The following is a 72,089-nucleotide window of genomic DNA, read 5'->3' as shown; positions in this document are numbered from 1 at the left end:
CTCTCTCCCCCGCACAAAATTGTCAATCCCTCAACCCACGAGATCCTTCCCCTCTCGTCCATGTTTTTCCAGCTCTCTCATCAAACATGTTGTCTCTTCTCCTTCCACGTATACAGAATCCAGATGCACACGCATCTCATGTATATTACATGTATCCACCTTTCTCACAGACCTAACTTCTTCCTCTCTTTCTCTCTCTATCTCTCTCTCTCACTCTCTCTCCCTCTCTCTCTCTGTCTCGTTAGGTTTGTCTCCTACTCTCTCATCCACATACACACAATCTTATAACTATGCTCAATTCTGTCAATTGCTCAACAGTAATTTGTTCACCCACCGTAGAATACTTATGCTCTCGAGAGAAGCCACTAGTGAAACCTATGGCCCCCGGGTCTATCTTCATCATATTAATCTCCCAATACTTAGTTATTTCCTTTGCTTTTTTACTTTGCTGTTATTTTACTTTGCATCTTTATCACAAAAATACCAAAAATATTATCTTATCATATCTATCAGATCTCACTCTCGTAAGTGGCCGTGTAGGGATTGACAACCCCTTATCGCGTTGGTTGCGAGGATTTATTTGTTTTGTGCAGGTACGAGGGACTGGCGCATAGCCTCCTACTGGATTGATACCTTGGTTCTCAAAAACTGAGGGAAATACTTACGCTACTTTGCTGCATCATCCCTTCCTCTTCGGGGAAAACCAACACAGTGCTCAAGAGGTAGCAAGAAGGATTTCTGGCGCCGTTGCCGGGGAGGTCTACGCAAAAGTCAATATACCAAGTACCCATCACATACCCTTATCTCCCGCATTACATTATTTGCCATTTGCCTCTCGTTTTCCTCTCCCCCACTTCACCCTTGCCGTTTTATTCGCCCTGTCGCTCTATCCTCCCTCTCTTTCTCTATTTGCCTCTTTTTGCCCGCTTGCTTTTTGTTTGCTTGTGCGTTAGTTCGTTTGCTTGTCGTTATGGCTAGTCCCTTATCTTCTCCGTTGTCCCCTGAGTTCGAAATCTTTCACTTCAAACAAAGACTAGGAGAAAACTTAAAAGATGCCTGGTTGAGAATAATGGAGTCTTGTCGTAATTGTACCTCTGAAATAAACTTGAGAATTTTGCTTCGCAATTTTTATGTTGGATTAAATATGTCTCATAGATAACTCTTGGATTGTGTTTCCAAAGGCAATTTTATTGAAATCGATCCCCATATTGCGCTTGAAATTATAGAAGGTATAGTGGGAACACTACCTCAACAAAAGGGACCTGATGCTACTCAGGAAGAGACGCAAGTTTTTGAAAAAATTTGTGAAGTTACTAAAATTTTACAGAAGTCTCTTGAACCTCTTAAGAACATTAGTGGAAATATTCACCGCATGAATATGTTGATTACCCTTTGTAATAAGCGGTTGGATTCGTTAGATCTAAAAATTTCAGAATATGAAGGGAAACGTAAAGAACCTCCCGGATTCGAGCTTGATTCCGCTAAAAAGTTGAAAACTAAAGATGGCAATACCTAGATCTATCCTTGCTTGTTATGCCTAGCTAGGGGCGTTAAACGATAGCGCTTGTTGGGAGGCAACCCAATTTTATTTTTATTCCTTGCTTTTTGCTACTGTTTAGTAATAAATAATTTATCTAGCCTCTTTTTAGGTTGTGTTTTTTTGTGTTTAATTAGTGTTTGTGCCAAGTAGAACCATTGGGAATACTTGGGGAAAGTCTTGTTACACTTGCTGTAAAAAACAGAAACTTTAGTGCTCACGAGAACTGCTGCCATTTTTATTTGAAAAGTGATATTTAGTTAATTATTTTTTCAGATGATTAATATATAAATTCCTCACGTCCAGAAATTTATTTTAGAATTTTTGGGGTTCCAGTTCTTGCGCTAGCTACAGATTACTACAGACTGTTCTGTTTTTGACAGATTCTGTTTTTCGTGTGTTGTTTGCTTATTTTGATGAATCTATGGCTAGTAAAATAGTTTATAAACCATAGAGAAGTTTGAATACAGTAGGTTTAACACCAATATAAATAAAGAATGAGTTCATTACAGTACCTTGAAGTGGTCTTTTGTTTTCTTTCGCTAACGGAGCTCACGAGATTTTCTACTTTGAGTTTTGTGTTGTGAAGTTTTCAAGTTTTGGGTAAAGATTTGATGGATTATGGAACAAGGAGTGGAAAGAGCCTAAGCTTGGGGATGCCCATGGCACCCCCAAGATAAACTAAGGACACCTAAAAGCCAAAGCTTGGGGATGCCCCGGAAGGCATCCCCTCTTTCGTCTACTTCTATCGGTAACTTTACTTGGAGCTATATTTTTATTCACCACATGATATGTGTTTTGCTTGGAGTGTCTTGTATGATTTGAGTCTTTACTTTTTAGTTTACCACAATCATCCTTGCTGTACACACCTTTTGAGAGAGCCATACATGATTTGGAATTTGTTAGAATACTATGTGCTTCTGAAAGCACAAGTGCTCCCTAGGTGGTTTTGATAATTGATGACAACATATCTCTTGTTGGACTAACACTTCTATCTAGCATGTTTCAGATAAGTTCAACAATGGAGTGGCATGGACTAAAGGTTGTGGGAACTCCTTCAAGATGCTAAGGACAAGGGATTGGCTAAAGCTTCAAGCTCAAGACTCTTCACTTTTATATTTTAGTGATCCAAGATCACATTGAGTCCATAGGAAAAGCCAATACTATTAAGGAGGGATGAGGTGTTGCTTAATGAGCCTCTTGCTTCATGTGCTTAGTGATATGCTCCAAAACTCTCAACTACTTTCCCATATCCACATATGACCTAAACCCTAAGCCAAACTCGGTCCTACCGATTTTTCCTATCCGGCGCCACCGAGTTTCACTTGTCATTAGCCACTGCCAAACCCTAGCAATTCGGTTCTACCGATAGGGATCTCGGTCTCACCGAGATGGGATTGCAAACTCTCTGTTACCTATTGCAATGTTCTCGGTCCCACCGAGATATGCAATCGGTCCCACCGAGATTGCAATGTAAACTCAGTGTTTCCCCTTTGTAACTTTTCGGTCTCACCGAGTTCCACTCGGTCCCACCGAAAGAGCAAATCGGTCCCACCGAGTTTGCCTGACCAACTCTCTGGTTAGCTAATTACCAAACTCGGTCTCACCGAGTTTGTGTAATCGGTCTCACCGAGATTACGTTATGCCCAAACCCTAACCGAATCGGTCCCACCGAGTTGCATGTCAGTCCCACCGAAATTCCTAACGGTTACTAGGTTTACATTTTCGGTCCGACCGAGTTTTATGATTCGGTCCCACCGAGATTGGAAAACTGTGTAACGGTTGGATTTTGTGTGGAGGCTATATATACCCCTCCACCTCTTTCTCATTAAAAGAGAGAGCCATCAGAACACACACATCATTCCAACTCATTTTTCTGAGAGAGAACCACCTACTCATGTGTTGATACCAAGACATTCCATTCCTACCATATGAATCTTGATCTCTAGCCTTCCCAAGTTGCTTTCCACTCAAATCTTCTTTCCACCAAATCCAAATCCTATGAGAGAGAGTTGAGTGTTGGGGAGACTATCATTTGAAGCACAAGAGCAAGGAGTTCATTACCTACACACCATTTGTTACTTCTTGGAGAGTGGTGTCTCCTAGATTGGCTAGGTGTCACTTGGGAGCCTCCGACAAGATTGTGGAGTTGAACCAAGGAGTTTGTAAGGGCAAGGAGATCGCCTACTTCGTGAAGATCTACCGCTAGTGAGGCAAGTCCTTCATGGGCGATGGCCATGGTGGGATAGACAAGGTTGCTACTTCGTGGACCCTTTGTGGGTGGTTGCTTCTTCGTGGACCCTTCGTGGGTGGAGCCCTTCGTGGACTCGCGCAACCGTTGCCCTTGGGTGGAGCCTTGTGTGGACTCGTGCAACCGTTACCCTTCGTGGGTTGAAGTCTCCATCAACGTGGATGTAGGATAGCACCACCTATCCGAACCACGGGAAAAACATCCGTGTCTCCAATTGCGTTTGAATTCTCCAAACCCTTCCCCTTACATTCTTTCAAGTTGCATGCTTTACATTCCGCTGCTCATATACTCTTTGCATGCTTGCTTGATATGTATTGTGCATGTTGAATTTGTACCTAAAATCCACTTAAACCGAAAGAGATTAAAAATTGCAACTTTAGCACTAAGTGTCTAATCCCCCCCTCTAGACACATCTACTTCTAGATCCTACAAGTGGTATCAGAGCTTTGGTCTCCATTGCCTTGGTTTAATCACCATTGGAGGAAGATGGATGTGTCTACTCTAGGGAGTCTTAGACATAGAGTGCCCATTTTTGATGGAAAGTATTTTCATAAGTGGAAAAATGAGATGCTTGTAATCTTCAATCAATATCATTTGAACAAGTATATTGCTAGCCCTTGTGCACCCCATATTGATCCCTTGCATCCTACTCTAGATGAAGATATTGACATGATTCGCAATCTTAGAACTATTGAGCTCATCATTAGAGGATTGCCCAAAAATCTGATTGCTTGTTTGCCTACTCAAGATTGTGCCTATACTATATGGAAATTTCTTGAGGAACAATTTCCAAATCATTCCTTGAAAACTTTGGATGAAGTTCTCCATGAATCTATTGCCTTGAGTAAGATGAACTCTAGTGATCCTAGTTTTGGTAAATGTCTTCTTGAACTTGCCAATCTTAAGCATGCTAAAGGAGATGTTGGAATCATTAATGATATCATACTCAAAGCTATAAGAATTCATAAAAGTAACCACTTTGATCATTTATCTAATGAATTACCCTCTCTAGGAAATGATGAGTCACAAGATCATGACGAACCTGAATATTATGATGATGATGATAGTGACTCCGATCTTGATAATGCAATGAGACATTTTGGTCTTATGGCAAATCTTCGGGGATATGAATCAGGAGGAAAGGAATGGGTTCTTGATAGTGGATGCACTGATCATATGACCGGAGATGAGGAGATGTTCCGTGAGCTTGCTGAAAACAACGGCCCTCGAAAATATGTCACCTTTGGTGATAATTCAAAGGGTAAAGTGGTTGGCCTTGGTAAGGTGGCCATCTCACATGATAGCTCCATTCAAAATGTCATGCTCGTTGAATCTCTTGGCTATAACTTACTTTCTGTATCTAGACTTGCTGATTTCGGGTTGAACGTCCTATTTACTGAGGTAGATTGCCAAGTATTTCGTAGAGACAATCATAAAATGGTCTTTACGGGTATGCGTAGAGGTGATCTTTACATCGTCGATTTCTCTAAAAAGGCACAACCTAAAACTTGCTTTGTTGCTAAGTCCTCAAAAGGCTGGTTGTGGCATAGACGACTAGGTCACGTTGGCATGAGAAACCTTGACAAGCTTATTAAAGGAAATCATATCCTTGGAGTTAACGATGTCATATTTGATAAGGATAGACTTTGCAGTGCTTGTCAAGCAGGTAAACAGGTTGGAGGAAGACATCTTGTGAAAAACATCATGACCACAAGGAGGCCACTCGAGCTGCTTCACATGGATCTTTTTGGCCCCAATGCCTACAAGAGTCTCGGTGGAAATTCCTTTGGTCTAGTTATAGTTGATGATTTTTCAAGATTTACGTGGGTGTTTTTCCTCAATGACAAATCGCAGGTCCAGAAGATCTTCAGAAACTTCGCCAGGAAAGCTCAAAATCAGTTTGATGTGAAGATCAAGAAGGTTCGGAGTGACAACGGAACGGAGTTCAAGAACGCAAATGTGGACACCTTTCTTGACGAAGAAGGGATTTCACACGAGTTCTCGGCTACATACACACCTCAACAAAATGGAGTTGTTGAGAGGAAGAACCGGACGCTCATCGAAATGGCAAGGACAATGCTTGATGAATACAAGACGCTAAAGCACTTTTGGGCAGAAGCGGTTGAGACAGCTTGTCACGCAACAAATCGCCTATATCTTCACAAGCTACTCGGCAAGACGGCATACGAGCTCCTCACCGGTAACAAGCCTCAAGTTGGATACTTTCGAGTATTCGGCTCAAAGTGCTACATTCTTGATAAGCATCGTCGTTCAAAGTTTGCTCCTAAATCTCATGAAGGTTTTCTACTTGGTTATGGCTCAAACTCTCACACTTACCGTGTCTACAACAATTTCACCCGAAAGGTTGAAGAGACGGTAGATGTGAAGTTTGATGAATCTATTTGCTCGCAAGTAGAGCAATTGCCAATTGATGTAGGAGACAAAGACCCTTCAGAAGCAATTCAAGATTTGCCCATTGGCAAAATTCGTCCAACGGAGGTGAAGGAGAGTACTTCATCCGTCCAAGTGGAAGCTTCTACTTCACAACAAGGTGAACCAAGAATCGACACGGAAGCATCCACAAGTGGACCACACCAAGATGAAGAAAACGAGGAAGTACGTCAGGATGAACATCAACAACCTCCTTCTCCACCACGACAAGAGAACGACGACGTCAACAATGAAGAAGGCCAAGAAGAAGAACAAGATGAAGAAGATGCTCAACAAAGACCCAAGCAAAAGCTCTCACGAGTTCGAGCAAGAATTGCCAAAGATCATCCCGTCGAGCAAATCCTCAATGATATACAAACCGGGAGAATCACTCGCTCAAAAACTCGTTTAGCTAACTTTTGTGAAAACTATTCATTCATCTCTAGCATTGAACCAATGAAGGTTGAAGAAGCATTGGAAGATCCGTATTGGATAAACGCTATGCATGAAGAGATACATAACTTTGAGAGAAACCAAGTTTGGACATTGGTTGAGAAGCCCGACAACAACCACAACATCATTGGTACCAAATGGGTGTTTCGCAACAAGCAAGATGAAGATGGACAAGTGGTCCGCAACAAAGCATGTCTCGTCGCCCAAGGATACACACAAGTCGAAGGTATGGACTATGGTGAGACATATGCTCCCGTTGCTAGAATTGAGTCCATTCGGATCTTACTTGCATATGCTAATCACCATAATATCACCTTGTACCAAATGGACATTAAAAGTGCTTTTCTAAATGGAGAAATAGAGGAGGAAGTTTATGTCAAACAACCTCCCGGCTTTGTCAATCCTAAGAAACCAAATCATGTTTACAAACTTCACAAAGCTCTTTATGGTCTTAAACAAGCTCCTAGAGCATGGTATAAATGCTTGACCAAGTTCCTTACTACAAGTGGTTTTGAAATTGGTAAAATTGATTCTACTCTTTTCACTAAAAAGGTTAATGGAGAACTATTTGTATGCCAAATTTATGTTGATGACATCATATTTGGTTCAACTAACGCCCTCTTTAGTGAAAAGTTTGGAAAGCTAATGTCAGAGAAGTTTGAGATGTCTATGATGAGTGAACTCAAATTCTTTCTCGGGTTGCAAATCAAGCAAACTAAGGAAGGTACATTTGTCTCTCAAACAAAGTACACCAAGGACTTATTCAAGAAGTTCAATATGCAAGAATGCAAAGGTATGTCTAAACCCATGCCTACTAGTGGACATAATGATTTGACCAAAGATGGTGAACCCGTTGATCAAAAGGTTTACCGCTCTATGATTGGTTCATTGTTATACCTATGTGCTTCACGTCCCGATATTATGCTAAGTGTGTGCATGTGTGCTCGATATCAAGCTGCTCCTAAAGATTGTCATCTTAAGGCTGTGAAAAGGATAGTGAGATATTTAATCCATACACCAAATTTTGGCATTTGGTATCCTAAGAGGTCTTATTTTGATCTTGTTGGCTATTCTGACTCAGATTATGCCGGAGACAAGGTTGATAGAAAGTCCACTTCGGGTACTTGTCAATTTCTTGGTAGATCTCTTGTGTCTTGGTCTTCCAAGAAACAAAACTCGGTATCCTTATCCACCGCCGAAGCGGAATACATTGCCGCTGGTTCATGTTGTGCTCAATTACTTTGGATGACCCAAACTCTTAAAGATTATGGGATTTATGTGAAACATGTTCCACTGCTTTGTGACAATGAAAGTGCTATCAAAATTGGTCATAATCCTGTACAACATTCTCGAACTAAGCATATTGAAGTTCGTCATCATTTCATTCGAGATCATGTTGCTAAGGGTGACATCAATCTTAAGCATGTTCGCACCGATAAGCAATTAGCGGATATATTCACTAAACCGCTTGATGAGAAAGTGTTTTGCAGGTTGATAGGAGAATTGAACATCATTGATGCCTCGAACTTGGAGTAGAGACTCCATTGGATACATGCAAGACATGAGCTTATGACTAATCCATGATGTATCTCTTATGATGACTATCTTATGTCTTGGATATATTTGCACCTTGCATGTTGTCTAACCCATGTAGGTGCTTGGTTGAATCTAATTCCATGAGATTGCGACTCACTCATATCTTGAGCAATCTCTACATCACCAAGACTCTACACAATAGTGGTTGAAGACAAGGAAGCACAAAACCATTCAAACATATCCTTTGACAAATTCATGATTGTCATTTTTGGATACATAAGTGCTCTTCCTTGCAAGAACTAACCCATGTAGGTAGATGAACTCAAACTCCAAGTGGTGCTCCCAACTCTTGATGAACTACATCAACCTTGAGCACCCACACAAGTTCAACTACATGAGCAAGAACCACATCACCACCCAAGGTATGTTATTTCATCTTAGAGAAGCTTTACTCCAAGACATGAGTCAAAGCAACTCAACAAGATGTGAATACATCAAGATGCTTAAACAAAAAATGGTAACCCCATTTTGAGCTTAAACGATGAGTATGACCTATGATCAAGTGTTCTCACTTGACTCCTAAGTCAATATACTCTAACATAGGTGACTATGTCACCGCCCAACTCTAGATGAAGTTCTCCCGTGTTCTTTTCTGTGTCATTGCATTTGTCTCATGCATGTTTAGTTTCTTTCTCTTTTTCAAAAAAAAAACTTCATCTAGATCTTTCAGTTTCTTCTCTTTTCTCCTTGTTTTTGTTCTGCATTTTCTGCATTTAATTCCTTGCAAATCCTTCAGCTAATTCACTGCAAATCTTTGTGAAATCTTACTTGACTAGTGAGCTGAGGTGACAAGTGTTTTTCTCTGTGTAAACTCGGTTTCACCGACTTGCAAATTTCGGTCCAACCGAATATTTTCGGTACCACCGAAATGTGCCACTCGGTGCCACCGACTTTGCAATCAGAAAAACAGTTTGCCACTCATTCTACATTTCCTACGATCCAGCTCCACTCAATGAATCTTGTCCTCCACAAGCATCACAATTTTATCCTCTGCTTTGTGCTGAATCTCAAGGACCAAACCCATTCGACGGATTCCAGGAAAAACCTTCTTGGGAATTGATGTCAAAGGGGGAGAGAGAGATCACATCAAAGCTTGTAAGAAAAAGAGATCACATCAAGAGAGAAAAAGTAGTAAGGGGGAGAGAAAGTCTCAAGGATCCCAGTTGTTGTTAAGGGGGAGAGAGAGATCTCCAGGGAGAGAAAAATACTCAAGGATCCCAGATGCTTGATGTTCAAGAGGAGAGATGCCACATGTCTTTTTGGGGGAAAGACATGTTCATATGAACTCATTTGAATTAAGTTTTATTCAGCTCTGATCTTCTATTTCCTATCTTCTCCCAATATCCCATGTAAGATTCAGGGGGAGCAAGACACCTAAGGGAAAAGAAATCAACCAAATTCATTGCATATCTTTATTTTTGGGGACATGTTGAATCCAATGATATCATTCTCTACATGTCATCCCAGTCTTGGCATTCTTGTAGTTTCTTTGTTTGCTCTGGCTAGTGGATGTACCTGTGTTATCTAACCTTGTTTGCAGGTTCATTCCATCCTAAGCCAACTCGAGACCACAAGGTAAGTATATGCATCAAAATCATGAGTATGAGGAGTTCTTGCTTATGTACATACTGTTTGCAAGAAGAACTCATGAGCATGAAGGTATTTTCCTTAATAATCTTTTGCTCTGATGCATATGGCCAAGATACATGTAACACATTGCCTACTCTGTCATGATTATGCTCTCACATGCCTCTATATTTCATATTTACATGAGTGCATACATGTAGGGGGAGCCTATGCTTGCTACATGTTCTTCCAAAGCTTTACTTGCTGTTCTTTATATCTTTATTTAAAGCTTTGATGTATGTTGCCATCAATTACCAAAAAGGGGGAGATTGAAAGCACAAGTGCTCCCTAGGTGGTTTTGATAATTGATGACAACATATCTCTTGTTGGACTAACACTTCTATCTAGCATGTTTCAGATAAGTTCAACAATGGAGTGGCATGGACTAAAGGTTGTGGGAACTCCTTCAAGATGCTAAGGACAAGGGATTGGCTAAAGCTTCAAGCTCAAGACTCTTCACTTTTATATTTTAGTGATCCAAGATCACATTGAGTCCATAGGAAAAGCCAATACTATTAAGGAGGGATGAGGTGTTGCTTAATGAGCCTCTTGCTTCATGTGCTTAGTGATATGCTCCAAAACCCTCAACTACTTTCCCATATCCACATATGACCTAAACCCTAAGCCAAACTCGGTCCTACCGATTTTTCTATCCGGCGCCACCGAGTTTCACTTGTCATTAGCCACTGCCAAACCCTAGCAATTCGGTTCTACCGATAGGGATCTCGGTCTCACCGAGATGGGATTGCAAACTCTCTGTTCTATTGCAACTATTCTCGGTCCCACCGAGATATGCAATCGGTCCCACCGAGATTGCAATGTAAACTCAGTGTTTCCCCTTTGTAACTTTTCGGTCTCACCGAGTTCCACTCGGTCCCACCGAAAGAGCAAATCGGTCCCACCGAGTTTGCCTGACCAACTCTCTGGTTAGCTAATTACCAAACTCGGTCTCACCGAGTTTGTAATCGGTCTCACCGAGATTACGTTATGCCCAAACCCTAACCGAATCGGTCCTACCGAGTTGCATGTCAGTCCCACCGAAATTCCTAACGGTCACTAGGTTTACATTTTCGGTCCGACCGAGTTTATGATTCGGTCCCACCGAGATTGGAAAACTGTGTAACGGTTGGATTTTGTGTGGAGGCTATATATACCCCTCCACCTCTTTCATAAAGAGAGAGCCATCAGAACACACACATCATTCCAACTCATATGTTCTGAGAGAGAACCACCTACTCATGTGTTGAGACCAAGACATTCCATTCCTACCATATGAATCTTGATCTCTAGCCTTCCCAAGTTGCTTTCCACTCAAATCTTCTTTCCACCAAATCCAAATCCTATGAGAGAGAGTTGAGTGTTGGGGAGACTATCATTTGAAGCACAAGAGCAAGGAGTTCATTACCTACACACCATTTGTTACTTCTTGGAGAGTGGTGTCTCCTAGATTGGCTAGGTGTCACTTGGGAGCCTCCGACAAGATTGTGGAGTTGAACCAAGGAGTTTGTAAGGGCAAGGAGATCGCCTACTTCGTGAAGATCTACCGCTAGTGAGGCAAGTCCTTCGTGGGCGATGGGCCATGGTGGGATAGACAAGGTTGCTACTTCGTGGACCCTTTGTGGGTGGTTGCTTCTTCGTGGACCCTTCGTGGGTGGAGCCCTTCGTGGACTCGCGCAACCGTTGCCCTTGGGTGGAGCCCTGTGTGGACTCGCGCAACCGTTACCCTTCGTGGGTTGAAGTCTCCATCAACGTGGATGTAGGATAGCACCACCTATCCGAACCACGGGAAAAACATCCGTGTCTCCAATTGCATTTGAATTCTCCAAACCCTTCCCCTTACATTCTTGCAAGTTGCATGCTTTACATTCCGCTGCTCATATACTCTTTGCATGCTTGCTTGATATGTATTGTGCATGTTGAATTTGTACCTAAACTCCACTTAAACCGAAAGAGATTAAAAATTGCAAATTTAGCACTAAGTGTCTAATCCCCCCCTCTAGACACATCTACTTCTAGATCCTACAGCTTCGCTTATGTCTTTTGAGTTATATAGTTTTGCTCTAGTACTTCACTTATATCTTTTAGAGCACGGTGGTGGATTTGTTTTATAGAAACTATTGATCTCTCATGCTTCACTTAGATTATTTTGAGAGTCTTAAATAGCATGGTAATTTGCTTAAAATCCTAATATGCTAGGTATTCAAGATTAGTAAAATTTTCTTATGAGTGTTTTGAATACTAAGAGAAGTTTGATGCTTGATGATTGTTTTGAGATATGGAGGTAATAATATCAAAGTCGTGCTAGTCGAGTAGTTGTGAAATTGAGAAATGCTTGTGTTGAAGTTTGCAAGTCCCGTAGCATGCACGTATGGTAAACGTTATGTAACAAATTTGAAACATGAGGTGTTATTTGATTGTCCTCCTTATGAGTGGCGGTCGGGGACGAGCGATGGTCTTTTCCTACCAATCTATCCCCCTAGGAGCATGCGCGTAGTGCCGAGGTTTTTGATGGCTGGATTTTTGCAATAAGTATGTGAGTTCTTTATGACTAATGTTGAGTCCATGGATTATACGCACTCTCACCCTTCCATCCTTGCTAGCCTCTTCGGTACCGTGCATTGCCCTTTCGCACATTGAGAGTTGGCGCAAACTTCGCCGGTGCATCCAAACCCCGTGATATGATACGCTCTTTCACACATAAACCTCCTTATATCTTGCTGAAAACAGCCACCATACCTACCTATTATGGCATTTCCATAGCCATTCCGAGATATATTGCCATGCAACTTTCTACCATTCCGTTTATCATGACACATTCATTATTGTCATATTGCTTAGCATGATAATGTAGTTGACATAGTATTTGTGGCAAAGCCACCATTCATAATTCTTTCATACATGTCACTCTTGGTCCATTGCATATCCCGGTACACCGTCGGAGGCATTCATATAGAGTCATCTTTTGTTCTAGTATCGAGTTGTAATCATTGAGTTGTAAAATAAATAGAAGTGTGATGATCATCATTTTCTAGAACATTGTCCCAAGTGAGGAATTATAAAAAAAGAGAGAAAGGCCATATAAAAAAAGAGAAAAGGCCAAATAAAAAAAATGAGAGAAAAAGAGAAGGGACAATGCTACTATCCTTTGCCACACTTGTGCTTCAAAGTAGCACCATAATCTTCATGATAGAGAGTCTCTTGTTTTGTCACTTTCATATACTAGTGGGAATTTTCATTATAGAACTTGGCTTGTATATTCCAACAATGGGCCTCCTCAAGTGCCCTAGGTCTTCGTGAGCAAGCAAGTTGGATGCACACCCACTTAGTTTCTTTTGATGAGCTTTCATACATTTATAGCTCTAGTGCATCCGTTGCATGGCAATCCCTACTCCTTGCATTAATGATAACCCACAAGTATAGGGGATCGCAACAGTTTTCGAGGGTAAAGTATTCAACCGAAATTTATTGATTCGACACAAGGGGAGCCAAAGAATATTCTCAAGTATTAGCAGCTGAGTTGTCAATTCAACCACACCTGGAAACTTAGTATCTGCAGCAAAGTATTTAGTAGCAAAGTAACATGATAGTAGTGGTAACGGTAGCAAAAGGTAACAGTAGTAAAAGTAATGTTTTTGGTATTTTGTAGTGATGATAGCAATAGCAACGGAAAAGTAAATAAGCGAAGAACAATATATGGAAAGCTCATAGGCAATGGATCGATGATGGAGAATTATGCCAGATGCGATTCATCATGTAACAGTCATAACCTAGGGTGACACAGAACTAGCTCCGGTTCATCAATGTAATGTAGGCATGTATTCCGAATATAGTCATACATGCTTATGGAAAAGAACTTGCATGGCATCTTTTGTCCTACCCTCCCATGGCAGCGGGGTCCTTACAGAAACTAAGGGATATTAAGGCATCCTTTTAATAGAGTACCGGAACAAAGCATTAACACATAGTGAATACATGAACTCCTCAAACTACGGTCATCACCGGTAAGTATCCCGATTATTGTCACTTCGGGGTTAACAGATCATAACACATAATAGGTGAATATAGACTTGCAAGATAGGATCAAGAGCTATCATATATTGATGAAAACATAATAGGTTCAGATCTGAAATCATGGCACTCGGGCCCTAGTGACAAGCATTAAGCATAGCAAAGTCATAGCAACATCAATCTCATAACATAGTGGATACTAGGGATCAAACCCTAACAAAACTAACTCGATTACATGATAGATACCATCCAACCCATCACCGTCCAGCAAGCCTATGATGGAATTACTCACGCACGGCGGTGAGCATCATGAAATTGGTGATGGAGGATGGTTGATGATGACGATGGCGACGGATTCCCCTCTCTGGAGCCCCAAACAGACTCCAGATCAGCCCTCCCGAGAGGTTTTAGGACTTGGCGGAGGCTCCGTATCGTAAAACGCGATGAAATCTTCTCTCTGATTTTTTCTCCCCGAAACACAATATATAGAGTTGGAGTTGGAGTCGGAGAGGCACCAGGGGCCCACGAGGTAGGGGGGGCGCGCCCCCACCCTCGTGGACAGGTGGTGCCCCCCTGGCCTTCACCTTTTGCAGGTATTTTTTATATTTTCCAAAAAGTTGCTCCGTGAAGTTTCAGGTCATTCCGAGAACGTTTGTTTCTGCACATAAATAACACCATGGTAATTCTGCTGAAAACAACGTCAGTCCGGGTTAGTTCCATTCAAATCATGCAAGTTAGAGTCCAAAACAAGGGCAAAAGGGTTTGAAAAAGTAGACATGACATAGACGTATCAATTAACATCAATCGGTGGGCATCTCCATATCCCATTGATTAGCCTTGTTGATGTGAGACTTTCTCCTTTTTGTCTTCTCCACATAACCCCCCTCACTATATTCTATTCCACCCATAGTGCTATGTCCATGGCCCACGCTCATATATTGCGTGAAAGTTTATAGGTTTGAGATTACTAAAGTATGAAACAATTGCTTGGCTTGTCATCGGGGTTGTGCATGATGAGAGCATTCTTGTGTGACGAAAATGGAGCATGACTAAACTATATGATTTTGTAGGGATGAACTTTCTTTGGCCATGTTATTTTGAGAAGACATAATTGCTTTGTTAGTATGCTTGAAGTATTATTATTTTTATGTCAATATGAACTTTTGTCTTGAATCTTTCGGATCTGAATATTCATACCACAATTAAGAAGAATTACATTAAAATTATGCCAAGTAGCACTCCGCATCAAAAATTCTGTTTTTATCATTTACCTACTCGAGGACGAGCATGAATTAAGCTTGGGGATGCTTGATACATCTCCAACGTATCTATAATTTTCGATTGCTCCATGCTATATTATCTACTGTTTTGGACATTATTGGGCTTTATTATCCACTTTTATATTATTTTCGGGACTAACCTATTAACCGGAGGCCCAGCCCAGAATTGCTGTTTTTGCCTATTTCAGGGTTTCGAAGAAAAGGAATATCAAACAGAATCTAAACGGAATGAAACCTTCGGGAACGTGATTTTCTCACCGAACGTGATCCAGGGGACTTGGACCCTACGTCAAGAAACAAAAGAGGAGGCCACGAGGTAGGGGGCGCGCCTACCCCCCAGGCGCTCCCTCCACCCTCGTGCCCCCTGTTGCTCCACCGATGTACTCCTTCCTCCTATATATACCTACGTACCCCCAAATGACCAGATATGGAGCCAAAACCCTAATTCCACCGCCGCAACTTTCTGTATCCACAAGATCCCATCTTGGGGCCTGTTCTGGAGCTCCGCCGGAGGGGACATCAATCACGGAGGGCTTCTACATCAACACCATAGTCCTCCGATGAAGTGTGAGTAGTTTACCTCAGACCTATGGGTCCATAGTTAGTAGCTAGATGGCTTCTTCTCTCTTTTTGGATCTCAATACAATGTTCTCCCCCTCTCTTGTGGAGATCTATTCGATGTAATCTTTGTTTGCGGTGTGTTTGTTGAGACCGATGAATTGTGGGTTTATGATCAAGTCTATCTATGAATAATATTTGAATCTTGTCTGAATTCTTTTATGTATGATTGGTTATCTTTGCAAGTCTCTTCGAATTATCAGTTTGGTTTGGCCTACTAGATTGATCTTTCTTGCAATGGGAGAAGTGCTTAGCTTTGGGTTCAATCTTGCGGTGTCCTTTCCCAGTGACAGTAGGGGCAGCAAGGCACATATTGTATTGTTGCCATCGAGGATAACAAGATGGGGTTTTCATCATATTGCATGAGTTTATCCCTCTACATCATGTCATCTTGCTTAAGGCGTTACTCTGTTTTCATTAACTTAATACTCTAGATGCATGCTGGATAGCGGTCGATGAGTGGAGTAATAGTAGTAGATGCAGGCAGGAGTCGGTCTACTTGTCTCAGACGTGATGCCTATATACATGATCATACCTAGATATTCTCATAAGTATGCTCAATTCTGTCAATTGCTCAACAGTAATTTGTTCACCCACCGTAGAATACTTATGCTCTCGAGAGAAGCCACTAGTGAAACCTATGGCCCCGGGTCTATCTTCATCATATTAATCTCCCAATACTTAGTTATTTCCTTTGCTTTTATTTTACTTTGCATCTTTATCACAAAAATACCAAAAATATTATCTTATCATATCTATCAGATCTCACTCTCGTAAGTGGCCGTGTAGGGATTGACAACCCCTTATCACGTTGGTTGCGAGGATTTATTTGTTTTGTGCAGGTACGAGGGACTGGCACGTAGCCTCCTACTGGATTGATACCTTGGTTCTAAAAAACGGAGGGAAATACTTACGCTACTTTGCTGCATCATCCCTTCCTCTTCGGGGAAAACCAACGCAGTGCTCAAGAGGTAGCAGAGGGCATCATGATCATTCTTAGAACAACATCTTATATAATTATTGTCATATGATCTCTTATGCTAGAGTAACAATTCAATCACAATTTCAAGTATGAATCATAAACTTCATTGAAAACTAACAAACTATAATCTCAGTCATTGAAGCAATTGCAATTTATCATAACATAGGAAAGAGTCAATATAAGAGCTTTTCAGCAAGTCCACATACTCAACTATCATATAGTCTTTCACAATTGCTAACACTCATGCAATACTTTTGGGTATGGAGTTTTAATCGGACACAGAGAAAGATAGGGGCTTATAGTTTTGCCTCCCAACGTTTTACCTCAAGGGTAATGTCAACAATAATAGTTCATGAAAACTTACATCTAATTAGCCATATATACCAGGATCTTTCCAAATTCCAACATATTGTGCTTGCCAAAAGATAAAATGTTCAAAAGGAAAGGTGAAGATCACCATGACTCTCATGTAAGGTAGGAGATAAAAGTAAAAGATAGGCCCTTCGCAGAGGGAAGCAGAGGTTGTCATGCGCTTTTATGGTTGGATGCACAAAATCTTAATGCGAAAGAACGTCACTTTATATTGCCACTTGTGATATAGACCTTTATTATGCAGTCCGTCGCTTTTATTTCTTCCACATCACAAGATCGTATAAAGCTTATTTCCTCCACACCAATCAATCATACATATTTAGAGAGCAATTTTTTATTGCTTGCACCGATGACAACTTACTTGAAGGATCTTGCTCAATCCATAGGTAGATATGGTGGATTCTCATGGCAAAACTGGGTTTAAGGGTATTTGGAAGCACAAGTAGTATCTATACTTGGTGCAAAGAATTTGGCTAGCATGAGGGGAAAGGTAAGCTCAATCATGTGGGATGATCCATGACAATATAATTTATCTCAGATGTAAGAAAACATAACCCATTACATTGTCTTCCTTGTCCAACGTCAACTCTTTAGCATGCTATATTTTAATGAGTGCTCACAATCATAAAAGATGTCCAAGATAGTGTATTTATATGTGAATACCTCTCTTTCTTTATTACTTCCTACTAATTGCAATGATGACCGAAACTATGTTTGTCAACTCTCAACAGCTTTTATTCATCATACTCTTTATATGCGAGCTCATTACTCTCCATAAGATCCATATGATCTCTTTTATTTCTTTTATTGTTTCTCTTTTCTTTTGTTCACTCAAGATCATGGCAAAATAATCAAACCCTTGACTCAACACTAATCTTTATTATATAGCTCACAGACTCGATTACATAGAGGGATCATAAAGCAAAACTCAAAACTAGATCATACCAAAAACTTTATTCTACTAGATCAAGATATTACTAAAAGGATCGAACTAAGGAAAAACGGTAAAGATAGGAGTGTGATGATGATATGATACCGGGGCACCTCCCCCAAGCTTGGCAGTTGCAAAGGGGAGTGCCCATACCCATATGATTATGTCTCCTTTGTTGGTGAAGAAGATGGTGGTGATGATGAAGTAGGCTTCTCGTCCATCTTCCAAGGCATAGGCTCACCATCATAGAAGCATGAACGAGTCTCCGGGATCCTCAAATCTGCAGCCAAACTCATCCTCTTGAATCTATATTCATACTCATAGTTTTGGTTTTGCAGGTCATAGATTTGGGCCTGGAGGTGCTCGATCTTCTCGTGAAGCTTGAAGATGGTCTCCCCAATGTTCTTGGCATCCAGCTTGTGGTTGTTGGTGAACTCCGCGATCATCATATGGTTGGCGTCAAGTCTGTGTTCCACCATCTCCTTGCACTTGAAAACTTGTTGCTCCATTGCCTCGAGCCTTGTCTCCACGCTTCCGGTCCTCCTTGGTCCCTCAACATCGCGGATGTGCAGCACCCCCTCATGCATCTCAATGGTTTGAGGTGTTGTAGCACTTCCGCGAGGTAGGGGTTGATGACCTTCTCGAAAAACTTGTCCTTGGGGGCACTTGGTGACGTCATGATGATCTAGATCTGTCAGAAAAATAGCTCGAAACAAGAACAGAGGACAATTGCGTGATACATGAGTCAAAACCGTCGGGAGATTATATAATGAATTTTTACCGACCAAAATACGCAACATGCAAGAAAACGGAGTCCAGAGAGTGCACGAGGTGCCAACGAGGTAGGGGGGCGCCCTCCACCCTCGTGGAGCCCTCGTGTCCTTCCCGGACTGCTTCTTATCTAAATATTCCAAAACGGAGAAAAATTGCCATTATAACTGTTTTGGAGTCGGTTTACTTACCGTACCACATACCTAGTCCTTTTCGGAGTCTGAAACATTCCAGAAAGTGTCCCTTATGTATTCCTCCGGGGTTACGGTTTCAATAACATTGGTTTCAACATTTATAGGATTACCTGAGATATAGTGTTTGATTCTTTGACTGTTCACCACCTTCGGTTTTGTGCCTTCGAAGTTGTTGATTTTTATGGCACAGACCTCCTCGATAACGTAAGGACCCTTCCCATTTAGAGAGAAGTTTTCCTGCAAAAAATCTTAAACGAGAGTTTTATAGCAATACATAATCACCTACATTAAACTCGCGCTTTTATATCCTTTTGTCATGCCATCTTTTAACTTTTTCTTTAAACAATTTGGCATTCTCATAGGCTTGGGTTCTCCATTCATTAAGTGAGCTAATGTCAAATAACCTTTTCTCACCGGCAAGTTTGAAATCATAATTGAGCTCTTTAATAGCCCAATAAGCCTTATGTTCTAGTTCGAGAGGTAAGTGACATGCTTTTCCATAAACCATTTTATACGGAGACATACCCATAGGATTTTTATATGTAGTTCTATAGGTCCATAATGCATCATCTAGTTTCTTGGACCAATTCTTTCTAGATCTATTAGCAGTCTTTTGCAAAATTAGTTTGAGTTCTCTATTACTCAATTCTACTTGACCACTAGACTGTGGGTGATAAGGCGACGCAATTCTATGATTAACATCATACTTGGCAAGCATTTTACGGAAAGCACCATGAATAAAATGTGAACCACCATCAGTCATTAAATATCTAGGGACCCCAAACCTCGGGAAAATAACTTCTTTAAGCATCTTAATCGAGGTTTTATGATCAACACTACTAGTTGGAATAGCTTTTATACCCACTTAGTAATGTAATCAACAACAACTAAAATATGTGTATATCCATTAGAGGCAGGAAAAGGTCCCATATAATCAAAGCCCCAAACATCAAATGGTTCAATAACAATTGAATAATTTATAGGCATTTCTTGACGTCTACTAATATTACCAATTCTTTGACATTCATCACAAGATAAGACAAACTTACGGGCATCCTTGAAGAGGGTAGGCCAATAAAAACCGGATTGCAATACCTTATGTGCAGTTCTATCTCCAGCGTGGTGTCCTCCATAAGCTTCGGAGTGACACTTGCATAGGATCTAATCCTGTTCATGCTCAGGTACACAACGTCTAATAAAACCATCTACTCCTTCTTTATAGAGATGTGGGTCATCCCAAAAGTAATGTCTTAAATCATAGAAAAACCTTTTCTTTTGCTGGTATGTGAAACTAGATGGTATAAATTTAGCAACAATGTAATTAGCATAATCAGCATACCTTGGAGCAGTATGAGAAGCATTTATGACATTTAATTGTTCATCAGGAAAACTATCATCAATAGGTAGTGGGTCATCAAGAACATTTTCTAACCTAGACAAGTTATCTGCAACGGGGTTCTCAGCTCCCTTTCTATCAATAATATGCAAATTAAATTCTTGTAGCAAGAGAACCCATCTAATAAGTCTAGGTTTAGCATCTTTATTTTCCAGAAGATATTTAATAGCAGCATGATCCGTGTGAATAGTTACTTTAGAATCAACAATATAAGGTTTGAACTTATCACAAGCAAATACAACTGCTAAGAATTCTTTTTCAGTAGCAGCATAATTTCTTTGGGCATTGTCTAGAGTTTTACTAGCATATTGAATAACATTTAATTTCTTATCAACTCTTTGCCCTAAAACAACACCTACAGCATAATCACTAGCATCACACATAATTTCAAAAGGTAAATTCCAATCAGGTGGTTGAACAATAGGTGCAGAGATCAATGCTTTCTTAAGTATTTCAAATGCTTCTACACAATCATTATCAAAGACGAATGGTATATCTTTTTGTAATAAATTAGTCAGAGGCCGAGAAATTTTTGAGAAGTCCTTAATGAACCTCCTATAAAAGCCGACATGACCAAGGAAACTTCTTATACCTTTGATGTCCTTGGGACATGACATCTTTTCAATAGCATCAACTTTAGATTTATGAACTTCAATGCCCCTTTCAGAAATTTTATGCCCCAAGACAATACCTTCATTAACCATAAAGTGGCACTTCTCCCAATTCAAGACAAGGTTAGTTTCTTCACATTTCTGCAAAACTCGATCAAGGTTGCTTAAGAAATCATCAAAAAAGGATCCATAAACAGAGAAATCGTCCATGAAAACCTCACAAATCTTTTCACAAAAGTAAGAGAATATAGCCATCATGCATCTTTGAAAGGTAGCAGGTGCATTACATAAACCAAAAGGCATACGTCTATAAGCAAAAGTACCGAAAGGGCAAGTAAAAGTGGTCTTTGATTGATCATCAGCTGACACAGGTATTTGAGAGAAACCAGAATAACCATCTAGAAAGCAAAAATGTGTATGTTTGGATAATCTTTCTAGCATTTGATCAATGAATGGCAAGGGGTAATGATCCTTTTTAGTAGCCTTATTTAATTTGCGGAAATCAATTACCATCCTATAACCTGTAATAATTCTTTGCGGAATTAATTCATCTTTATCATTAGGAACGACAGTAATACCTCCCTTCTTAGGAACACAATGGACAGGACTTACCCACTGACTATCAGCAATGAGATAAATTATACCCGCCTCAAGGAGCTTTAGTATTTCTCTTCTTACCACTTCTTTCATCTTAGGATTCAGCTATCATTGGTGATCAATAACTGGTTTGGCATCTTTCTCCAAATTTATTTTGTGTTGACATAGAGTGGGACTAATGCCCTTAAGATCATCAAGAGTATATCCAATAGCAGCACGGTGCTTCTTCAGAGTTTTCAATAATTTTTCTTCCTCCTCATCTGAAAGGTTAGCACTAATAATAATAGGATATATCTTCTTTTCATCAAGATAAGCATATTTAAGAGTATCAGGCAATGGTTTAAGCTCAAACACGGGATCGCCCTTGGGTGGAGGAGGATCCCCTAAGATTTCAACAGGCAAGTTGTGTTTCAGAATAGGTCCCTGTTTAAAGAACACTTCATCTATTTCTCTTCTTTCATTCATAAACATATCATTTTCATGGTCTAGCAAATATTGTTCTAAAGGATCACTAGGAGGCACGACAATAGAAGCAAGACCAATAATTTCATCTTTACTAGGCAATTCCTCTTCACGGTGTTGTCTACGAAATTTAGAAAAGTTGAACTCATGAGACATATCACCTAAACCAATAGTAACAACATCCTTTTCCCAGTATATCCTAGCATTAACAGTGTTTAAGGAGGGTCTACCAAATATAATGGGACAAAAGCTATCTTGTGGGGAACCAAGAACAAGAAAATCAGCAGAATATTTATTTTTCCCACACAATACTTCAACATCTCTAACAATCCCAATTGGTGAAATATTATCTTTATTGGCAAGTTTAATTGTGATATCAATATCTTCTAACTCAGCAGGTGCAATATCATGCATAATTTCTTTGTATAAGTCAATAGGTATTGCACTAGCACTAGCACCCATATCACACAAGCCATGATAACAATGATCTCCTATTTTCACAAAAATAACAGGCATGCCTACCACAGGTCTATGTTTATCTTTAGCACAAGGTTTAGCAATTCTACCAGTTTCATCACAGAAATAAATAACATGCCCATCAATTTTATCAGCCAAGTGATCCTTAACAATAGCAATATTAGGTTCAACTTTAACTTGCTCAGGAGGTGTATAGGTTCTAATATTGCTTTTATGAACCACAGTTGAAGCTTTAGCATGATCTTTTATCCTAACAGGAAAAGGTGGTTTCTCAACATAAGCAGTAGGAATAATAGGATCATTATAAGTGATAGTCTTTTCTTCAACTTTAATAGGTGCAACTACTTTTACTTCTATGGGAGGATGATATTTAAACGACTTCTCCTTAGGGAGATCAACATGGGTAGTAAAAGATTCACAGAAAGAAGCTACTATCTCAGAGTCAAGTCCATATTTAGTGCTAAATTTACGGAAAACATCGGTATCCATAAAAGATTTAACACAATCAAACTTAGGTGTCATACCTGACTCCTTACCTTCGTCGAGATCCCAATCTTCAGAGTTGCGTTTAATTCTTTCCAATAAATCCCATTTGAATTCAATAGTCTTCATCATAAAACAGCTAGCACAAGAAGTATCGAGCATGGTGCGATTGTTATCAGAAAGCCGAGCATAATTTTTTTGGATAATCATTTCTCTGAGCTCATGATTGGGGCATGAATATAACATTGATTTAAGCCTCTCCAAGCTTGAGCGATGCTTTCTCCTTCGCGAGGCCAAAAATTATATATATATAATTACGATCACGATGAACAAGATGCATAGGATAAAACTTCTGATGAAATTCCAATTTCAATCGTTTGTAGTTCCATGATCCCATATCATCATATAGCCTATACCATGTCAATGCATCTCCCTTCAAAGATAAAGGGAAGGCCTTCTTCTTGATAACATCATCGGGCATACCTGCAAGCTTAAATAATCCACAAACTTCATCCACATATATTAGGTGCTCATCAGGATGTAATGTTCCATATCCTGCAAAAGGATTAGCTAGCAGTTTTTCTATCATACCCAAAGGAATTTCAAAGTAGACATTTTCATTTCAGTAGGTTCAGTAGGTTGAGGAGCAACTCTTTGCTCTACTGGTCGAGGTGAAGATACCCCGAACAAGCCCCTCAAAGGATTACTTTCTATAGTAACAAGTGACAGTAAATTTCAACACACTATATAAATTTTTCCTTACCAAATTCCACCTACCAAAGGCGCTTCACTCCCCGGCAACGGCGCCAGAAAAGAGTCTTGATGACCCACAAGTATAGGGGATCTATCATAGTCCTTTCGATAAGTAAGATGTCGAACCCAACGAGGAGCAGAAGGAAATGATAAGCGGTTTTCAGCAAGGTATTCTCTGCAAGCACTGAAATTATAGGTAATAGATAGTTTTGTGATAAGATAATTTGTAACGAGCAACAAGTAACAAAAGTAAATAAAGTGCAGCAAGGTGGCCCAATCCTTTTTGTAGCAAAGGACAAGCCTGGACAAACTCTTATATGAAGGAAAGCGCTCCCGAGGACACATGGGAATTATCGTCAAGCTAGTTTTCATCACGTTCATATGATTCACGTTCGGTACTTTGATAATTTGATATGTGGGTGGACCGGTGCTTGGTTGCTGTCCTTACTTGGACAAGCATCCCACTTATGATTAACCCCCATTGCAAGCATCCACAACTACAACATAAGTATTAAGGTAAACCTAACCATAGCATGAAACATATGGATCCAAATCAGTCCCTTACGAAGCAACGCATAAACTAGGGTTTAAGCTTCTGTCACTCTAGCAACCCATCATCTACTTATTACTTCCCAATGCCTTCCTCTAGTCCCAAATAATGGCGAAGTGTCATGTAGTCGACGTTCACATAACACCACTAGAGGAGAGACAACATACATCTCATCAAAATATCAAATGAATACCAAATTCACATGACTACTAATAGAAAGACTTCTCCCGTGTCCTCAGGAACTAACGTAACTACTCACAAAGCATATTCATGTTCATAATCAGAGGGGTATTAATATGCATATAGGATCTGAACATATGATCTTCCAGCAAATAAACCAACTAGCATCAACTAAAAGGAGTAATCAACACTACTAGCAACCCACAGGTACCTATCTGAGGTTTGGATACAAAGATTGTATACAAGAGATGAACTAGGGTTTGAGAGGAGATGGTGCTGGTGAATATGTTGATGGAGATTGACCCCCTCCTGATGAGAGGATCCTTGGTGATGACAATGGCGATGATTTCCCCCTCCCAGAGGGAAGTGTCCCCGGCAGAATAGCTCCGCCAGAGCCCTAGATTGGTTCCGCCTCGTGGCGGCAGAGTCTCGTCCTGAAAGCTTGCTTATGATTTTTTCCTCAATGAAAGACTCCATATAGCAGAAGATAGGCATCGGAGGGCCACCAGGGGGCCCATGAGGCAGGGGGCGCACCCGGGGGGTAGGGCGCGCCCCCACCCTCGTGGCCAGGGTGTGGGCCCCCTTTGGAACTTCTTGCGCTCAATATTTTTTATATATTCTGAAAATAGCTTCCTGAAGTTTCAGGACTTTTGGAGTTGTACAGAATAGGTCTCTAATATTTGCTCCTTTTCCAGCCCAGAGTCCCAGCTGCCGGCATTCTCCCTCTTTATGTAAACCTTGTAAAATAAGAGAGAATAGGCATAAGTATTGTGACATAATCTGTAATAACAACCCATAATGCAATAAATATCGATATAAAAGCATGATGCAAAATGGACGTATCACGCCCCTCCCCTAGGGAACCCTAGGGCGCCTCCTCCACCCCGCCCCCTATATATAGTGAGGGAGAGAGAGGGCAGCCGCACCCTTCCCCTGGCGCAGCCCCTCCCCCTCTCCTACACCTCCTCCTCCGTAGCGCTTGGCGAAGCCGTGCCGGAGAACCACGAGCTCCATCACCACCACACCGTCGTGCTGTCGGAGTTCTCCCTCAACTTCTCCTCTCCCCTTGCTGGATCAAGAAGGAGGAGACGTTCCCGGGATGTACATGTGTTGAACACGGAGGCGCCGTTGTTCGGCGCTTAGATCGGAATCGACCGCGATCTGAATCACTGCATGTGCAACTCCACCAACCGCGTTCTTGTAACGCTTCCGCTTAGCGATCTTCAATGCTATGAAGATGCACTCCCTATCTCTCGTTGCTAGTATCTCCTAGATTGATCTTGGTGACACGTAGGAATTTTTTGAATTATTGCTACATTCCCCAACAAGTACCGCCCAGAGCCACAGGCGGCAGTACCGCTGTTCATCAGCGATAGTACCGCCAGGGGCTCTTGGCAGTAGTACCGCTTCGGTGCCGTGCTATCACCGCCTCGATTTGAGAGCGTCACTTCTCGTGTTGGGTTGTGCAGCAGTAGGAGCGGCAGTAGTACCGCTCTCGAGCGGTAGTACCACCCCTACCACCGCTGCTATGTGCCGCCTGGGCTCTCGCTCTCGTGCCCCTTCCCCCTCCAAAGCCCCTGCTCACAGTCTTCACGGTAGTACCGCTGCCCCCAGCGGTAGTACCACTCTGTGTGGTTTGAGGAGGGGATAACGGTTGGATTGGTTCCCCCACTATAAAAGGAGGTCTTCTTCCCCAAGAAGACCCACATCTTTTCCCCCAAGCTCCATTGTTGCTCCAAAGCTCATTTTTGTCCGATCTCTCTCCCTAGTCAATCAAACTTGTTGATTTTCTAGGGATTGGTTGGGAAGGCCCGGATCTACACTTCCACCAAGAGAAAATTGATTCCCCCCATTAATCCCTTGCGGATCTTATTACTCTTGGGTGTTTGAGCACCCTAGATGGTTGAGGTCACCTCGGAGGCACATTCCATTGTGGTGAAGCTCCGTGGTATCGTTGGGAGCCTCCAATCAAGTTGTGGAGATTGCCCCAACCTTGTTTGTAAAGGTTCGGTCACCACCTTTAAGGGCACCACTAGTGGAATCACGGCATCTCGCATTGTGTGAGGGCATGAGGAGAATACGGTAGCCCTAGTGGCTTCTTGGGGAGCATTTTGCCTCCACACTGCTCCAACGGAGACGTGCTTCCCCCAAAGGGAAGGAACTTCGGTAACACATCCTCGTCTCCACCGGCTCCACTTGTGGTTATCTCTTCCCTTGACTTTGTGCAAGCTATTATTGTGTTGTATCATTTGCTTGCACTTGTTGTTGTTGTTGTTTGCATCATATAGGTTGTTCACCTAGTTTCACATCTAGATAACCTATTTGTTGCTAAACCTAATTGGTTAAGAAAAGCTAAAAATTGGTAGTTGCCTATTCACCCCCCTTCTAGTCAACCATATCGATCCTTTCATCTGTCTTCATATATGAGACAACTGAGTTGGTCACCTCAACTCTCCTCTCCTCTGCACTCTGCATCTTTGTAACACCCCGGATGTAACTTTCCCAATTTGTACTCCAACTCTTGCCGTTTCGGCGTTAAGTTATATTTATTTCCTCGGGTTCGGGTTTTGTCTCCGTGTGTTGTTGTCGTTGTCATGCAGCTCATATCATGTCATCATGTGCATTGCATCTGCATACGTGTTCGTCTCATGCATTCGAGCATTTTCCCCGTTGTCCGTTTTGCATTCCGGCGCTTCGTTCTCCTCCGGTGGTCATTTCTAGCTTTCTTTCGTGTGTGGGGATTAAACATTTCCGGATTGGACCGAGAATTGCCAAGCGGCCTTGGTTTACTACCGGTAGACCGCCTGTCAAGTTTCGTATCATTTGGACTTCATTTGATACTCCAACGGTTAACCGAGGGACCGAAAAGGCCTCGTGTGTGTTGCAGCCCAACACCCCTCCAATTTGGCCCAAAACCCACCAAACTCTGCTCCATCATCTAGAGCGTTCGATCACGATCGCGTGGCCGAAAACCGCACCTCATTTGGACTCTCCTAGCTCCCTCTATGCCTATAAATAGACCCCCCCCCCCGAAATTTCGGATCTCCTTCTCCCCCGAAACCCTAGAAATCGCCCCCGCACCGGCCGGACACGTCCGAATCCGGCCGGACGCGTCCGCTCCGCCACCCGCAGCCACTCTGAAGCCGCCACGTGGCACCCGCCACCTCGCCGCCGCCGCGGCCCGGGGAGCCCGGAGCCGGCCCCCGCGGCCCGAGCCGCCCGCGCCGCCTCCTTCCACGCCGCGCCGCCACCTCCCTCGCCTCCGACGCTGCGCCGCTGCCTGCTTCGCCCCGCCGCCTCGACGCCGGCGCGCCGTCGCCGCCCAGCCGTCCCGACCCCGCCGCCTCGCCGCCCCGAGCCGCCGCCTCGCGCGCCGCCGCCGGAGCTCGCCGGCGTCGCCCCCAAGCTCCGGCCCGGCCCCTCCCTCTTCTCCGGCAACGAACTCCGGCGAGGGACCCGGCCGACCTCATTTTGCGTGCAGATCTGAGATCCGTGAACAGTAACCCTAGAGGTTGTTTTTTTCTTCTAAGTCCCTGATATTTTCAGTTAAAGTGCTCCTGTTCGTGGCTCCGTAACTTTGCATCCGTAGCTCCGATTCATGCATATAGCATATCAAAATGTTCATCTCAGAGAGTACATCATTTCGTTCCATTTCATCATTTTCATTTGAGTTCATCTTGATGCCCGAAATGCTGTTAGAAGAGGCTACTGGAGATTATTGTCAGATCTGCTATTCCGTTTAGGTTTTTGTCATTTTTGCCATGATTAATGTGTGCATGATATGCCCTGATGCTCTACATGTGTTTTGTTAAGGGTTTTGTCATCTTTCCAGAGGTGCAACCCATGTATTTTTTGTGATGTGTGTGGTGACTTGTGCAAGCTTGCAAAGTGGTGCACTTGCTAATTCTGTTTTCAGGGACTTAGCATTTCCACTAAGTCCTTGAGCTATTTATCTCATGATGCCATATGTTCATGTTGTTTCCTAGTGATTCGTGCCTCTTTTGAGGATGATCAGTAAGGACGTTTTGTTAATATTGTAGTGCTCTATCCATCCATGTCTTTGTTTGCAATTATGGAGCACCCTAGCTTGAGTCAATCGAGCTCTACTTTTGCTACTTTATGAATCTGGGCAGATTGTCAACTTGTTTGCAATTTTGCCGATGATGTTGTAGTTGATCCGTGCAGGCTATGCTATTGTTCTTGCCATTTATAACTTGCATTTTGTGCCTTCTTGATAGATGTATGCTTGTCTTGTCATGACTTGCACCGTAGTGAGTGCATCGAGCTCGTAAACATGCCTACTTGAGTTATGTTTTCAGCATACTCCAGTTTTCACCAAGTCTGAAAACTGATTAAGTTTTTTTTCTATGTTCACGTGCTTGCAATTGTATTTTCTGATCCCTTTTGGCTCAAGGTCACTAAGGGACTTTTGTTAAGCTCTTTGAGTAGCTCCATACCATGCTTTACTTTGCCATGTTCAGATCCTGTAGCATGTAGTTTTGTTGCTCCGAAGAGTGCTACCTGATCTGAAATTCCAGACAAGTGTTAATTTCACCAAGTCTGAAATCTGTTTGCCATATGCATTTTTGCCATGCTTGTTTGAACCTGTTAATGGATGAATTGGCCGTAGCTCAGTGCTAGACTTTTGTTAAGCATCTTGTGTGCATCCATGCTATGTATTTTATTGTCATGTTTGGGTGCTGTAGCATGTTCATCTTGTTGCATTTAGATGGCTACTTGCTGTAAATCGCAGACCGGTGACATTTTTGAATCGCTTGCCATTTCCAAACCGTAACTCCGATTCCGGCGTTCTTTATATCGTTATCAAGCGATTTCATCTCATCTTTCCAGTGGCATACGTGGTTTTCCAAGTTGAGGCCAGGTTCATGCATTTCCTGTCATATCTTGCATTCGCATTCCGCATCGCATCCCGCATAACATATCATCATTGCATCATATTGTTTGATCCTTGCACGTGGTTGATTGTGACTTTGTTGCTTGTTTGTCTTGTTTGGGTAGAGCCGGGAGACGAGTTCGCTAACGAGGAGCCCGTTGAGTTTGCTTTTGAGGATCCAGTCAACTCTGACAACTGTGCAGGCAAGATGATCATACCCTCAAAATCACTACTATCTTTGCTATGCTAGTTTGCTCGCTCTTTTGCTATGCCATTGCTACGATGCCTACCAATTGCTTTCAAGCCTCCCAAATTGTCATGTCAAACCTCTAACCCACCATTGTCCTAGCAAACCGTTGTTGGCTATGTTACCGCTTTGCTCAGCCCCTCTTATAGCGTTGCTAGTTGTAGGTGAAGATTGAAGGCCGTTCCTTGTTGGAACATTTATTTACTTGTTGGGATATCATTATATTGCCATGTTATCTTAATGCATCTATATACTTGGTAAAGGGTGGAAGGCTCGGCCTCTCGCCTAGTGTTTTGTTCCACTCTTGCCGCCCTAGTTTCCGTCATATCAGTGTTATGTTCCCGGATTTTGCGTTCCTTACGCGGTTGGGTTATAATGGGAACCCCTTGATATTTCGCCTTGATTAAAGCTTTTCCAGCAATGCCCAACCTTGGTTTTACCATTTGCCACCTAGCCTTTTCTTTCCCTTGGGTTCTGCAGACTCAAGGGTCATCATTATTTTAACCCCCCTGGGCCAGTGCTCCTCTAAGTGTTGGTCCACCTGTCCGCTGCCGGTGGCCACCAGGGGCAACTCTGGGCTGGCCTACCCGTACCTAAGACAATCTGAGTGTGCCCTGAGAAAGAGATATGTGCAGCTCCTATTGGGATTTGTCGGCACATTCGGGCAGTGTTGCTAGTCTTGTTTTAACCTGTCGAAGTGTCTTGAATAACCAAGATACCGAGTCTGATCGGAACGTCTTGGGAGGAGGTCTATTCCTTTGTTGACCGTGAGAGCTTGTTATGGGCTAAGTTGGGACTCCCCTGCAGGGATTTGAACTTTCGAAAGCTGTGCCCGTGGTTATGGGCAGATTGGAATTTGTTAATGTCCGGTTGTAGATAACTTGAACCTTAATTAATTAAAATGAATCAACCGAGTGTGTTACCGTGATGGCCTCTTCTCGGTGGAGTCCGGGAAGTGGACACGGTGTTGGAGTAATGTTTGCGCAGGTTGCTCTCTAGTTTCTCGCTCGTGCTTTGCCTCCTCTTCTCGCTCTCTTTTGCGAATAAGTTAGCCACCATACTTGCTAGTCGCTTGCTGCAGCTCCACCTATATTTACCTTGCCTTACCTATAAGCTTAAATAGTCTTGATCGCGAGGGTGCGAGATTGCTGAGTCCCTGTGGCTCACAGATTACTATTACACCAGATGCAGGGCCTGATGATTCCGCTCCAGGAGACGCGTATGAGCTCAAGTGGGAGTTCGACGAAGACTCTCAACGTTACTATGTTTCCTTTCCCGATGATCAGTAGTGGTGCCCAGTTGGGGGTGATTGGGACCGGGTCGCATGTTGGGTTATCTTTTATTTTGGCGCCGTAGTCGGGCCATGAGTGTTTGGATGATGTAATGTTAGTTATGTACTTGATTGACGTGGCGAGTGCAAGCCAACTATTGTTATCTCCCCTTTATTATGTATATTACACGGGATGTTGTGAAGATTGCCTAACTTGCGACATATGCCTTCAATGCGATTATGTCTCTAAGTCGTGCCTCGACACGTGGGAGCTATAGTCGCATCGAGGGTGTTACAAGTTGGTAATCAGAGCCTTCCCCGACCTTAGGAGCCCCATTGCTTGATCGTTTTTAGAGGCCGAGTTGTGTCTAGAAAAATGTTTTGAGTCATTTAGGAATTATATATCAGAGAGTTTAGGAATTCTTTTTTACTTCCCAGTCTCCTCATCGCTCTGGTAAGGCATCCTGACATAGAGTTTTGACTCTTCTCTTCTCAAATTTCACTAAAATTTTTTTAGGATCACGCGGGTATCTTGGAATTGTTCCGATGGTTTTATGATGAGAACATTGTCTTGGTGCCTCCTGTCAGGGGTTTAGTGGAAATGTCCCGGGGAGTTGAGCTCTGAGGTGTTGTCATCATAATTTTATTGTTGCAGTTCTGGAATACCTGAGTCTAGTACGCCGACATCGAAAATCTCTTTTATGCAGTTCGTTGGTGAGATAACCTCGATGCCACCCAGTACTGGGGCGGGAGTTCGGGAGTATCGCCATAACTTGTATAACGGATGCTTTTCGAAGGTTGAGGTAGATGGTTTCCGAAGGTTTCTTGGTTATGTGTTGAAGGATGGATACAGCTGGATGTAGGATTTGCTAGTTTGGATGAGATATTATGCTTCCCCTGTATCCCCAACACCTGATTGCATAACCGGAAAGGTTCGGGAATTTCATAGGTGGGAATTCTAGTAGCTCTAGTTCTTCTTCCACGGATATTGGTTTGAGATTGGGATTTCTTACCGATTATTCATTCTTGATCCATACCTTGTTGAATTATTTCTCTACCTTAATTCTACGTGGCTTCTCAATTTATGGGTATGTGACCATTTCAAGAGGAATGCATTCGTTCATTTTGTTCGGATGTGAAGACTATATGTTGCAATTTTCATTCCGTTGGATTCAGCTTCAATAATTGTCTATCAATGTGCTAATGGTGGTCAACCTCTTCAGGATGGCTCCTCCAACGCGCATGACTCCGAATCCTGATCCGCCACCACCTCCACCTCCTCCGGAGGCATGGCAAGCTGTGATGGCCGCAACCAATGCAAACACATAGTTGATCATGCAAATTCTTCAAGAGCACAATCAAGGCAACCAAGGGAATCAAGGCAACAATCAGAATCACTTTGCTTCACTCAACCAGTTCCTTGCTAACGGGCCAAAGACTTTCAGCAATTGTGTTGAGGTAACCGATGCTGACGATTGGCTTGTGGATCTATGCAAGCATTTCGAGTGCAGTAACGTCAGTCCTGAGGACTTTGTCAAGTTCGCTTCCTTCCAACTCAAAGATCAAGCTGCAGAATGGTTCCAGCAGTACAAGGACTCCAGAGGTGGACGTGTTATCACTTGGGATGATTTCCGTCGAGATTTCCGAGCTCATCATATTCCCCAGAGCGTGGTTGAAAGCAAGCGTGAGGAATTCCGCAACCTGAAGCAAGGCTCTTTGTCTGTCTATGACTACAACAAGTTGTTCCAGAAGCTCGCCCGCTTTGCCAAGCAGGACGTCCCTGATGAGAAGAGCATGATATACCAGTTCAGGGGTGGTCTCAGAGAAGAAATTCAGCTAGCTCTTGTTCTCTTTGAGCCCTTGAGATACGATGAGTTCTACAACATGGCACTGAAGCAAGAGGCTGCTCAGTTGAGGTGTGATGCTTCCAAGAAGCGAGCCAGAGATGTTACTCCTTCTTCCTCTACTCAAGTGGCCAAGCAGCAGAAGTATTGGCTTCCTCCTCCTCCGTTCCGTCAGCCGTATCAGCAGAAGAGCAAAGGTGGCAGTGGTTCTTCCCACCCACCCAACCCTGGCTTTCAGAACAAGACTTCGTCTCAAGCTCCAAGATCGAGTGCTCCGTATCACCGTCCGCTTTCAGAAGTCACGTGCAACAAGTGCCAACAGAAGGGTCACTATGCCAACAAGTGTCTCAACCAGAGGCGTCTTCCTCCTCCTCCTCCTGTCAGATCGGCAAGTACAGCTGTGGTCAAGCATAACCCCAAGCACGCCAAGGTCAATTTGATGAATGCAGCCCAGGCAGAGGACTCGTCAGATGTGATCATGGGTAACCTTCCTGTTAATGATATTCCTGCAAAAGTTCTTTTTGACACGGGTGCATCGCATTGTTTCATCTCGAGACCGTTTTCATCTAAGCATGGTTTTCCTTTGCAAATTTTGCCTAGTCCATTAGCAGTTGTCTCTCCCGGTAAGCCATGCATGCTAACTCCATTGCTCCGGATGTTACTATCACCTTGGGAGACTACAAGTTTCTATCTTCTCCTACGGTTCTTGGTGACTCGGATATTGATCTTATTCTCGGAATGGATTGGCTTTTTAAGCACAAGGCTCAACTTGATTGTGCAGCCAGGCAGATTCAATTGACTCATTCGTCTGAGGATGTAATTGTCTTTGCCGCTCGAGATAATACCATCCGTCTGTTTTCTCTCAATGAGAAGGGTGAATTGTATGCTATTTCTCAAATTCCAGTCATTTGCGAATATCAAGACATCTTTCCAGAAGAGCTTCCAGGAATGCCTCCGCACCGGCCAGTTGAATTCGTTATTGATCTTGAGCCTGGCACGGAACCTGTGTGCAAGCGTCCTTACAAGCTCGGACCTGAAGAGTTGAAGGAGCTGAAGAAGCAACTCGATATTCAAGAGAAAATGGGTCTCATCCGGCCTAGTTCTTCTCCGTGGGGTTGTGGTGTTCTTTTTGTGAAGAAGAAGGATGGAATGGACCGACTTTGTGTTGATTACCGTCCAGTGAACAAGAAGACCATCAAGAACAAATACCCACTTCCCAACATCAATGAGCTGTTCGAACAACTCAAAGGTGCCCAAGTATTCTCCAAGCTTGATCTCCGTATGGGTTATCATCAGATTCGAATCCGTGAGCAAGATATTCCCAAGACGGCTTTTAGGACAAGCTTTGGTTCATATGAATACACTGTCATGTCTTTTGGCCTCATCAACGCTCCTCCGACGTTCTCTCGCATGATGAATTTCATCTTCAATGCCTACACCAATGACTTTGTTTTGGTCTATCTCGACGACATTCTGGTTTTCTAGAAGAACAAGGAAGATCATGCCAAGCACTTGCGTTTGGTTCTTGATAAGCTAAGGGAACATCAGTTCTACGCCAAGTTCTCCAAGTGCGAATTTTGGCTCGATGAGGTTCTTTATCTTGGTCATATCATCTCTGCCAAGGGCATTGCCGTGAATCCTGAGAAGGTGTTTGCAATTGTGAATTGGGAACCTCCTCAAAACGTGAAGCAACTCCGTAGCTTCCTCGGTCTCGCAAGCTATTGTCGAAGATTCGTTGGAAACTTTTCTAAGACCGCGAAGCCTCTCTCTAATCTTCTTCAGAAGCACGTCAAGTACGTTTGGTCTCCGGAGTGTGATATTGCTTTCAACACTTTGAAAGAGAAATTGATCACTGCTCCAGTCCTGACTCCGCCTGATGAATCCAAACCGTACGAGGTCTTTTGTGATGCCTCTCTCCAAGGTCTTGGCGCAGTATTGATGCAAGAGAAGAAAGTTGTTGCTTATACCTCTCGCCAGTTGAAGCCTAATGAGAAGAACTACCCCACTCATGATCTCGAGTTGGCGGCAGTTGTGCATGCTCTTTTGACTTGGAGACATCTTCTATTGGGAAGAAAAGTGGACATTTTCACTGATCACAAGAGTCTCAAGTACATCTTCACTCAGCCTAATCTCAACCTCAGACAAACTCGATGGGTCGAAATGATTCAAGAGTATAATCCGAGTATTGAGTATACTCCAGGCAAGGCCAATGTGTTTGCTGACGCATTGAGCAGGAAAGCTTACTGCAACAGTCTGATTCTCAAGCCTTATCAACCTGAGCTTTCTGAAGCCTTTCGCAAACTTAATCTGCAAGTTGTTCCTCAAGGTTTCCTCGCCAACCTTCAAGTCTCTCCTATCTTAGAAGACCAGATTCGCCAAGCCCAGCTTCTTGATGCTATGGTGAAAAAGGTGAAGATTGGGATTGACAAGAGTCAACCCAAGTACAAGTGCTACCGCCTTGATGACAAGGACACTCTCTTCTTCGAGGATCGTATTGTTGTACCCAAAGGTGACCTCCATAAAGTGATCATGAATGAGGCTCACAATTCTCTCCTCTCCATCCACCCTGGGAGCACGAAGATGTATCAGGACCTCAAGCAAGCTTATTGGTGGACTCGAATGAAGCGCGAAATCGCTCAATTCGTGAATGAATGTGATGTCTGCAGAAGAGTGAAGGCAGAACACCAAAGGCCACCAGGTCTCCTCCAACCTCTTGCCATTCCAGAATGGAAGTTTGACCACATTGAAATGGACTTCGTGACTGGGTTTCCAAAGTCCAAGCGTGGCAATGATGCTATATTCGTTGTCATCGACAAACTCACCAAAGTGGCTCACTTTCTGCCTATCAAAGAGTCGATCACTGCAGCTCAATTGGCGGAACTCTATACCTCTCGAATTGTCTCTCTGCATGGTATTCCACAAGTGATCTCTTCAGACCGTGGCAGCATCTTTACCTCGAAGTTTTGGGATTCTTTTCAGAAGGCCATGGGCACTAACATCCGTTTCAGCACAACATTCCATCCTCAAACTAGCGGTCAAGTCGAGCGTGTCAACCAGATTCTTGAAGATATGCTCAGGGCTTGTGTGTCTCCTTCGGCATGAAGTGGGAGGATTGTCTTCCTTATGCTGAATTCTCCTACAACAACAGTTTTCAAGCAAGTTCGGGCAAGGCCCCATTTGAAATTCTGTATGGCAGGAAGTGCCGTATCCCTCTCAACTGGTCTGAAACCGGTGAACGTCAGCTTTTGGGTAATGACTTAATCACAGAGGCAGAAGAAATGTGCAAAGTCATTCGTGATAACCTCAAAGCAGCCCAATCCCGTCAAAAGAGCTACTATGATAGTAAGCACTGTCATTTGGCTTTCGAGATCGGAGATCATGTTTACCTCCGTGTCTCTCCTATGAAAGGTACTCGTCGCTTCGATATCAAAGGGAAGCTTGCCCCTAGATACGTGGGACCTTTCAAGATTGTCAGCAAGAGAGGCGACCTCGCCTATCAACTCGAGCTTCCTTCAAACTTTGCAAATGTTCATGACGTGTTCCATGTCTCTCAGCTCCGAAAGTGCTTCAAGACTCCTGACCGCACTGTCAACTTCGAGGACATTGAGCTCCAAGAAGATCTCTCTTATCGTGAGCACCCAGTTGCTATTCTTGAAGAGACTGAACGCAAGACTCGCAACAAGTCAATCAAATTTCTCAAAGTCAAGTGGTCACACCATTCCGACCGTGAAGCTACCTGGGAACGCGAGGATCACCTCCGTTCTGAGTACCCGGCGTTCTTTCAGTCCTAGATCTCGGGACGAGATCCTTTCGTAGTGGTGGAGTGTTGTAACACCCCGGATGTAACTTTCCCAATTTGTACTCCAACTCTTGCCGTTTCGGCGTTAAGTTATATTTATTTCCTCGGGTTCGTGTTTTGTCTCCGTGTGTTGTTGTCGTTGTCATGCAGCTCATATCATGTCATCATGTGCATTGCATCTGCATACGTGTTCGTCTCATGCATTCGAGCATTTTCCCCGTTGTCCGTTTTGCATTCCGGCGCTTCGTTCTCCTCCGGTGGTCATTTCTAGCTTTCTTTTGTGTGTGGGGATTAAACATTTCCGGATTGGACCGAGACTTGCCAAGCGGGCTTGGTTTACTACTGGTAGACCGCCTGTCAAGTTTCGTATCATTTGGACTTCGTTTGATACTCCAACGGTTAACCGAGGAACTGAAAAGGCCTCGTGTGTGTTGCAGCCCAACACCCCTCCAATTTGGCCCAAAACCCACCAAACTCTGCTCCATCATCTAGAGCATTCGATCACGATCGCGTGGCTGAAAACCGCACCTCATTTGGACTCTCCTAGCTCCCTCTATGCCTATAAATAGACCCCCCCTGAAATTTCGGATCTCCTTCTCCCCCGAAACCCTAGAAATCGCCCCCGCACCGGCCGGACACGTTCGAATCCGGCCGGACGCGTCCGCTCCGCCGCCCGCAGCCACTCCGAAGCCGCCACGTGGCACCCGCCACCTCGCCGCCGCCGCGGCCCGGGGAGCCTGGAGCCGGCCCCCGCGGCCCGAGCCGCCCGCGCCGCCTCCTTCCACGCCGCGCCGCCACCTTCCTCGCCTCCGACGCCGCGCCGCCGCCTGCTCCGCCCCGCCGCCTCGACGCCGGCGCGCCGCCGCCTCCGCGCCGTCGCCGCCCAGCCGTCCGCCGCCACCGTCCCGACCCCGCCGCCTCGCCGCCCCGAGCCGCCGCCTCGCGCGCCGCCGCTGGAGCTCGCTGGTGTCGCCTCCAAGCTCCGGCCCGGCCCCTCCCTCTTCTCCGGCAACGAACTTCGGTGAGGGACCCGGCCGACCTCGTTTTGCGTGCAGATCCGAGATCCGTGAACAGTAACCCTAGAGGTTGTTTTTTTTCTTCTAAGTCCCTGATATTTTCAGTTAAAGTGCTCCTGTTCGTGGCTCCGTAACTTTGCATCTGTAGCTTCGATTCATGCATATAGCATATCAAAATGTTCAACTCAGAGAGTACATCATTTCATTCCATTGCGTCATTTTCATTTGAGTTCATCTTGATGCCCGAAATGCTGTTAGAAGAGGGCTACTTGAGATTATTGTCAGATCTGCTATTCCGTTTAGGTTTTTGTCATTTTTGCCATGATTAATGTGTGCATGATATGCCCTGATGCTGTACATGTGTTTTGTTAAGGGTTTTGTCATCTTTCCAGAGGTGCAACCCATGTATTTTTTGTGATGTGTGTGGTGACTTATGCAAGCTTGCAAAGTGGTGCACTTGCTAATTCTGTTTTCAGGGACTTAGCATTTCCACTAAGTCCTTGAGCTGTTTATCTCATGATGCCATATGTTCATGTTGTTTCATAGTGATTCGTGCCTCTTTTGAGGATGATCAGTAAGGAAGTTTTGTTAATATTGTAGTGCTCTATCCATCCATTTCTTTGTTTGCAATTATGGAGCACCCTAGCTTGAGTCAATCGAGCTCTACTTTTGCTACTTTATGAATCTGGGCAGATTGTCAACTTGTTTGCAATTTTGCCGATGATGTTGTAGTTGATCCGTGCAGGCTATGCTATTGTTCTTGCCATTTATAGCTTGCATTTTGTGCCTTATTTATAGACGTATGCTTGTCTTGTCATGACTTTCACCGTATCGAGTGCATCGAGCTCGTAAACATGCCTACTTGAGTTATGTTTTCAGCATGCTCCAGTTTTCACTAAGTCTGAAAACTGATTATGTTTTTGCTATGTTCACGTGCTTGCAATTGTATTTTCTGATCCCTTTTGGCTCAAGGTCACTAAGGGACTTTTGTTAAGCTCTTTGAGTAGCTCCATACCATGCTTTACTTTGCCATGTTCAGATCCTGTAGCATGTAGTTTTGTTGTTCCGAAGAGTGCTACCTGATCTGAAATTCCATACAAGTGTTAATTTCACCAAGTCTGAAATCTGTTTGCCATATGCATTTTTGCCATGCTTGTTTGAACCTGTTAATGGATGAATTGGCCGTAGCTCAGTGCTAGACTTTTGTTAAGCATCTTGTGTGCATCCCTGCCATGTATTTTGTTGTCATGTTTGGGTGCTGTAGCATGTTCATCTCATTGCATTTAGATGGCTACTTGCTGTAAATCGCAGACCGGTGACATTTTTGAATCGCTTGCCATTTCCAAACCGTAACTCCGATTCCGGCGTTCTTTATATCGTTATCAAGCGATTTCATCTCATCTTTCCAGTGGCATACTTGGTTTTCCATGTTGAGGCCAGGTTCATGCATTTCCTGTCATATCTTGCATTCGCATTCCGCATCGCATCCCGCATAACATATCATCATTGCATCATGTTGTTTGATCCTTGCACGTGGTTGATTGTGTCTTTGTTGCTTGTTTGTCTTGTTTGGGTAGAGCTGGGAGACGAGTTCGCTAACGAGGAGCCCGTTGAGTTTGCTTTTGAGGATCCAGTAAACTCTGACAACAGTGCAGGCAAGATGATCATACCCTCGAAATCACTACTATCTTTGCTATGCTAGTTTGCTCGCTCTTTTGCTATGCCATTGCTACGATGCCTACCAATTGCTTTCAAGCCTCCCAAATTGTCATATCAAACCTCTAACCCACCATTGTCCTAGCAAACCGTTGATTGGCTATGTTACCGCTTTGCTCAGTCCCTCTTATAGCGTTGCTAGTTGCAGGTGAAGATTGAAGGCCGTTCCTTGTTGGAACATTTATTTACTTGTTGGATATCATTATATTGCCATGTTATCTTAATGCATCTATATACTTGGTAAAGGGTGGAAGGCTCGGCCTCTCGCCTAGTGTTTTGTTCCACTCTTGCCGCCCTAGTTTCCGTCATATCGGTGTTATGTTCCCGGATTTTGCGTTCCTTACGCGGTTGGGTTATAATGGAAACCCCTTGATATTTCTCCTGGATTAAAGCTTTTCCAGCAATGCCCAACCTTGGTTTTACCATTTGCCACCTAGCTTTTTTTTCCCTTGGGTTCTGCAGACTCAAGGGTCATCATTATTTTAACCCCCCCCCGGGCCAGTGCTCCTCTGAGTGTTGGTCCACCTGTCAGCTGCCGGTGGCCACCAGGGGCAACTCTGGGCTGGCCTACCCGTACCTAAGACAATCTGAGTGTGCCCTGAGAAAGAGATATGTGCAGCTCTATCGGGATTTGTCGGCACATACGGACGGTGTTGCTGGTCTTGTTTTAACCTGTCGAAGTGTCTTGAATAACCGAGATACCGAGTCTGATCGAAACGTCTTGGGAGGAGGTCTATTCCTTCGTTGACCATGAGAGCTTGTCATGGGCTAAGTTGGGACTCCCCTGCAGGGATTTGAACTTTCGAAAGCCGTGCCCGCGGTTATGGGCAGATGGGAATTTGTTAATGTCCGGTTGTAGATAACTTGAACCTTAATTAATTAAAATGAATCAACCGAGTGTGTTACCGTGATGGCCTCTTCTCGGCGGAGTTCGGGAAGTGGACACGGTGTTGGAGTAATGTTTGCGCAGGTTGCTCTCCAATTTCTCGCTCGTGCTTTGCCTCCTCTTCTCGCTCTCTTTTGCGAATAAGTTAGCCACCATACTTGCTAGTCGCTTGCTGCAGCTCCACCTATATTTACCTTGCCTTACCTATAAGGTTAAATAGTCTTGATTGCGAGGGTGCGAGATTGCTGAGTCCCTGTGGCTCACAGATTACTATTACACCAGATGCAGGGCCTGATGATTCTGCTCCAGGAGACACGTATGAGCTCAAGTGGGAGTTCGACGAAGACTCTCAACGTTACTATGTTTCCTTTTCCGATGATTAGTAGTGGTGCCCAGTTGGGGGTGATTGGGACCGTGTCGCATGTTGGGTTATCTTTTATTTTGGCGCCGTAGTCGGGCCATGAGTGTTTGGATGATGTAATGTTAGTTATGTACTTGATTGACGTGGCGAGTGCAAGCCAACTATTGTTATCTCCCCTTTATTATGTATATTACATGGGATGTTGTGAAGATTGCCTAACTTGCGACATATGCCTTCAATGCGATTATGTCTCTAAGTCGTGCCTCGACACGTGGGAGCTATAGTCGCATCGAGGGTGTTACAATCTTAGACTGCAAATATCTGAAATCCAACACCCTATCCTCTTGGGCATTGAACAGTTGATGAACATCTTCAACTAATTTGTCATAGTTGGCCTCCCGTTTATTTTTTTGTTCTGTCAAATGGTGAATAGTGAGTGAACTCTCTAGGTTATCCTTCCTCCTATCACTCCTGCTGTGTTGATACATTTCCCATTGCTTCAACAATGCATTCTGCATTGTAGGATGCCACTCTGGGTCAACCCATTGAACAATACCATAGTTCTGACCTTCTTGCAATATATTCAACACTTATATTGTTAAAGAATATGATTGTAAAGAACATCACAACAGAACACTAAATATTACAATTAAAGAAAATAATTTTACGTAAAGAACTAAAGAACAACAGAACTACCTAACTAAATTTCAATCAAATACTACAATTAAGAATGACCTAAAGAACAGCACAACATGTGCACTACAACACTGCAACCCAATCTCATAGGCAATTTATTAATCCTTACAAAAAGTACAACAACTATAAATCACTAAATAGAGACTCCACTAAACAATCACATAGTTGTCCTATTAAACAATGATGTGCACTGCAAACTAAGCTCCTGGGCACATATAAAATTAACAACTATTGTCCAAACTAAATATACAAGGTGTGCATGAGCAGATGCCTATTTCCAATGATCAGCATCAGTACTACTAATTGGCTGAAGAATGACAATCACAAGAACAAAATCTTACTATGACCAAACTACTACCATTTTTAATACTATGAGGTTACTAATTGCACAATCTTACTTTCAGAGCATAGACTAAGGCCCCGTTCGGATCTCCGCTGGCTTCCCGAAATAGCTGGCTTCCCAACTTCTCGCTGGCCTCCAGCTTCTCAGTGGAGCAGCGATTCGTTCGGTTGAACATCCTTCGCTCCTCACGTACGCATGGACTGGTAGCCCAGGAAATCAGGCTAAGGCCTGTTCGGCCAGGGTTTGGGCCAGGTCATGTTGGCCCAGTTCGGTTGGGGAAGCAGGTTCGAGCGATTGAAACGGTACGTGAGATTCACTTCGGAAGGGCAGTGGCATGTAATTTCGACCAACTCCTTGCTTCGATGTGTTGAGGGCCGGTTGTAGCGATCGAAATGGTACGCGAGCCTCACTTCGGAAGGGCATTCCCATGTAAATTTGATCAACTCCTACTTCTCTGTTTCACGAAGCTGGGCTGGCGCTGCTCCTCGAATCCGAAAAAATTGCACTGCGTATTCCTCGTCTCCGCGAAGCCTGCTTCTCGGAGCAGATCCGTTCGGCTGGCTTCTCGGAGCGATTTTAGGAAGCTGGCCTATGGAAGACTTCTGAACGGGGCCTAAGAACCTCCTCCTCGTCTCGAATCCCTCAAAGGCTACACGCCTCTCATATGGCAACCCATGGTGCTTACAGGGAACAATGGTTCCAGTCTCAATGCCCATGTAGTCTTAGTCTTCAATGCTCGCAGGGATCTACAGGAGCAAAATGATCCAAAACCCCCCAAATCAAAGATCAAATCTCCAAAGCAGAAACCCTAACACTAACCCTCGCTCCACCACTCACCCGGTACTGCATGTCGTCGTTGTCGGAGGAGTTCATGTACTGCAGGCTGGAGTAGTCGTCGCTGCTCTCATCCTCGTGCACGATGGCGCGGTGGCGGCGGGGGATTGCGTGGCGGTCGACGGCGAATCGGAGGGCGAGAAGCTCGAGCGGGGCGGGGAGTAGGGTTCGAGGGGAGTGAGTTGGGTCCGACGACCCAGGCGTATAGATCGACCGAGCCGGGCTAGTCCTAGTCACCCGAGCGACAACGCCGGTTCGCCGGCTTGTCACCTGACAGGTGGGGCCGGGAGGTCAGATACAACGTCAATACAACGTTATACGGTCCTTAAACCGTTTTGCAACGATTAGCCTCAGACGTGATACTGACTTGCAAAAAAATGAAATAGTGGTATTCATTCATCACAACTGCTCAAAGTGTGGTACTTGTAATTAACTCAGCTATCGTCTTGCTTAAAGCCAGACTCAAAAAAAAAAAGGATCGCAGCAGGCGATACATATCACTATATCAGTAGGGCAGATAAGAGGTCCCTTGTGTGCCCGCTCATTAATGAGCACCGGCCTGCCTTGGCTGATCATGCCTGCCTCCTCCAAGCTCTATCCGTACATAGCAGAGACTCGCCTCGCCAGTCCCCGACGTAGACGCGGAGCGGCCAGGGCGGCGACAAGTTGCTGTCGTCTGGCCGGCGATCGCTCAAACTCAAACTTGGACGTACGTAGTTGGGTGCAAGGTAGTACTACATGAGAGCATAGGTCTCGCGCATCCACTGCTTCTTCGATACTCTCTGCATCGTCCCTCTAAAATCGGCAAAGCGAATCCCATTCCCATCCGTGCACGCGCATGCATGCGGCGCGGTCCCGTTCCCGGCCGGGCGGGGCAAAGCGCAACCAACGCCCCCAACCCCCAGCGACGGGGAAAGGTCCTGACGTCCTGTACTCCTCGTCCGCCCGCTTGCTTCAGTACCCTCAGATCAGATGCCCTCTTTAACTCCATCCGTGCTTGCTTGGGCCGCCTCGCCCGCCCTCGACGTCGACGGGGAGCGCCCGGGGCAACGACATTCCGCTGCCGCGTGTTACTGCACACCGCAGGCCCTCCGGATATATAGGTGCACGCGTCCGCTGGCTGCTCCTCCATTCCGCCTCCGTGTCGATAGCTACACGTGCGTGCTCGATCTCCATCGACGACCATCGCAATACGTCCGTCACAAACTCCTTAGACTCTGGTCCTTCGTACGAGAACGTAGCGGCAACATGCTCGACGTGGCCACAAGAGCAGCCGGCGGGCTGGCGCGCTCGCTGGTCGTCGCCGCCTTCGGCGCAGGTACTTACGCGCGGCCGCACATGCATGTTATGCATTCTTTTTTTCCCGCCATAATTAAACGATCTTATGCCGATTGATTAACCGGGGTGCACTGTGTGCAGCCGGTACGGTGATCGGCGGCATGCTCGGCCTCCTGTGGGGCTTCGTCAACGAGGACGCCCTGCTGCAGGGCGCGGTCGTCGGGGCGGTCACCGGCGCCCTCGTCTCCGTGGAGCTCGCCGACTCCCTCCTCAGGATATGGACCTGCGGCGACTGCTCCATGGACGAGCGCATCAAACGCACGGTACGCTTCGCAGGTCGCCATGTTGGAGATTGGATCGCCATTGACCAAGATCAACAATTAATTTATGGAGTTCATTTTGCAGAGGCTGGTGCTCAGGAGCGTGGCGGCCGGCCGCCTTCTGCGCGGCTCGGTATTCCCGACCATCAGCGGTGCGCTGGACAGCCAGATCGAGGCGCTGCAGCAGCACCATTCCTCCCGAGGCGGCCTGTTCGAGCCGAGCTCTGGTCCGGTGACGGCCGCGCGGAGGGCCGCCGTCGAGAGCCTCCCGGCAACGGTGCTCACCAAGGAGACCGCGGGCGCAGGCCACCACACCACCTGCCCCATCTGCCTCCATGTCAGTGCTATAGCTAGCTTCTCGTCCGAGCTAGTGATGTATAGCGCCAATGTGCCATTGATTAGCTGACGAGCTGATGTTCTTGTCCTGCTCAGGAGTTCCAGGCCGGCGAGAGCGCAAAGAGGCTGCCGGCGTGCGGCCACGTGTTCCACCTGGCGTGCATCGACAGCTGGCTGCTGTGGAAGCCCCACTGCCCCATGTGCCGGCACGCCGTCTACTAGCCTATCCCCCGCCGCCGCCGGGGAACAAACAAACGGAGGAACGACGTACGGTCGCGTTGCTGCAGATGAAGTGTAGTAGTAGTACATGGGTCTCACGAAGCAGAGGACTGTGGAGTCCTCTCTCGTGACGAAAGATAAATTTTCCCACGAGAAATGTGTTTTTTTGTGTGTCGTTGTACAGAGAAAGATGCAGATGCTGAGTTGAGCTATACGTACCGCTCAATTTGTGGTGATGTCTCACTCCTGGAACAGGCAGGGCCGCAGCATTCCTGGAACCAACTGTCTGTATGTCGCTGAGACGGCGAGAGGCGAACGAGATCACATTGATTCAGAACCTACCTAATTAGCCGGGTTACATCACATGATTACATTGCGACCAGGGCGCGCGAAAATGACCACTCCAACAGCTACAGACTCACGAAACAAACTGTGGTTGGATAGTTAGCAGGAGATAGTATCCCGGTTCATCAAAGTTTAAGTCCTAGATTTTGGTGCTCACAATTTTCTGTAATTATTTTAGGCCTTCTTCGATGTGTGTTCAGTGAAAGAAGAGGTTTCTGTCGACTATGAAGGTGTATGTGACGAGTTCGTTAATCTTAAGATGATGTGCCAGCTCAGTCTCTCGAAAGTGCTCACAGGGGTAGGGTGTGTATGTGTGTGTTCATAGGGATAAGTATATGAATGTCTGCGTCCGTACTATGTTAAAAAAGAAAAAGAAAACTATGGACTCCTTTGATTCAAACGAGGTTCATAGGATTTTTGGAGAACGAGAGTGCTTAAGATTTTTTTCTATGTTGATTATTTGATTCATAGAATTAAATCCTATAGGAATTTGAAGGATTTCTTTGTACTGTTTCTGGTAGGATTTCTAGCATTCTACCTCCAGCCCACTTGAAAAAACAACACAAAAAAAGCCACACTCTCTAGTGCAGACTAATGCATAGGCCCAGACATACAAACAAAAACAAGTAGGCTGAGGAAAAACAGCCCACAAGCAACGCACAATCAGCGCGGGCGATCAAACAGTTTGCACAAATGTTTCAGGGTCTTGATCGTGTAGTAAACTACTTAGATGTGACATACTTATTTTCTCATCTAGATGAGAACAAATCCATATTCCAAATACATATAAGCTACATTTTCAGTCAGCTGACTTTTTTAGTTTTGGGTCAGTTAATTTTGAGTGAAGGAAGGAAAAGGAATGGCCTTGTTGGAGAGAAGGAAGGGGCTCGCCGTCATCACCCCATTATCTATCATAGGGTTTAGGGTGAGGACGGTGGTGGACGGCGGTGGATGGTGCGGAGGTGTGGCTTCACTGGAGAAGAAAACTAGATGGGGGCAGGCTAGAGGGATGGCCGGGGGGCGGCAAGCCTGGCAGTGGGGGGAGATCAAGGGGAGGGCGGGGCGGCAGAGGCTGGCGGTTCGGCCTAGGCCGGAGGGCGGCCAGAGGAAAAAGATAAACAGTGTGAATCGGGTTTGAGGTGAAAGATGACTGCAGATCTGTTGGATCAAGATCCAACTGTTCGGATAGAATTTACTGGTCACGAAAACGATTCAGTCAACTGACACATAGTCATTCCCTTCCAAATGCGTGATTTTGTTTCCCTAAAAAAAAGTGATTTTGTTGGGATTTATGAACGCGAGGCGATCAAAGCGTGCCGCTGACGTCGCCGTGGATCCTGGGACGTGGCGCGCATCACATGGGCCCACGGCTATAAATCAGAATGAGGTAATATCACCGCCAGTCACCGAACTTGCGTTGGATGTACAGTTCGGTACTAACATTTTAAAAATACGGTTTTTTAGTAAGCTAATTTGTGTTTAGATGCAAATACGGTCACTCCGGATGTTTGCGTGCTGGCGTCGCATGCCACACAGGCATGGGCCCCTGCCAGTGACAGATATCTCTTCGGGGTGTTGCATATGCATTTTTTATTTTGCTCAATAGCCCTTAAGGTTATTTAATTACGAACAATGGCCCTCAAATAAAATAAAAAAGGCTGCAGCCGATGGGTTCGAACCCATGACCACCTAAAGCTGGTCATAGTGGGCAGTAACTTAGACTAGTGTTATGCATATGACACTACCCTAAGTTACTATTTTCATAATGCAAAGTAACATAATAGTAGTATTTTAGATGACTTCATTTATTAGCTTGTAGCACCTCTCATTAATTACTTGTCACATAAGCAATTTTTTTTGGAGTAACTTAGCCAATAACACACCACCAAGTACCTTTTTGTGGTCAAAAAGAGAAATGCTGAATTTTATGTTTTTGCAATGACGACTTACTCGTATCCAAATAATTTTTCTCTAACCAAATTTCCATTAAGAGAAAAAATTGAGCGCCTGAAAATTTTGAATTTAAACTAGAGAAACTAGTCTAACAATACATGAACGTAACTTAAATCCTCATATGGGCATACAATATCAGACCGTCTTTTGGGAAATATTATTTTGTGTTATCCACTCTCATTTTAAATAAAAAAATGTTATTTAAAATATTGCTCTCGGTGCCGCAACAATGAATTCGACTCGCGACTTTTCTATAGGGAAGGAGTCGGGCTGACCACTGTATAGGAAGCACTAATTTAAAGTAATGTGTTAAGATAAATATATTTAGACATTAAAATTTTAATTCAACATTTCGGGCGAAAAATCCCAGAATTGTCTGAGATATTTCAAAAACCGGATTTTGCAGCTCCTTCCAAAACAACCGGAATAAAAAAAATCTTGCTCGTGAACAAGTTTGTGTACGTTTTGGGTTAAACATTATACATTTTGACGCGTGTTTTAAAATCGAATTTCATTTAAAAAATTCTGGCGAAAAATGCTTTTTCGGAAACCTGTTTTTCTGGCCAAACCTGGGAAACCAGAATTGAGAAGAAAAAATGTGTTCAATGTAAAAGAAATGTATCTCCACGTATGCATGAAACTGTGTTCGGTTGAGTGGTTCGCTAGTGCGTTCACGTAAATGAAGTCGTTGTCTCAAAAAAAAAAGTAAATGAAGTCGTAAGTTCGAACCTACCACACCCTTTTTTATCTCATTTGTTGCGCCAATTTGTTTCTGTCACTGCCCCATAGGCATGGCACCTAAGCACGGGATATAGACGAAGTCACCGTATATACACGAGATGACAAGTTATGTGATCACAATTCCGTATTTTACAAGTTTTGTAAGCAAATTAAACATAGCGCAAGTTGTAACCAAACGGCAGAATTGACAAGTCTGAGAAGAGGTGATGCATGCATGCATGATTAGTTGGATTTGACCGATTCTCTTGGATCTCAACCCAAACCCAAAGTTACGCACAGATCTTTCGCCGTGTCGCCATGGGGGGCGGCCGGCGCAAGAATTCCCGGAGGAAAGCGGCGTGGCCGACCGAGATTGACGCCATCCACGACGATCTTCTCGAGCGGGTGTTCCTGCGCCTCCACTCGCATCTCCACCTCGTCCGCGCCGCGTGCGCCTGCAGGCGCTGGCGCCGCATAATCGCGGGCGACGACGGCCGCGTCCTCCGCAGGTTCGGCTCTCTTCACGGCGCGTCGTCCGCCTGCGTTGCCAGCCACTACCGCGTCGATGGGCGCTACCAGCACCCGCGTCCGCCTGGCTGTAACCCTGTCTTCGTCCCCTCCTCCTCGCCGTGGGCGCGCCCCGTCGCCGCTCGGAAGCTCGCGCTCGACTTCCTCCCACGGGGGGAATATGGCGATTGTTGCTGGGAGCTCGTCGACAGCCGGAGCGGCTTCCTCCTCCTCTCCTCGACGCAGCGTGGCAACGCCTCGTCATATGCGATCCCCTGACGCGGCGCTACAGGGTGCTCCCTGACTCAGCATGGTTCCATGGTGGGGACTTCCTGGGTGCCTTCCTCCTCGACGGCGACGACGACGACGACGAGGCCGCGGGCACGCGCTTCAGCATGTCAAACTTCAGGGTGACGTGCGCGCTCTATCGCCGTGGGCATCGTATCGTCAGGGACTCAGGGCCTGCGCCTTCTCGTCCGCTCGCGGGGACCGCTGGACCTCCGGCGCCGGACGCGGCAGCACTACAGACTGCGGATTGGGTACCGTCTACTTCGCAGGGAGCGACGACGGGTTCGCCTACTGGACGGCCGGATACAACATTGTTCTTACTCTGGACAAGGACGCCGCCGAGTTCACCTCTTCCGTCTTGCACGACGACGGGGAGTACGCCGCGCTCCAGAACAAGCACCACGCCACGGAGTACGCCTACCATCAGCCGTGGCCACCTACGATCGAAGCTTGTTTATCCTAGCTGCCGTGGCTTGGAGATATCCATGGCGGTGTCCCAGGTTCTCAATTCTGCCGTTTATTGTGATGTTCCTTGAGCATGGAGTACCAGGGTCCGTTATTGCTGTAGGCATAAAGTGGTAACCAACTTGTCAATTTCAGATCTTTAATTGTGTTTGTTCGTAATCGTTTACTGCTCAGCTCATTGGATTGTATCAGTGCTGTTTTGAACATTTTCCAGGTCTGACGATTCCTTTCGTAAAAGTGAAATTGTTTCTTTTGGATTGGACAAGTTTGGGCTGGTTAGAAAACAAGTAGGGTATTTGGCCTGCAGGTTGTAAATTAGTTTTATAGAGTCTGGCTTAAGCAACATCGCATAATATATGATGACTTTCTTTGAGATTTCTAAAGAACCTTTTAATAAAATAGATTGAACAAGGCTATAACTCATAGATATCATCCTGTTAATTGGCTGCCAATCCATATGCCATGGTGGGAGTGAATTGTAGAAAACCACCATATTGAAGCGTCGTGTTGCAGAAAAGACCCTTCTACGAATTTGTGCCAGAAAGCATTGATTTTTGTCCTAATCATCTGTAGAAACCACTTTAACCTCTATTATGACATGTGGGTCCCGCATTTGATGACATGGCACAACTTTCGTGGTAGACGACGTTAGATGAGGGATTTTTTGGATTTACAAATCAGTCCCTTTAGTTTTACAAGGACACCCTTCAATCAAAAAACAAAAGGCAATCAACTCCCACCATGGATTTTCTCTCTTTCTTCTCTCCATCTCCTTCCATGAACTCTCTCTCTCCCGAGCCACCACGGCCATGCCACTCTCACCAGCGTCGCCGCCGCCAAGCCTCCATCGAACCACCACGGCCATGCCCGTCACAACTCAGTCACCCCCTTCCCCCACCCCTGCGCTCGCCCAGGTCAGCTCCGATGCCGGCGAGAATTTCGTGCTGCTGCTGCCTGGACCTTGGTACCGTGGCTGCCGGAGCAGAGCATCAACTGCAAGGAGTAGTATTAAGTAGCAATGGCAAGGAGCAGCAGCATCGGGAAAGGAGCTGCGGTGGCGACGGCAAGCAACGGGAAGGAGCAGCAGCGGCAACCAGCAGCAGTGGGAAGGAGCAGCAGCAGCAACCACCAGCGGGAAGGCGCGACAGTGGCAAGCAGTAGCGGGAAGGAGCTGGACGGGCATGGTGTCGCCCGCCGTGGCCGCGGCGACATTCGAGCTCCACCGCGCCGTGTGCGGCACCTCCAGAACAGGGCTATGCGGCACTTGGAGCTCGGCCACTCTGCACGCAGGAGCTGGGACGCCCTCGAGCTCGCTAGACCAATGTCGGCCGGCTCCGGCAACGAGCTCATCGGCAGGGAGAGCGTCCTACAGCTCCGACACGGCGAGGAGGGCGCATGCGTCCTGCAACTCCGGCAGGTCGCCACACCAGGCAGTTGCGTAAACGAGCCCTGACGCTGCTCCCGGATGACCTGCTCACGGCGGAGTAGCGTGAGGTCCGGTGGCCCAGCCGGAGCAGCTGCTCCACGTCCCCGGCATCCCTCTCTGGCGCACTTTGCCATGTCCCTGCACGCACGCCGCCGGCGACGACATCAGCTGGAGCGAGGAGGGAAGCCTGGTGGCGATCTGGATCGGGCAGGGGAGGGATTGGGAGGAAGGTTCTTTTTGGAAAAATACCAGTCTAACGGTGTCTATCACGAAACGGTATGCCACGTCATCAAATGCGGGACCCACGTGTCATAATAGAGGTTAAAATGCTCGAACAGAAGGTTAGGTGGTTTCTGCAAATGATTAGGACAAAAATCAGTGTTTTCTAGCACAATTTCGTAGAAGAGTCTTTTCTGCAACACGACGCTTCAATGTGGTGGTTTTCTACAATTCACTCGCCATGGTGGCCTAGGGTCTATAGATTTGGAGGTCACTTGCTTGCTCAGTACCCGATGGATGGGTATGCAAAATTAAAAATTAAGATGGTTTGTGCAAAGAATGATACCAGGCTTTTGGTCCTCTGTTGTTTCATCTGATTTCAACAATGAAACTAAGGGGTGGGGGCGACCTCTTAATTTGAAAAATAGAATAATATCAGATAGATATTGTAAGAGACCTAATCAATCACATTGAAGAGATCATCCCTTGTTTCAACTGTATCATTAGAGCAAAGGACATATCAATGGTTATTTATAGCTAGAATGTTTTCCTTAAGAGGCATGTCTCTAGTGTTGAGCCTATCCTTTGATACATTTGGAAGGCTAGAGCTAGGTAGTCGAGCAAAGACTGCACATTTATATTCTGAGTTGAGAAAAATAGAGACAATATGAATGGGGAGGTTTACTATTCCAAATCCACCTTTATCCTTTGGCAAACTAAATCCTAAACTGCCAATGGTTTAGGATTACCAGAGGTATCCTTTTCCCCCTTAAATGGTGCATCTGAATTTATCAATGGGGTCAATGACATCTTGAGGGTGTTGAGGAAGAAGGTTGGTAGACCTAAGAATATATTTAGTACTCCCTCCATAATAAGAGTGTTTAGATCACTAAAGTAGAGATCTAAACTCTCTTATATTTCTTTACGGCCAGAGTAATTAAGATTATGCAACCAAGGAGGAGGAAAGATTAGCAGGAGCTGACACTCTCAACAAGAGGCGTAGTTCCTGGTTCTTGGCTTATTCAGACCAAGAGGGGGGCAAGGTATGTGAAGGGGAAACTACCCACCGCCAACCAAAAAGATTAGTAAGATTAAGCGTTTTTCCATAAGAGACGTTGCTAGGAAGGAGGCATGCCTTTTGAAAGTTGACTGATAACAGTGGTTGACCATAATAAGATTATGAAATGCCTTTGAGGCAACATAATTGCCAGTGGGATTAATAGCAGAGTGTCACCAATGTACTAGATTATGGGCAATTCTATGTTTGGGATTGTGAGGGGAGCTTGAGCAAGTTCGATTGATAGGCTTTATTAGCGACACATGGGAGGAGGTAGGCAGTGACAAAGAGGAGATGTGAGATTGTTACCTCGTTGTATGATCCCACGACGACAATGAATTTCTTTCTAGGGACATCATTAAGAAGTATAGAAAACATGTATTGGTGGAAAGGATGGAGTTATGCCCATCAAAGCCCAGATGCTCCAAAACCCCTGTGGTAGGGTTGTGATCAATGTGTATGAGGCCTTTCCTGAATCAAATGTAAGCACAAAAGTTTCCTGGGTTTTTTTTGCTGAATACAAACGAGGCAATCTTGGATGGTTGATGACCCACAAGTATAGGGGATCTATCGTAGTCCTTTCGATAAGTAAGAGTGTCGAACCCAATGAGGAGCAGAAGGAAATGATAAGCGGTTTTCAGCAAGGTATTCTCTGCAAGCATTGAAATTATAGGTAACAAATAGTTTTGTGATAAGATAATTGGTAACGAGCAACAAGTAACAAAAGTAAATAAAGTGTAGCAAGGTGGCCCAATCCCTTTTGTAGCAAAGGACAAGCCTGGACAAATTCTTATTTAGAGAAAAGCGCTCCTGAGGACACATGGGAATTATCATCAAGCTAGTTTTCATCACGTTCATATGATTCGCATTCGATACTTTGATATTCTGGTATGTGGGTGGACCGGTGCTTGGGTGCTGACCATACTTGGACAAGCATCCCACTTATGATTAACCTCTATTGCAGGCATACACAACTACAACAAAAGTATTAAGGTAAACCTAACCATAGCATGAAACATATGGATCCAAATCAGCCCCTTACGAAGCAACGCATAAACTAGGGTTTAAGCTTCTGTCACTCTAGCAACCCATCATCTACTTATTACTTCCCAATGCCTTCCTCTAGGCCCAAATAAAGGTGAAGTGTCATGTAGTCGACGTTCACATAACACCACTAGAGGAGAGACAACATACATCTCATCAAAATATCAAACGAATACCAAATTCACATGACTACTAATATAAAGACTTCTCCCATGTCCTCAGGAACAAACGTAACTACTCACAAAGCATATTCATGTTCATAATCAGAGGGGTATTAATATGCATATAGGATCTGAACATATGATCTTCCACCAAATAAATCAACTAGCATCAACTACAAGGAGTAATTAACACTACTAGCAACCCACATGTACCAATCCCAGATTTGGAGACAAGAACTGGATACAAGAGATGAACTAGGGTTTGAGAGGAGATGATGCTGGTGAAGATGTTGATGGAGATTGACTCCCTCCTGATGAGAGGATCGTTGGTGATGACGATGGCGATGATTTCCCCCTCTCGGAGGGAAGTTTCCCCGACAGAACAGCTCCGCCGGAGCCCTAGATTCCTTCCGCCAAGGTTCCGCCTCGTGGCGGCGGAGTTTCGTCTTGAAAGCTGGCTTATGATTTTTTCCTCATCGAAAGACTCCATATAGCAGAAGATGGGCATCGGAGGGCCACCAGGGGGCCCACGAGGTAGGGGGCGTGCCCCCACCCTCGTGGGCAGGGTGCGGCCCCCCTGCGGAACTTCTTGCGCTCAGTATTTTATATATATATTCCAAAAATGACTTCCGTGACGTTTCAGGACTTTTGGAGCTGTGCAGAATAGGTCTCTAATATTTTCTCCTTTTCCAGCTCAGAATCCCAGCTGCCGGCTGCTACCTCTTGAGCACTGCGTTGGATTTCCCCGAAGAGGAGAGGATGGTGCAGCAAAGTAGCGTAAGTCCCTCGTACCTACACAAAAACAATAGCTCAACGCAACCAACGCGCTTAGGGGTTGTCAATCCCTTCACGGTCACTTACGAAAGTGAGATATGATAGAGATGATAAATAATATTTTTGGTATTTTTGTGATAAAGATGCAAAGTAAAATAAAAGCAAAGTAAAAGCAAATCAATAATAAAGTGATGGAGATTGATATGATGAGAAAGAGACCCGGGGCCATAGGTTTCACTAGTGGCTTCTCTCAAGACCATAAGTATTCTACGGTGGGTGAACAAATTACTGTTGAGCAATTGACAGAATTGAGCATAGTTATGAGAATATCTAGGTATGATCATGTATATAGGCATCACGTCCGAGACAAGTAGACCGACTCCTGCCTGCATCTACTACTATTACTCCACTCATCGACCGCTATCCAGCATGCATCTAGAGTATTAAGTTAAAAACAGAGTAACGCCTTAAGCAAGATGACATGATGTAGAGGGATAGTTTCATGCAATATGATAAAAACCCCATCTTGTTATCCTCGATGGCAATGATACAATACGTGCCTTGCTGCCCCTTCTGTCACTGGGAAAGGACACCGCAAGATCGAACCCAAAGCTAAGCACTTCTCCCATGGCAAGAACAACCAATCTAGTAGGCCAAACCAAACTGATAATTCGAAGAGACTTGCAAAGATAACCAATCATACATAAAAGAATTCAGAGAAGATTCAAATATTATTCATAGATAGACTTGATCATAAACCCACAATTCAGCGGTCTCAACAAACACACCGCAAAAAGAAGATTACATTGAATAGATCTCCATGAGAGAGGGGGAGAACATTGTATTGAGATCCAAAAAGAGAGAAGAAGCCATCTAGCTACTAACTATGGACCCGTAGGTCTGAAGTAAACTACTCAAACTTCATCGGAGGGGCTTGGATGATCATGTAGAAGCCCTCTGTGATCGATGCCCCCTCCGGCGGAGCTTCGGAACAGGCCCCAAGATTGGATCTCTTGGATACAGAAAGTTGTGGCGGTGGAATTATGTTTTTGGCTCCGTCCCCGATCGTTTGGGGGTACGTGGATATATATAGGAGGAAGAAGTACGTCGGTGGAGCTTCGAGGGGCCCACGAGGCAGGGGACACGCCCTAGGGGGGCGCCCTCCACCCTCGTGACCGCCTCGTGGATTTCTTGACGGAGGGTCCAAGTCTCCTGGATCTTATGTGATGAGAAAATCACGTTTCCGAAGGTTTCATTCCGTTTGGACTCCGTTTGATATTCTGTTTCTCCAAAACACTGAAATAGGCAAAAAAACAGCAATTCTGGGCTGGGCCTCCGGTTAATAGGTTAGTCCCAAAAATAATATAGAAGTGGATAATAAAGCCCAATGATGTCCAAAACAGTAGATAATATAGCATGGAGCAATCAAAAATTATAGATACGTTGGAGACGTATCACCGGCATTCTCCCTCTTTATGTAAACCTTGTAAAATAAGAGAGAATAGGCATAAGTATTGTGACATAATGTGTAATAACAACCCATAATGCAATAGATATCAATATAAAAGCATGATGCAAAATGGACATATCAACTCCCCCAAGCTTAGATCTCGCGTGTCCTTAAATGAAAGCCGAAATCGAAAAATATGTCCACATGTTTAGAGATAGAGGTGTCGATAAAAATAAAATACGGACATGAGGGCATCATGATCATTCTTAGAACATCAACTTATATAATTCTTGTCATATGATCTCTTATGCTAGAGTAACAATTAAATCACAATTTCAAGTATGAATCATAAACTTCATTGAAAACTAACAAACTATAATCTCAGTCATTGAAGCAATTGCAATTTATCATAACATAGGAAAGAGTCAATATAAGAGCTTTTCAGCAAGTCCACATACTCAACTATCATATAGTCTTTCATAATTTGTGACACTCACGCAATACTTATGGGTATGGAGTTTTAATTGGACACAGAGAAAGATAGGGGCTTATAGTTTTGCCTTCCAACGTTTTACCTCAAGGGTAATGTCAACAATAATAGTTCATGAACACTCACATCCAATTAGCCATATATACCAGGATCTTTCCAATATATTGTGCTTGCCATAGGATAAAATGTAAAAAGAAAAGGTGAGGATCACCATGACTCTTATGTAAGGTAGGAGATAAAAGTAAAAGATAAGCCCTTCACAGAGGGAAGCAGAGGTTGTCATGCGCTTTTATGGTTGGATGCACAAAATCTTAATGCGAAAGAACGTCACTTTATATTGCCACTTGTGATATAGACCTTTATTATGCAGTCCGTCGCTTTTATTTCTTCCACATCACAAGATCGTATAAAGCTTATTTCCTCCACACCAATCAATCATACATATTTAGAGAGCAATTTTTTATTGCTTGCACCGATGACAACTTACTTGAAGGATCTTGCTCAATCCATAGGTAGATATGGTGGATTCTCATGGCAAAACTGGGTTTAAGGGTATTTGGAAGCACAAGTAGTATCTATACTTGGTGCAAAGAATTTGGCTAGCATGAGGGGAAAGGTAAGCTCAATCATGTGGGATGATCCATGACAATATAATTTATCTCAAATGTAAGGAAACATAACCCATTACGTTGTCTTCCTTGTCCAACGTCAACTCTTTAGCATGTCATATTTTAATGAGTGCTCACAATCATAAAAGTGTCCAAGATAGTATATTTATATGTGAAGACCTCTCTTTCTTTATTATTTCTTATTAATTGCAACGATGACCAAAACTATGTTTGTCAACTCTCAACAACTTTTAATCATCATACTCTTTATATGTGAGCTCATTACTCTCCATAAGATCCATATGATCTCTTTTATTTCTTTTTATTCTTTCTCTTTTATTTTATTCACTCAAGATCATGGCAAAACAAGCCCTTGACTCAACACTAATCTTTATTATATATAGCTCATGGACTTGATTACATAGAAGGATCATAAAGCAAAACTCACAACTAGATCATACTAAGAACTTTTATTCTACTAGATCAAAATATTATCAAAAGGATCAAACTTATAAAAGCGGTAAAGATAAAAGTGATGGTGATACGATACTGGGGCACTCCCCCAAGTTTCGCAGTTGCCAAGGGGAGTGCCCATACCAGATACTCAGTTCTTCTTTGTTGGTGAAGAAGGTGGAGTTGTTGATGATGGATAGTCGCACATCGAGCGTAGGAGGTCTTGTAACTTGCGGATAATGCCTTTGAGTGCGATGATATGCTCCTTCAACAAAATATTTTCACGTGTGAGATACTCATTTTGTATACGAGCTAACTCAATCATCTTGAAAGCTTCGATCTTAGTTGGGGTAAGAAGATTGTGATCAAGTTGAAGGATGTCTTCTATTGCCGGAACTTGGTCCTCCGTGGCCTTCTTGATCCCTTCATCCTTGTTGATCTCCATGGGTTCTTCTCTCTTCAGCTCTGTCTTCATTAGCCAAGCATCGTTGCCCTCATGGTTGGAGGAGGAGGGAGACGACATAATGCCTGGCCTTGACAACCCTGACAGAAAACAGCTCGAAACAAAGACGAGAGATATTTGCGTGATACGGTGGTCAAAACCTTCGGGAGATTATATAATGAATTTTTAACGACCAAAATATGTAACGTGTAAGAAAACGGAGTCCGGAGAGCACACGAGGTGCCCACGAGGCAGGGGGCGCGCCCTCCACCCTCGTGGAGCCCTCGTGTCCTTCCCGGACTGCTTCTTATTTTTCTATTTTTCTAAATATTCCAAAACGGAAGAAAATTGCCATTAGAACTGTTTTGGAGTCGGTTTACTTACCGTACCACATACCTATTCCTTTTCGGAGTCTGAAACATTCCGGAAAGTGTCCCTTATGTATTCCTCCGGGGTTACGGTTTCAATAGGATTACCTGAGATATAATGTTTAATTTTTGACCGTTCACCACCTTCGGATTTGTGCCTTCGAAGTTGTTGATTTTTATGGCACCGGAAGATAGACCTCCTCGATAACGTAAGGACCTTCCCATTTAGATAGAAGTTTTCCTGCAAAAAATCTTAAACGAGAGTTGTATAGCAATACATAATCACCTACATTAAACTCACGCTTTTGTATTCTTTTGTCATGCCATCTTTTAACTTTTTCTTTAAATAATTTGGCATTCTCGTAGGCTTGGGTTCTCCATTCATCGAGTGAGCTAATTTCAAATAACCTCTTCTCACCGACAAGTTTGAAATCATAATTGAGCTCTTTAATAGCCCAATAAGCCTTATGTTCTAGTTCGAGAGGTAAGTGACATGCTTTTCCATAAACCATTTTATACGGAGACATACCCATAGGATTTTTATATGCAGTTCTATAGGCCCATAATGCATCATCAAGTTTCTTGGACCAATTCTTTCTAGATTTATTAACAGTCTTTTGCAAAATTAATTTGAGTTCTCTATTACTCAATTCTACTTGACCACTAGACTGTGGGTGATAAGGATATGCAATTCTACGATTAACATCATACTTAGCAAGCATTTTACGGAAAGCACCATGAATAAAATGTGAACCACCATTAGTCATTAAATATCTAGGGACTCCAAACCTTGGAAAAATAACTTCTTTAAGCATCTTAATAGAGGTGTTATGATCAGCAGTACTAGTTGGAATAGCTTCTACCCACTTAGTAACGTAATCAACAACGACTAAAATATGTGTATATTCATTGGAGGCAGGAAAAGGCCCATATAATCAAAGCCCCAAACATCAAAATGGTTCAATAACAAGTGAATAATTCATAGGCATTTCTTGACGTCTACTTATATTACCAATTCTCTGACATTCATCACAAGATACAACAAACTTACGGGCATCCTTGAAGAGAGTAGGCCAATAAAAACCGGATTGCAATACCTTATGTGAAGTTCTATCTCCAGCGTGGTGTCCTCCATAAGCTTCGGAGTGAAACTTGCGTAGGATCTATTCCTGTTCATGCTCAGGTACACAACGTCTAATAACACCATCTACTCCTTCTTTATAAAGATGTGGGTCATCCCAAAAGTAATTCTCAAATCATAGAAAAACTTTTTCTTTTGCTGGTATGTGAAACTAGGTGGTATAAATTTAGCAACAATATAATTAGCATAATCACCATACCATGGAGCAGTACGAGAAGCATTTATGACATTTAATTGTTCATCAGGAAAGCTATCATCAGTAGGTAGTGGGTCATCAAGAACATTTTCTAACCTAGACAAGTTATCTGCAACGGGGTTCTCAGCTCCCTTTCTATCAATAATATGCAAATCAAATTCTTGTAGCAAGAGAACCCATCTAATAAGTCTAGGTTTAGCATCTTTCTTTTCCATAAGATATTTAATAGCAGCATGATATGCGTTAATAGTTACTTTAGAATCAACAATATAAGGTCTGAACTTATCACAAGCAAATACAACTGCTAAAAATTCTTTTTCAGTGGTAGCATAATTTCTCTGAGCATTGTCTAGAGTTTTACTACCATATTGAATAACATTTAATTTCTTATCAACTCTTTGCCCTAGAACAACACCTACAGCATAATCACTAGCATCACACATAATTTCAAAAGGTAAATTCCAATCAGGTGGCTGAACAATAGGTGCAGAGATCAATGCTTTCTGAAGTATTTCAAATGCTTCTACGCAATCATCATCAAAGACGAATGGTATATCTTTTTGTAATAAATTAGTTAGAGGCCGAGAAATTTTTGAGAAGTCCTTAATGGACCTCCTATAAAAACCGGCGTGACCAAGGAAACTTCTTATACCTCTGATGTCCTTGGGACATGACATCTTTTCAATAGCATCAACCTTAGCTTTATCAACTTCAATATCACTTTTGTAAACTTTATGCCCCAAGACAATACCTTCGTTAACCATAAAGTGGCACTTCTCCCAATTCAAGACAAGGTTAGTTTCTTCACATCTCTGCAAAACTCGATCAAGGTTGCTTAACCAATCATCGAAAGAGGATCCATAGACGGAGAAATCGTCCATGAAAACCTCACAAATCTTTTCACAAAAGTCAGAGAATATAGCCATCATGCATCTTTTGAAGGTAGGAGGTGCATTACATAAACCAAAAAGCATACGCCTATAAGAAAAAGTACCGAACGGGCAAGTAAAAGTGGTCTTAGATTGATTATCAACTGACACATGTATTTGAGAGAAACCAGAATAACCATCTAGAAAGCAAAAATGTGTATGTTTGGATAATCTTTCTAGCATTTGATCAATAGAAGTTAAGGGGTAATGATCATTTTTAGTAGCCTTATTTAATTTGCGGAAATCAATCACCATCCTATAACCTGTAATAATTCTTTGCGGAATCAATTCATCTTTATCATTAGGAACGACAGTAATACCTCCCTTTTTAGGGACATAATGGACATGACTTACCCATTGACTATCAGCAACGGAATAAATTATACCTGCCTCAAGGAGCTTTAATATTTCCTTTCTTACCACTTCTTTCATCTTAGGATTCAGCCGTCGTTGTTGATCACGAACTGGTTTGGCATCTTTCTCCAAATTTATTTTGTGTTGACACAGTGTGGGACTAATGCCCTTAAGATCATCGAGAGTATATCCAATAGCAGCATGGTGCTTCTTCAGAGTTTTCAATAATCTCTCTTCTTCATGCTCTGAAAGGTTAGCACTAATAATAACATGATATATCTTTTTCTCATCAAGGTAAGCATATATAAGAGTATCAGGTAACGGTTTGAGCTCAAACACGGGATCACCCTTGGGTGGAGGAGGATCCCCTAAGATTTCAACAGGCAAATTGTGTTTCAGGATGGGTTCCTGTTTAAGGAATACTTCATCTATTTCCCCTCTTTCAATAAAAATATCATTTTCATGGTCTAGCAAATATTGTTCTAAAGGGTCACTAGGAGGTATGGCAATAGAAGCAAGACCAATAATTTCATCTTTACTAGGAAATTCCTCTTCACGGTGTTGTCTACAAAATTTAGAGAAATTAAATTCATGAGACATATCACCTAAACCAATAGTAACAACATCCTTTTCGCAATCTATCTTAGCATTAACTGTGTTCAAGAAGGGTCTACCAAATATAATGGGACAAAATCTATCTTGTGGGGAACCAAGAACAAGAAAATCAGCAGGATATTTAGTTTTCCCACACAAGACTTCAACATCTCTAACAATTCCAATTGGTGAAATAGTATCTCTATTGGCAAGTTTAATTGTGACATCAATATCTTCTAGCTCAGCAGGTGCAATATCATGCATAATTTCTTTGTATAAGTCATGAGGTATAGCACTAGCACTGGCACCCATATCACATAAGCCATGATAACAATGATTTCCTATTTTAACAGAAATAACAGGCATGCCTACCACGGGTCTATGTTTATCTTTAGCACAAGGTTTAGCAATTCTAGCAGTCTCATCATAGAAATGAATAACATGCCCATCAATATTATCAGACAAGAGATCTTTAACAATATCAATATTAGGTTCAACTTTAATTTGCTCAGGAGGTGTATAAGTTCTAATATTGCTTTTACGAACCACAGTTGAAGCTTTAGCATGATCTTTTATCCTAACAGGAAAAGGTGGTTTCTCAACATAAGCAGTAGGAACAATAGGATCATTATAAGTGCCAGTCTTTTCTTCAACTTTAATAGGTGCAGCTACTTTTACTTCTATGGGAGGATGATATTTAAATCACTTCTCCCTAGGGATATCAACATGAGTAGCAAAAGATTCACAGAAAGAAGCTACTATTTCAGAGTCAAGTCCATATTTAGTGCTAAATTTACGGAAAACATCGGTATCCATAAAAGATTTAACACAATCAAACTTAGGTGTCATACCTGACTCCTTACCTTCGTCGAGGTCCCAATCCTCAGAGCTGCATTTAATTCTTTCAAATAAATCCCATTTGAATTCAATAGTCTTCATCATAAAAGAGCCAATACAAGAAGTATCGAGCATGGTGCGATTGTTATCAGAAAGCCGAGCATATAAATTTTGAATAATTATTTCTCTTGGAAGCTCATGATTGGGGCATGAATATAATATTGATTTAAGCCTCCCCCAAGCTTGAGCGATGCTTTCTCCTTTGCGAGGCCAAAAATTATATATATAATTGCGATCACGATGAACAAGATGCATAGGATAAAACTTCTGATGAAATTCCAATTTCAATCGTTTGTAGTTCCATGATTCCATATCATCACATAGCCTATACCATGTCAATGCATCTCCCTTCAAAGATAAAGGGAAGAAATTCTTCTTAATAACATCATCGGGCACACCTGCAAGCTTAAATAATCCACAAACTTCATCCACATATATTAGGTGCTCATCAGGATGCATTGTTCCATCTCCTGCAAAAGGATTAGCTAGCAGTTTTTCTATCATACCCGAAGGAATCTCAAAGTAGACATTTTCATTTTCAGTAGGTTCAATAGGTTGAGGACCAACTCTTTGCTCTACTGGTCGGGGTGAAGATACCCCGAACAAGCCCCTCAGAGGATTACTTTCCATAGTAACAAGTGACAGTAAATTTTGTTGGGGAACGTAGTAATTTCAAAAAAATTCCTACGCACACGCAATATCATGGTGATGCATAGCAACGAGAGGGGAGAGTGTTGTCTACATACCCTCGTAGACCATTCGCGGAAGCATTATATCAACGCGGTTGATGTAGTTGTACGTCTTCATGATCCGACCGATCCAAGCACCGAAAGCACGACACCTCCGAGTTCTGCACACGTTCGGCTCGGTGACGTCCTCGCCTTCTCGATCCAGCAAGAGGGGCGAAGTAGTAGATGCGTTCCGGCAGCACGACGGCGTGGTGACGGTGTTGGTGAAGAACAATCTTCGCAGGGCTTCGCCTAAGCACTACGAAAACTATGACGGAGGATAAACTAGAGGGGACGGGGTTGCCGGCACACGGCTTGGTGTTTCTTGATGTGTCTTTGGTGCTAGCCCTACCCCTCTATTTATATGTTGAGCCCTGGGGTCGAAACTTGGAGTAAATGCCTCCTCAAAGTCGGTTTCACCCGAAAGGCAAGAGTCCTTCTCGGACTCCAGGGCTAGATGCCAGGGTTCCCGGCGTCTACCTCCTAGACGCCAGGGTTCCTGGCGTCTAGCCTCTGGTCTCCGCAAAACTTCCTTTTGCACTTTCCAAAGGCCTCATGGGCTTTCCCCTTTGGCCCAGATAAAGTGTTCTCATGCCCAAACATTTCGGGAAACATCCAGAACCCCTTCCGGAGATCAAACACTACTATCCCATATATCAAATTTTGTCTCCGGACCATTCCGGAGTTCCTCGTCATGTCCGTGATCTCATCCCAGACTCCGAACAACATTCGGTCATCAACATACATAACTCATATAGTACTATATCGTCAATGAACGTTAAGCGTGCGGACCCTACGGGTTCGAGAACTATGTAGACATGACCGAGACACCTCTATGGTCAATAACCAATAGCGGGACCTGGATGCCCATATTGGCTCCTACATATTCTACGAAGATCTTTATCGGTCAGACCGCATAACAACATACATTGTTCCCTTTGTCATCGGTATGTTACTTACCCGAGATTCGATCGTCGGTATCTCAATACCTAGTTCAATCTCGTTACCGGCAAGTCTCTCTACTCGTTCCGTAATACATCATCCTGCAACTAACTCATTAGTTGCAATGCTTGCAAGGCTTATGGTGATGTGCATTACCGAGTGGGCCCAGAGATACCTCTCCGACAATCGGAGTGACAAATCCTAATCTCGAAATACGCCAACCCAACAAGTACCTTTGGAGACACCTGTAGAGCACCTTTATAATCACCCAGTTACGTGGTGACGTTTGGTGGCACACAAAGTGTTCCTCCGGTAAACGGGAGTTGCATAATCTCATAGTCATAGGAACATGTATAAGTCATGAAGAAAGGAATAGCAACAAACTAAATGATCAAGTGCTAAGCTAACGGAATGGGTCAAGTCAATCACATCATTCTCCTAATGATGTTATCCCATTAATCAAATGACAACTCATGTCTATGGTTCGGAAACATAACCATCTTTGATCAACGAGCTAGTCAAGTAGAGGCATACTAGTGACACTCTGTTTGTCTATGTATTCACACATGTATTATGTTTCCGGTTAATACAATTCTAGCATGAATAAGAAACATTTATCATGATATAAGGAAATAAATAATAACTTTATTATTGCCTCTAGGGCATATTTCCTTCAGTCTCCCACTTGCACTAGAGTCAATAATCTAGTTCACATCGCCATGTGATTTAACATCAATAGCTCACATCACCATGTGATTAACACCCATAGTTCACATCGACATTTGACCAACACCCAAAGGTTTACTAGAGTCAATAATCTAGTTCACATCGCTATGTGATTAACACCCAAAGAGTACTGAGGTGTGATCATGTTTTGCTTGTGAGAGAAGTTTAGTCAACGGGTCTGCCACATTCAGATCCGTAAGTATTTTGCAAATTTCTATGTCAACAATGCTCTGCATGGAGCTACTCTAGCTAATTTCTCCCACTTTCAATATGTATCCAGATTGAGACTTAGAGTTATCTGGATCAGTGTCAAAACTTGCATCGACGTAACCCTTTACGACGAACCTTTTGTCACCTCCATAATCGAGAAACATATCCTTATTCCACTAAGGATAATTTTGACCAATGTCCAGTGATCTACTCCTAGATCACTATTGTACTCCCTTGCCAAACTCAGGGCAGGGTATACAATAGGTCTGGTACACAGCATGGCATACTTTATAGAACCTATGGCTGAAGCATAGGGAATGACTTTCAGTCTCTCTCTATCTTCTGCCGTGGTCGGGTTTTGAGTCTTACTCAACTTCACACCTTTGTAACACAAGCAAGAACTCCTTCTTTGACTGTTCCATTTTGAACTACTTCAAAATCTTGTCAAGGTATGTACTCATTGAAAAACTTATGAAGCATCTTGATCTATCTCTATAGATCTTGATGCTGAATATGTAAGCAGCTTCACTGAGGTCTTTCTTTGAAAAACTCCTTTCAAACATTCCTTTATGCTTTGCAGAATAATTCTACATTATCTCCGATCAACAATATGTCTTTCACATATAGTTATCAGAAATGCTGTAGTGCTCCCACTCACTTTCTTGTAAATACAGGCTTCACCGCAAGTGTGTATAAAACTATATGCTTTGATCAACTTATCAAAGCGTATATTCCAACTCCGAGATGCTTACACCAGTCCATAGATGGATCGCTGGAGCTTGCATATTTTGTTAGCATTTTTAGGATTGACAAAACCTTCTGGTTGCATCATATACAACTCTTCTTTAATAAATCCATTAAAGAATGCAGTTTTGTTTATCCATTTGCTAGATTTCATAAAATGCGGCAATTGCTAACATGATTTGGACAGACTTAAGCATAGATACGAGTGAGAAACTCTCATCGTAGTCAACACTTTGAACTTGTCGAAAACCTTTTGGCGACAATTCTAGCTTTGTAGATAGTAACACTACTATCAGCGTCCGTCTTCCTCTTGAAGATCCATTTAATCTCAATGGCTCGCCGATCAATGGGCAAGTTAATCAAAGTCCATACTTTGTTTTCATACATGGATCTCATCTCAGATTTCATGGCCTCAAGCCATTTCGCGGAATCTGGGCTCATCATCGCTTCCTCATAGTTCGTAGGCTCGTCATGGTTAAGTAACATGACCTCCAGAACAGGATTACCGTACCACTCTGGTGCGGATCTCACTCTGGTTTACCTACGAGGTTCGGTAGCAACTTGATCTGAAGTTACATGATCATCATCATTAGCTTCCTCACTAATTGGTGTAGTAGTCACAGGAACATATTTCTGTGATGAACTACTTTCCAATAAGGGAGCAGGTACAGTTACCTCATCAAGTTCTACTTTCCTCCCACTCACTTCTTTCGAGAGAAACTCCTTCTCTAGAAAGGATCCATTCTCAGCAACAAATATCTTGCCTTCGGATCTGTGATAGAAGGTGTACCCAACAATTACTTTTGGGTATCCTATGAAGATGCACTTCTCCGACTTGGGTTTGATCTTATCAAGATGAAACTTTTTCACATAAGCATTGCAACCCCAAACTTTAAGAAATGACAGCTTAGATTTCTTGCTAAACCATAGTTCATACGGTGTCGTCTCAACGGATTTAGATGGTGCCCTTTTAATGTGAATGCAGCTGTCTCTAATGCATAACCCCAAAACGATAGTGGTAAATCAGTAAGAGACATCATAGATTGCACTATATCAAATAAAGTACGGTTATGATGTTCGGACACACCATTACGCTGTGGTGTTCCAGGTGGCGTGAGTAGTGAAACTATTTCACATTGTTTTAACTGAAGGCCAAACTCGTAACTCAAATATTTTACTTCTGCGATCATATCGTAGAAACTTTTATTTTTGTTACGATGATTCTCCACTTCACTCTGAAATTCTTTGAAACTTTTCAAATATTTCAGACTTGTGTTTCATCAAGTAGATATACTCATATCTGCTCAAATCATCTGTGAAGATTAGAAAATAATGATACCTGCCATGAGCCTCAATATTCATTGGACCACATACATCGGTATGTATGATTTCCAACAAATCTATTGCTCGCTCCATTGTTCCGGAGAACAGAGTCTTAGTCATCTTGCCCATGAGGCATGGTTCGCAAGCATCAACTGATTCATAATCAAGTGATTCCAAAAGCCCATCAGCATGGATTTTCTTCATGCGCTTTACACCAATATGACCTAAACGGCAGTGCCACAAATAAGTTGCATTATCATTATTAACTTTGCATCTGTTGGCTTCAATATTATGAAAATGTGTATCACCACGATTGAGATCCAACAAACCATTTTCATTGCGTGTATGACCATAGAAGGTTTTATTCATGTAAACAGAACAACAATTATTCTCTAACCTACATGAACAACCGTATTGCAATAAACATGATCCAATCATATTTATGCTCAACGCAAACACCAAATAACATTTATTTAGGTTCAACACTAATCCCGAAAGTATAGGGAGTGTGCGATGATGATCATATCAATCTTGGAACCACTTCCAACACACATCGTCACTTCACCCTTAACTAGTCTCTGTTTATTTTGCAACTGCCATTTCGAGTTACTACTCTTAGCAACTGAACCAGTATCAAATACCGAGGGATTGCTATAAACACTAGTAAAGTACACATCAATAACATGTATATCAAATATATCTTTGTTTACTTTGCCATCCTTCTTATCCACCAAATACTTGGGGTAGTTCCGCTTCTAGTGACCAGTCCCTTTGCAGTAGAAGCACTCAGTTTCAGGCTTAGGTCCATACTTGGGTTTCTTCACTTGAGCAGCAACTTGTTTGCCATTCTTCTTCTTCCCTTTACCCTTTATCTTGAAACTAGTGGTCTTGTCAACCATCAACACTTGATGTTTTTCTTGATTTCTACCTTCGTTGATTTCAACATTACGAAGAGCTTGGGAATCGTTTCCGTTATCCCTTGCATATCATAGTTCATCATGAAGTTCTACTAACTTCGTGATGGTGACTAAGAATTCTGTCAGTCACTATCTTATCTAGAAGATTCACTCCCATTTGATTCAAGCGATTGTAGTACCCAGACAATCTAAGCACATGCTCACTGCTTGAGCTATTCTCCTCCATCTTTTAGCTATAGAACTTGTTGGAGACTTCATATCTCTCAACTCAGGTATTTGCTTGAAATATTAACTTCAACTCCTGGAACATCTCATATGGTCCATGACGTTCAATACGTATTTGAAGTCCCGATTCTAAGCTGTTTAAGAATGGTGCACTAAACTATCAAGTAGTCATTATATTGAGCTAGCCAAACATTCATAACGTCTGCATCTGCTCCTGCAATAGGTCTGTCACCTAGCGGTGCATCAAAGACATAATTCTTCTGTGCAGCAATGAGGATAATCCTCAGATCACGGATCCAATCCGCATCATTGCTACTAACAACTTTCAACTTAATTTTCTCTAGGAACATATCAAAAATAAAACAGGGGAGCTAAACGCGAGCTATTGATCTACAACATAGATATGCTAATACTACCAAGACTAAGTTCATGATAAATTTAAGTTCAATTAATCATATTACTTAAGAACTCCCACTTAGAAAGACATCCCTCTAATCTTCTAAGTGATCACGTGATCCAAATCAACTAAACCATAACCGATCATCACGTGAAATGGAGTAGTTTTCAATGGTGAACATCACTATGTTGATCATATCTACTATATGATTCACGCTCGACCTTTCAGTCTCAGTGTTCCGAGGCCATATCTGCATATGCTAGGCTCGTCAAGTTTAACCTGAGTATTCCGCGTGTGGAAAACTGGCTTGCACCCATTGTAGATGGACGTAGAGCTTATCACACCCGATCATCACGTGGTGTCTGGGCACGACGAACTTTGGCAACGGTGCATACTCAGGGAGAACACTTTTATCTTGAAATTTAGTGAGAGATCATCTTATAATGCTACCGTCAATCAAAGCAAGATAAGATGCATAAAAGATAAACATCACATGCAATCAATATAAGTGATATGATATGGCCATCATCATCTTGTGCTTGTGATCTCCATCTCCGAAGCACCGTCATGATCACCATCGTCACCGGCGACACACCTTGATCTCCATCGTAGCATCGTTGTCGTCTCGCCAATCTTATGCTTCTACGACTATCGCTACCGCTTAGTGATAAAGTAAAGCATTATAGGGCGATTGCATTGCATACAATAAAGCGACAACCATATGGCTCTTGCCAGTTGCCGATAACTCGGTTACAAAACATGATCATCTCATACAATAAAATTTAGCATCATGTCTTGACCATATCACATCACAACATGCCCAGCAAAAACAAGTTAGACGTCCTCTACTTTGTTGTTGCAAGTTTTATGTGGCTGCTACGGGCTTAACAAGAACCGTTCTTACCTACGCATCAAAACCACAACGATAGTTTGTCAAGTTGGTGTTGTTTTAACCTTCGCAAGGACCGGGCGTAGCCACACTCGGTTCAACTAAAGTTGGAGAAACTGACACCCGCCAGCCACCTGTGTGCAAAGCACGTCGGTAGAACCAGTCTCGCCTAAGCTTACGCGTAATGTCGGTCCGGGCCGCTTCATCCAACAATACCGCCGAACCAAAGTATGACATGCCGGTAAGCAGTATGACTTATATCACCCACAACTCACTTGTGTTCTACTCGTGCATATAACATCAACGCATAAAACCTGGCTCAGATGCCACTTTTGGGGAACGTAGTAATTTCAAAAAAATTCCTACGCACACGCAAGATGATGGTGATGCATAGTAACAAGAGGGGAGAGTGTTGTCTACGTACCCTCGTAGACCGTTCGCGGAAGCGTTATGTCAACGTGGTTGATGTAGTCGTACGTATTCACGATCCGACCGATCCAAGCACCGAAAGCACGGCACCTCTGAGTTCTGCACATGTTCGGCTCGGTGACGTCCTCGCCTTCTCGATCCAGCAAGAGGGGCGAAGTAGTAGATGAGTTCCAGCAGCACGACGGCGTGGTGACGGTGTTGGTGAAGAACAATCTTCGCAGGGCTTCGCCTAAGCACTACGAAAACTATGACGGAGGATAAACTAGAGGGGACGGGGTTGCCGGCACACGGCTTGGTGTTTCTTGATGTGCCTTTGGTGCTAGCCCTACCCCTCTATTTATATGTTGAGCCCTGGGGTCGAAACTTGGAGTAAAAGCCTCCTCAAAGTCGGTTTCACCCGAAAGGCAAGAGTCCTTCTCGGACTCTAGGGCTAGACGCCAGGGTTCCCGGCGTCTACCCCCTAGACGCCAGGGTTCCTGGCGTCTAGCCTCTGGTCTCCGCAAAACTTCCATTTGCACTTTCCAAAAGCCTCGTGGGCTTTCCCCTTTGGCCCAGAGAAAGTGTTCTCGTGCCCAAACATTTCGGGAAACATCCGGAACCCCTTCCGGTGAATTCCGGAACCCTTCCGGAGATCAAACACTACTATCCCATATATCAAATTTTGTCTCCGGACCATTCCGGAGTTCCTCGTCATGTCCGAGATCTCATCCCGGACTCCGAACAGCATTCGGTCATCAACATACATAACTCATATAGTACTATATCGTCAACGAACGTTAAGCGTGCGGACCCTATGGGTTCGAGAACTATGTAGACATGACCGAGACACCTCTCTGGTCAATAACCAATAGCGGGACCTGGATGCCCATATTGGCTCCTACATATTCTACGAAGATCTTTATCGGTCAAACCGCATAACAACATACGTTGTTCCCTTTGTCATCGGTATGTTACTTGCCCGAGATTCGATCGTCGGTATCTCAATACCTAGTTCAATCTCGTTACCGGCAAGTCTCTTTACTCGTTCTGTAATACATCATCCCGCAAATAACTCATTAGTTGCAATGCTTGCAAGGCTTATAGTGATGTGCATTACCGAGTGGGCCCAGAGATACCTCTCCGATAATCGGAGTGACAAATCCTAATCTTGAAATATGCCAACCCAACAAGTACCTTTGGAGACACCTGTAGAGCACCTTTATAATCACCCAGTTACTTGTGACGTTTGGTGGCACACAAAGTGTTCCTCCGGTAAACGGGAGTTGCATAATCTCATAGTCATAGGAACATGTATAAGTCATGAAGAAAGCAACAGCAACAAACTAAACGATCAAGTGCTAAGCTAACGGAATGGGTCAAGTCAATCACATCATTCTCCTAATGATGTTATCCCGTTAATCAAATGACAACTCATGTCTATGGTTAGGAAACATAACCATCTTTGATTAACGAGCTAGTCAAGTAGAGGCATACTAGTGACACTCTGTTTGTTTATGTATTCACACATGTATTATGTTTCCGGTTAATACAATTCTAGCATGAATAATAAACATTTATCATGATATAAGGAAATAAATAATAACATTATTATTGCCTCTAGGGCATATTTCCTTCAAATTTCAGCACACTATATAAATTTTTCCTTACCAAATTTCACCTACCAAAGGCGCTCCACTCCCCGGCAACGGCGCCAGAAAAGAGTCTTGATGACCCACAAGTATAGGGGATCTATCGTAGTCCTTTCGATAAGTAAGAGTGTTGAACCCAATGAGGAGCAGAAGGAAATGATAAGCGGTTGTCAGCAAGGTATTCTCTGCAAGCACTAAAATCATAGGTAACAGATAGTTTTGTGATAAGATAATTGGTAATGAGCAACAAGTAACAAAAGTAAATAAAGTGCAGCAAGGTGGCCCAATCCCTTTTGTAGCAAAGGACAAGCCTGGGCAAATTCTTATATAGAGAAAAGCGCTCCCGAGGACACATGGGAATTATCGTCAAGCTAGTTTTCATCACGTTCATATGATTCGCGTTCAGTACTTTGATAATATGGTAAGTGGGTGGACCGGTGCTTGGGTGGTGCCCTTACTTGGACAAGCATCCCACTTATGATTAACCTCTATTGCAAGCATCCGCAACTACAACAAAAGTATTAAGGTAAACCTAACCATAGCATGAAACATATGGATCCAAATCAGCCCCTTACGAAGCAACGCATAAACTAGGGTTTAAACTTCTGTCACTCTAGCAACCCATCATCTACTTATTACTTCCCAATGCCTTCCTCTAGGCCCAAATAATGGTGAAGTGTCATGTAGTCGACGTTCACATAACACCACTAGAGGATAGACAACATACATCTCATCAAAATATCAAACGAATACCAAATTCACATGACTACTAATAGCAAGACTTCTCCCATGTCCTCAGCAACAAACGTAACTACTCACAAAGCATATTCATGTTCATAATCAGAGGGGTATTAATATGCATATAGGATCTGAACATATGATCTTCCACCAAATAAACCAACTAGCATCAACTACAAGGAGCAATTAACACTACTAGCAACCCACAGGTACCAATCCCAGACTTAGAGACAAGAATTGGATACAAGAGATGACCTAGGGTTTGAGAGGAGATGGTGCTGGTGAAGATTTTGATGGAGATTGACCCCCTCCCGATGAGAGGATCGTTGGTGATGACGATGGCGATGATTTCCCCCTCTCGGAGGGAAGTTTCCCCAGCAGAACAGCTCCGCCGGAGCCCTAAATTGCTTCCGCCAAGGTTCCGCCTCGTGGCGGCGGAGTTTTGTCTCGAAAGCTGGCTTATGATTTTTTCCTCATCGAAAGACTCCATATAGCAGAAGATAGGCATCGGAGGGCCACCAGGGGGCCCACGAGGTAGGGGGCGCGCCCCCACCCTCGTGGGCAGGGTGTGCCCCCCCTCTGGAACTTCTTGCGCTCAGTATTTTTTATATATTCTGAAAATGGCTTCCGTGAAGTTTCAGGACTTTTAGAGCTGTGCAGAATAGGTCTCTAATATTTGCTCCTTTTCCAGCCCT

The 72,089-nt window shown here is 43.5% G+C and overlaps 1 protein-coding gene and 1 pseudogene across 1 annotated transcript; both read left to right on the top strand.

Moving 5' to 3' along the window:
• The first annotated feature begins 43,597 nt into the window (after window positions 1-43,597).
• LOC125556517 (NEP1-interacting protein 2-like) lies at window positions 43,598-45,184 on the top strand. The gene is made up of 4 exons (XM_048719234.1): window positions 43,598-43,782; window positions 43,884-44,065; window positions 44,148-44,399; window positions 44,495-45,184. The coding sequence occupies exons 1-4, from the start codon at window positions 43,713-43,715 to the stop codon at window positions 44,618-44,620; spliced, it is 630 nt and encodes a 209-aa protein (XP_048575191.1). The 5' UTR covers window positions 43,598-43,712; the 3' UTR covers window positions 44,621-45,184.
• Window positions 45,185-47,906: 2,722 nt separating this feature from the next.
• On the top strand, window positions 47,907-49,010 carry LOC125556516 (annotated as a pseudogene).
• Window positions 49,011-72,089: the final 23,079 nt, after the last annotated feature.

Source organism: Triticum urartu, chromosome 5 (assembly GCF_003073215.2).
Source record: "Triticum urartu cultivar G1812 chromosome 5, Tu2.1, whole genome shotgun sequence".
In the NCBI taxonomy this organism is placed as follows: domain Eukaryota; kingdom Viridiplantae; phylum Streptophyta; class Magnoliopsida; order Poales; family Poaceae; genus Triticum; species Triticum urartu.
The sequence above is the reverse complement of the archived record's forward strand: the minus strand, read 5'-3'. Positions and strand labels throughout refer to the sequence as shown.

Excerpts from the sequence above, each read along its gene's own strand:
- LOC125556517 (XM_048719234.1), top strand. The coding sequence starts at position 43,713 with ATGCTCGACGTGGCCACAAGAGCAGCCGGCGGGCTGGCGCGCTCGCTG. Across the intron at positions 43,783-43,883 it reads CGTCGCCGCCTTCGGCGCAG|CCGGTACGGTGATCGGCGGC; the intron begins GTACTTACGCGC and ends CACTGTGTGCAG. Across the intron at positions 44,400-44,494 it reads CCTGCCCCATCTGCCTCCAT|GAGTTCCAGGCCGGCGAGAG; the intron begins GTCAGTGCTATA and ends TGTCCTGCTCAG.